Raw genomic sequence first — 72,089 nt, 5'->3', positions numbered from 1 at the left:
CTGGTGCCGATGGCACGCTGGTGGCGCGCTGTTGGCACGCGCTGGTGATGGTGCTGATGGCACGCTGGTGGCGCGCTCCCTCTCCTTGAAGATGCGCGAACGCGCCCGTGCTGATTCGCTGATAGCAGTTTCTCTCCACTGCTGGCTGAGCTGCTGCACGCTCTTGCTTGGCGTTGCTGGCCGCGCTCTTTCTCCTTGAAGATGCGCGAACGCGCCCGTGCTGATTCGCTGACAGCAGTTTCCTCCACTGCTGGATGAGCTACGCCGGCGCGCGCTCTTTCCGCTGCTGTATTATCTGACGCTGCGCTCGCGAGCGACAGGTCAAGTTTTCTTCTGCTGAGTGAGCCGAGTCGCACGCGCTCTCTTTGTTGAGGTTGTTGGCGGCTCTCTGACAGCAGGTTTCCTCCACTGCTGTATGACTCAAGTCGCACGCGCTTGGTCACTGGTTTGCTGAAGTTGTTGGCGGCTGCCCAAGCTTTTCCTTCAGTTGAGTGAGTTGAGTCGCACGTGCTCTCTCTGTTGAAGTGCGCGAACGCGCCCGTGCTGGTTCGCTGACAGCAGGTTTCCTCCACTGCTGTATGACTCACTTTTGTTGATACATCGCGACTCAGCGATCCTCGCTACTCAGCGAGGCTAGGAGCCAGCCGCTCCATGCGACTGCTCGTCCTGTGGACGTCTTGACTCTTGACTTAACTTCACTGGCCTTTTGAAAAATGCGGCTGACCGTTATATTCAAAGACAATTCTCTCTGCGCAGTGGACAAGGGGGGGGCGGGGTCTGTGTGTGTGAGTTCGTGTGTGTGTGTGTACAGATGGCTCCTGCGATAACGATCTGTTTGCCCTGGCGTGAAATTCCTCTCTCGCGCTCTTCGGGAGAGACAAAGGTGGTCGGGAGCACCTATCTCTTTATACTTTCGACTTATATTTCTCAAATACCATTTGGTCCCATGTTCGCCACGACTCGTGTTTGTAACTACGTCCTCCCGACACCTCTCGGTTTACCGAGGTTCGAAATGTTATGATGGAATTATTAAAAAGAAAAATAATTTTCATCCTGAGTTTAAGAGGTCCGTTTCCAGATTGTTGGAATCCATATCCCTTGGTTCTGTAAGGTTCTATAATGGAATATCGTTTAAGGTTAACACATTATTGTTAATGTTATTTTGCAATTTCTTTAAAACTTGTTTGTCTGGTTGCCGTGTGTGGGGTGGGGTGTGTCTCCTCATCAAACCCGGCTGGCTTTTCCAGATGGCCCCTTGTGATAAGGTGTAATTCCTGCTTCTCCGCGCTGTGAGAGAGACAAAGATGGTCGGGGTTGCTTGGGATATTGTTTAAACTCTTTCGTAAGTTTGCCCGTTCGCCTCATTCCTTCTCGATAACCTTTGATGTGACTCGGTATTTTGTCTCCAAGCTTTGTTTTAACAGTAAAAGTATTAAAGGTGAAAATCATTTGATAGCGAATTAATTATTGGATAATAATTCACTGATGTATCTGGTGGCCTGGTCTTGATTGGAGTGAGCGCGAGGACCGCTAACTTTAGCTCATTCTTGTTATTGCATTTTAAATTTGAACCGTTGTTTTAAAAAAAAATAGTTTAACCCGTGGGCGTCCTCATTTCTGGCTTGCGGGAGGGCTTCCCTCTGCTTGACCTCCCTTAGGGCACATCAAACTCTTGTTCATCTGGAGATCTTCGCAGATAGCTGCTAACATCCTCGCCTCGAGAGTTTTATTATTTCTTTATTTATTAATGGCCTGTTTATGACCGACACCTGGTTTTTTTGTGTGCCTGGCTTACGGGTTTTATTAATTATTTTGTTTCGTTTGTTAAAAAAATATGATATATATAACGGCAAATATTATTGTTAATATCAATTTTGGAAAAGGCTCATATACAACACCGGGCAAGGGATACCATCATGGAAATCGTTTGCCCGGAACCTCACGTATGTGAAAGACATTAATGGCTGGAAGGACGCGCAAGCGCTGCAGCAGCTAAATATGCATTTGGATGTATGGGCAACCGACTTTGTGGAAGCATTACCCACAAGCGCGCAAGCGTATTGGGGATAGTTAATGCACTGCCTCGGCCAACGCTTCGGTGAGTGCGACTGTGAGAAGGCAAAGACAGCATTAAATGCGCGCCGCCGCCAGCCCGGCAAGGACCTCCGCAGCTATGCCGAGGACGTGCACTCAATTTACACAGTGCACGCCCGGGGTAAGAAAGCCGAGATCATTGATGGCCTTGCCGCCAAGAAAGTTCATCGGTATCTGACTAGCATGGCGTGGTGGTAACCAGATGCGAACTGACCGCTTCCTCCGTTTAAGACCCTGGGATGGGAGCGTGCCATTGCAAGCTTCTGGAGGAGGAAGACCTAGCCAGGACGGTGAGGAGGGGGACAAGGAAGCTCCTGCGACCCACTGAGGCCACCCTGGGATAGGTGGCAGGGTTACAGACCGGCATAGGAGATATCGCAGGCACTGTGACCCAATTACACGGGAATGTGATGAAGCTGCACTCCCCAGTAGAGGTAGCCCAGTCCGAGGTAAGAAGACTATGCTCCATGGTATGGGGGATAACCGGGCGAGTGTCTCAATTAAAGACAGAGCTCAGAGAGATGCGCATTGAGAGAGAAAGGGGGAGTGGGCAAGGGGCCTCCTATAGAGCCACCACCCTTCCCCGTGCATGCTACCTGTGCAAGAGGACGTCAGCTGCGCACTCCCCAGCCTGGACAACGAACAGCTGTGACGGGCACAGCAGTGGGACCCGGACCCGGTGGTGGATGAAGCGATCCTGCAGGAGGAGAAGGCCGCCGTACAGGGACCCTGGAGTGGGTTGTGCTCCCGGTTGTGAGTGAAGGATGGGGTTGTGCAGGAACTAGCCAAAGCCGGGCAGCCGGCATGCATCTGTGTTCCCATCCAGGTGCGGCCCCAGCTGCTGCGGCTGGTGCGCGACCACCCGCTCGGGGGCCATGACAGGGAACGGCGCACTCGGGAGACCCTGCGTCTTTGGCCCAAACTGACCCAAGACGTGGCCGCCTGGGTACAGGGCTTTCACGCTTATCAGGTACCCCTGAAGCCGTTCTGCATCAGCCGGGCAAAACCAGTTGGTCGGGATCGACCTACAGGGTCCGTTTCCGCGGTCCCACCGAGGCAACTGGTACATACATACTCGTGGTTGTGGGGTATTTTATGTGCTATTCAGTGGCAGTGGCCATCCTTGATAAGATGGTCTTTCTATGTACATGAGTTTAGCGGAAGAAGCAAGGAACATAATTATTAGTTGTCCGCAAACAAACATTATGATTGTAATATTTGCAAGGTGGGTATTTAACAAATAGGTATCTATCAACGTGATTTTACACAATAACAAATATATGAATGCAGAGAAAGTTATTAATAAATTATTAGTTGTGAGCACACAAACTAAAATATGTGAATATTTGCAAGGTTTTTATTAAAAGACCAGGTTATTTGTACATGAGTTGAGCGAAAGAAGCAAGGAATAGAAAATTAGTTGTCTGCACACAAACATTAATGTACATTCATTGTGTCTTTCGGTAAAGTCACGTAGAAAAATAATTAAAAGTGTAAAAAATATCACAATACCATACAACAACAACCGCCATTCGGCACTAAGTGGCGGTGACGTCACCACGACGCTTGTGCCAGGCTATGTGCACCTTGAGGCCACGTGAAGTGTCGAACACCCGCTGGCAGGAGGTCACGGGGCAGACCCAGATGCCACAGGTCGACTGACTGAGACGACTGGCTGATGCACCACCTGTGTCCCCTACTGTGCTAACTTGCTGTGCTTTAGCTACCCGGCACTCCTCTCATTGTTGTGAGCATCGCTCCTCCGCCCTCCATTGTTGTTGGAGGACGACTGCCTCCAACTGGCCAGTAGCGTCCTTCACGATGCTCCTCTACAGAGGCCGATCTTGACAACACTGGTACCAGTTTCGGCAAGTCCACTCAGCTCCACATCATCATTTGCCACATCACTCCATCTCTTCTGTATCCCGTGCCGCGCCCGTTAAGCCCCCACGATCCGCGACAGACCAGGTAGCTTCCACACAGCGTTACGCAACTGATGAAAAGATAATGCCGCTCGACGGATTCAGAGTGAGACCTCTGCTGTTAAACCGGAGCCAGTCATGAGCACACTGCCCAGGTATGGGAAACTCTCCACTCTCTCCATAACCGCCCCATCACCAATTGGGAATTGTGGGGGTGGAGTGTCCGATGCTACAAAATACCGAGGCAGGTGCTTAGTTTTGGTGGGCCTGATGGCAAGGTCCCACCTCTTAGTGGCAAGCTCCAGGTTCAGCAGCAGTGCCTCCAACTCCTCCTCTGAGTAAGCAGCAATTACCAGATCAATCTTAATTTGAAACTTTCGTGACTGCAGGAATCCATATTCATTGTTTTAACGTTGTGGGCTCACACGAAATTGATTTTTCCAAGACGAAGGTACTCTGTAAACCCACCGGCTACCTTCAGAGATTTGTTCATGAAGGGTAAATGGGCGAGGTTTAGGACTGTGATTCATGCAGCTGCAATGGCTGCTTTGGGTACGCGGTCCAGACCTCCCCAGAGACCCTGGCTGACAGAGGAGGTGTTCAGGATGGTTGAGAAAAAGCGACAGGCCCACTGTCATCGGCTACAGAATCCCACGTGAGAGAATGCGGAGGCTTACCGCAGCCTTCGCTCGGAGGTTGGGAGAGCCGTGAGGCGCTGCAAGGATGGGTGGTGGTCGCGGGTTTCTGAGGAGATGGAGTCTGCCTCAGTGGCCCACGATCACAAATCTCTATTTAACTCCATCAAAAATGTAACCTGCAGCGCCACACCTATTACCATCATTAGGGGAAAAAACGGTGATCCAATCCTCGACACCCAGGAACAGGTTTGCAGATTTGCTGAGCATTTCTGTGAGGTCCTGGTGGAGGGAAAATCCCTCAGCCAGGAAAACATCGTGGCACAAAGTGAGGATGACCCTGCTGAGGCTGCGGTGCCTCAAATATTGGAAGAAGTCACCCCCTGTGAGTGGCCGTTAAAGGGGAAATCTGCCCTTAATCGTCTAGTATATAAAAATGTCTCTAAAGAAGATCGTAATAATTATAGACCAATCTCTATTCGGTCACCAGATACTAAAATATTCAAATAAACACTTAAATCACAAATAAACTGCTACCTCAACAGTCACAATCTCGTTCACAGTAAACAGTCTGGGTTTCGAGATGATTACTGCAATACCACAGTAATGATGGTTGTATTACATGTTTTCTTCAGTAACCTGCATAAAGGCCAGTGATGCTGTGCACTATTCCTCGACTTGTTAAAAGCCTTTGATACTGTTAACCATGATAGTCTAGATTTTGATTTAAAGCTTTCGTGACTGCAGTAATTCATATTCTTAGCTCTTTCGGAAAAGTCACGTTTTATTGTTATATATTTTATTATTTTATTGCTTCCCTTCAACGTGAATTTACCGAAAGAGCTAAGAACATGATAGTCTAGGTTTTCCCCTTTTTTTCTGGCAACAAAACAGGTGTTAAGATGTTAAAATACCAAACTGAAACCTTTAGCAAGGAATCATGTCTGCATTAACCACATATACTTGTGGCCAGAATTCAAACAAAAAGCATACTCTGATAGTATATGCATTGTCTTTGAAACTGATTGGTCCACACCAGAGACAGCTTTCTTTCGAGCCTAGTCTCAAACGGTGTTAGACCAGAGGACGCCAAAAGGCGTACGGGTATGTTACTGGTAGGAAACGTAGTGGACTGGAAGCCCAACCGAGATTAATTCACAGGAGGCAGGGGATTAATTGTGTATGTCTGTGGATGTCTGTCCACGTGTATCCGGACACCCAGATATATAACAAATGCGCTCCTAGTGGGCATTACTGGTAGGAAACGTAGTGGACTGGAAGCCCAACCGGGATTGATTCACAGGAGGCAGGGGAGGAATAATACTGGTAGGAAATGTAGTGGACTGGAAGCCCAACCGGGATTAATTCACAGGAAGCAGGGAATTAATTGTGTATGTCTGTGGATGTCTGTCCACGTGTATCCGGACACCCGAATATATAACAAATGCGCTCCTAGTGGGCATTACTGGTAGGAAACGTAGTGGACTGGAAGCCCAACCGGGATTAATTCACAGGAGGCAGGAGATTGTTTATGTCTGTGGATGTCTGTCCACGTGTATCCGGACACCCGGATAAAATGGGAGGGGTGGGGCTGGGTGGAGAGGGGAGGGTGGGGAGGGGCTGGGTGGGGAGGGGAGGGTGGGGAGGGGCTGGGGAGGGTGGGGAGGGGAGGGTGGGGAGGGGCTGGGTGGGCAGAGTGGGGCTGGGTGGGAAGGGTGGGGCTGGGTGGGGGGTGGGTAGGGTGGGGCTGGGTGGGGGGTGGGAGGGGTGGGGCTGGGTGGGGAGGGGCTGGTCACTCCGTGGTGCCCTTGTAAAACTCAACGTTTAACCTACTCACGCCGGCTTGTGCCCGCCTTCACAGTCGGGCATATTTGCGGAATACACCATGCCGCCGTTGACCCTGGCCATTGACCGAGCAACCCAACGTTCCTACCAGCTCCCTCCGCAGGAATGTGTTTGTTTGCATTCTGACCACAAGTATATGTGGTTAATGCAGGCATGATTCTTTGTAAAAGTTTTCAGTTTGGTGTTTTAACATCTTAACACCTGTTATGTTCATATTCTTAGTTTTTTCGGTAAAGTCACGTTGAAGAGAAACAACAAAATAACAAAATATATATAAAACAATAACAAATTCTCACGACGTTTCGACCATAACTCAAACGGTCATCATCAGGTGTGTGTTATGTTGCCAGAAAAAAGGGGAAAACCTATTATTATATTTTGGTACTGGCGAAGGAGGTCCCATGATGACATGGTATTCTAGACACAAGACTTGGTCAATTAACCTGTCAGACCATTCTGAAAAGCTAGTGAGAACATCTCGTTCACAAATATTAAAATAACAAAGGGTGTTCTACAAGGTTCTGTGCTGGGTCTATTTCTGTTTTTATTATATTCAAACAATCTTGGACTGAATTAAAATCACTCAAAAATACAGTGCTTTGCTGATGACAATGTCATAATAGTATTGGGTAAATCTCCAAATGAAGTAAAACAATCTCCAACAATTTAGATTTTATTCAACATCATTTGCCATCACTCAAATTTATCCTAAACCCAATAAGGATGATTATGGTATTTTCTTCAAATGAAAATCCAGTTCCATTATTTTAACCTGTTAGGGATATCAGAAACAACATCATCGAACAAACGGAGTACTTCAAATACTTGGGATTACTCATTGATTAAAAACTTACATTCCAACCCCATATGAATCGAATTTTTTTTTTTACGTATAAACAGTGTTTTCTCATTCGATTACGCCTGCAAATTGTTGAAGCGAACATTCTACCAATGTTTCACTACTTTGATGCTGCTTACAGTCAGCTACTAATACATCACTAAACAGTCATGCCCTACATGTTTGGAAAACGTGGACCCCTAGAATGGAACATCTGCGCTGGTTATACAAATTCAGGCTGACCTGGATTTAATAAAGTATTAAAGCTTTCGTGACTGCGTAAAATTACTCATTGTTTTTTTTCGGTAAAGTCACGTATGTAGAAATGCAAGAAAAATTATATTAAAACAAAAAAACAATCAAGACGTTTCGATCATAACGCAAGCAATCTTCATCAGGTGTCAAGAACAAATCACGGAGGTAAATACAACAAAAAGATGAGAGACGAGAATTCAACAAACCTGAAAAAACATTATGTGAAGCACATCCAGTCAGGCCAACAACACAGTTAGACACTTCCTGGCGGACCACGAATTTCAGAGGAGTGTTAAATTTCGTGTTCAACCTTTGGATTGCACATACCAGCATAGATAGAATGAAAAATACGAGGTACACGGTCAGTAGAAATACATATACAAGTCCACCAAGAGGTAAGGAGGGAGGAAAGACGGACAGGGAGGCAGAGAGAGGGGGGGGGGTGGTAGGGATGAACAGAAGCTTAAATAGGAAATACAGTTGGAGGGGGGGAGGGGCCAGAGCAAGAGCGGCAGCTCAAACACGCACATCTTACAAATACAAAACGGCAGCTCAAAAAAGGACCACATCTTGTAAATACAAAACGGCAGCTCAAAAAAGGCACATCTTACACATAATTACAACGGTAACTTCCCCGTAGAAGTGTGATAATAAAGTATTAAAGCTTTCGTGACTGCATAAAATTACTCATTGGTTTTTTCGGTAAAGTCACCTATGTAGAAATACAAGAAAAATTATATTAAAACAAAAAACAATCACGACGTTTAGATCACAACGCAAGTGATCTTCATCAGGTGTCAAGAACAAATCACGGAGGTAAATACAACAAAAAGATGTATGTGTAAGATGTGCGTGTTTGAGCTGCCACTCTCACTCTAGCCCCTCCCCCCCTCCAACTGTATTTCCTATTTAAGCTTCTGTTCATCCCCCCCCCCCCCCTCTCTCTCTGCCTCCCTGTCCGTCTTTCCTCCCTACTTACCTCTTGGTGGACTTGTATATGTATTTCTACTGACCGGGTACCTCGTATTTTTCATTCTATCTATGCTGGTATGTGCAATCCAAAGGTTGAACAAGAAATTTAACACTCCTCTGAAATTCGTGGTCCGCCAGGAAGTGTCTAACTGTGTTGTTGACCTGACTGGATGTGCTTCACATAATGTTTTTCAGGTTTGTTGAATTCTCGTTTTTCATCTTTTTGTTGCATTTACCTCCGTGATTTGTTCTTGACACCTGATGAAGATCGCTTGCGTTGTTGTCAAAACGTCGTGATTTTTTTTTTTTAATATAATTTTTCTTGTATTTCTACATACATGACTTTACCGAAAAAAAACAATGAGTAATTTTATGCAGTCACGAAAGCTTCAATACTTTATTATCACACTTTTACGGGGAAGTTGCCATTGTAATTATGTGTAAGATGTGCCCTTTTTTGAGCTGCCGTTTTGTATTTACAAGAGGTGGTCATTTTTTGAGCTGCCGTTTTGAATTTACAAGAGGTGGTCCTTTTTTGAGCTGCCGTTTTGTATGTGGAAGATGTGCGTGTTTGAGCTGCCGCTCTCGCTCTGGCCCCTCCCCCCCTCCAACTGTATTTCCTATTTAAGCTTCTGTTCATCCCTCCGACCCCCCCCCCCCTCTCTCTGCCTCCCTGTCTGTCTTTCCTCCCTCCTTACCTCTTGGTGGACTTGTATATGTATTTCTACTGACCGTGTACCTCATATTTTTCATTCTATCTATGCTGGTATGTGCAATCCAAAGGTTGAACACGAAATTTAACACTCCTCTGAAATTCGTGGTCCGCCAGGAAGTGTCTAACTGTGTTGTTGGCCTGACTGGATGTGCTTCACGTAATGTTTTTTCAGGTTTGTTGAATTCTCGTCTCTCATCTTTTGTTGTATTTACCTCCGTGATTTGTTATTGACACGTGATGAAGATCACTTGCATTGTGATCGAAACGTCGTGATTGTTTCTTGTTTTAATATAATTTTTCTTGTATTTCTACATACGTGACTTTACCGAAAAAACAATGAGTAATTTTATGCAGTCACGAACGCTTTAATACTTTATTATCACACTTCTACGGGGAAGTTACCGTTGTAATTACGTGTAAGTTGTGCCCTTTTCTGAGCTGCCGTATTGTATTTACAAGACGTGGTCATTTTTTGAGCTGCCGTTTTGTATTTACAAGAGGTGGTCCTTTTTTGAGCTGCCGTTTTGTATGTGGAAGATGTGCGTGTTTGAGCTGCCGCTCTCGCTCTGGCCCCTCCCCCCCTCCAACTGTATTTCCTATTTAAGCTTCTGTTCATCCCTCCGACCCCCCTTCCCCCTCTCTCTGCCTCCCTGTCCGTCTTTCCTCCCTCCTTACCTCTTGGTGGACTTGTATATGTATTTCTACTGACCGTGTACCTCATATTTTTCATTCTATCTATGCTGGTATGTGCAATCCAAAGGTTGAACACGAAATTTAACACTCCTCTGAAATTCGTGGTCCGCCAGGAAGTGTCTAACTGTGTTGTTGGCCTGACTGGATGTGCATCACGTAATGTTTTTTCAGGTTTGTTGAATTCTCGTCTCTCATCTTTTTGTTGTATTTACCTCCGTGATTTGTTATTGACACGTGATGAAGATCACTTGCATTGTGATCGAAACGTCGTGATTGTTTCTTGTTTTAATATAATTTTTCTTGTATTTCTGCATACATGACTTTACCGAAAAAAAACAATGAGTAATTTTATGCAGTCACGAAAGCTTTAATACTTTATTATCACACTTTTACGGGGAAGATGCCAATGTAATTATGTGTAAGATGTGCCCTTTTTTGAGCTGCCGTTTTGTATTTACAAGAGGTGGTCATTTTTTGAGCTGCCGTTTTGAATTTACAAGAGGTGGTCCTTTTTTGAGCTGCCGTTTTGTATGTGGAAGATGTGCGTGTTTGAGCTGCCGCTCTCGCTCTGGCCCCTCCCCCCCTCCAACTGTATTTCCTATTTAAGCTTCTGTTCATCCCTCCGACCCCCCCCCCCTCTCTCTGCCTCCCTGTCCGTCTTTCCTCCCTCCTTACCTCTTGGTGGACTTGTATATGTATTTCTACTGACCGTGTACCTCATATTTTTCATTCTATCTATGCTGGTATGTGCAATCCAAAGGTTGAACACGAAATTTAACACTCCTCTGAAATTCGTGGTCCGCCAGGAAGTGTTTAACTGTGTTGTTGGCCTGACTGGATGTGCTTCACGTAATGTTTTTTCAGGTTTGTTGAATTCTCGTCTCTCATCTTTTGTTGTATTTACCTCCGTGATTTGTTATTGACACGTGATGAAGATCACTTGCATTGTGATCGAAACGTCGTGATTGTTTCTTGTTTTAATATAATTTTTCTTGTATTTCTACATACGTGACTTTACCGAAAAAACAATGAGTAATTTTATGCAGTCACGAAAGCTTTAATACTTTATTATCACACTTCTACGGGGAAGTTACCGTTGTAATTACGTGTAAGATGTGCCCTTTTCTGAGCTGCCGTATTGTATTTACAAGACGTGGTCATTTTTTGAGCTGCCGTTTTGTATTTACAAGAGGTGGTCCTTTTTTGAGCTGCCGTTTTGTATGTGTAAGATGTGCGTGTTTGAGCTGCCGCTCTCGCTCTGGCCCCTCCAACCCTCAAACTGTATTTCCTATTTAAGCTTCTGTTCATCCCTCCGACCCCCCCCCCCCCCCTCTCTCTCTGCCTCCCTGTCCGTCTTTCCTCCCTACTTACCTCTTGGTAGACTTGTATATGTATTTCTACTGACCGGGTACGTCGTATTTTTCATTCTATCTATGCTGGTATGTGCAATCCAAAGGTTGAACAAGAAATGTAACACTCCTCTAAAATTCGTGGTCCGCCAGGAAGTGTCTAAGTGTGTTGTTGACCTGACTGGATGTGCTTCACATAATGTTTTTTTCAGGTTTGTTGAATTCTCGTCTTTCATCTTTTTGTTGTATTTACCTCCGTGATTTGTTCTTGAAACCTCTTGAAGATCGCTTGCGTTGTGATCGAAACGTCGTGATTGTTTTTTGTTTTAACATAATTTTTCTTGTATTTCTACATACGTGACTTTACCAAAAAAACCAATGAGTGATTTTATGCAGTCACGAAAGCTTTAATACTTTATTATCACACTTCTACGGGGAAGTTACCATTGTAATTATGTGTAAGATGTGCCCTTTTTTGAGCTGCTGTTTTGTATTTACAAGAGGTGGTCATTTTTTGAGCTGCCGTTTTGTATTTCCAAGAGGTGGTCCTTTTTTGAGCTGCCGTTTTGTATGTGTAAAATGTGCGTGTTTGAGCTGCCGCTCTCGCTCTGGCCCCTCCCCCCCTCCAACTGTTTTTCCGATTTAAGCTTCTGTTCATCCCTCCCACCCCCCCCCCCCTCTCTTTCTGCCTCCCTGTCCGTCTTTCCTCCCTCCTTACCTCTTGGTGGACTTGTATATGTATTTCTACTGACCGTGTACCTCTTATTTTTCATTCTATCTATACTGGTATGTGCAATCCAAAGGTTGAATACGAAATTTAACACTCCTCTGAAATTCGTGGTCCACCAGGAAGTGTCTAACTGTGTTGTTGGCCTGACTGGATGTGCTTCACATAATGTTTTTTTCAGGTTTGTTGAATTCTCATCTTTCATCTTTTTGTTGTATTTACCTCGTGATTTGTTCTTGAAACCTGATGAAGATCACTCGAGTTGTGATCGAAACGTCGTGATTGTTTTTTGTTTTAATATAAATTTTCTTCTATTTCTGCATACGTGACTTTACTAAAAAAAAAATGAGTAATTTTATGCAGTCACGCAAGCTTTAATACTTTATTATCACACTTCTACGGGGAAGTTACCATTGTAATTATGTGTAAGATGCGCCCTTTTTTGAGCTGCCGTTTTGTATTTACAAGAGGTGGTCATTTTTTGAGCTGCCGTTTTGTATTTCCAAGAGGTGGTCCTTTTTTGAGCTGCCGTTTTGTATGTGTAAAATGTGCGTGTTTGAGCTGCCGCTCTCGCTCTGGCCCCTCCCCCCCTCCAACTGTTTTTCCGATTTAAGCTTCTGTTCATCCCTCCCACCCCCCCCCCCCCCCTCTCTTTCTGCCTCCCTGTCCGTCTTTCCTCCCTCCTTACCTCTTGGTGGACTTGTATATGTATTTCTACTGACCGTGTACCTCTTATTTTTCATTCTATCTATACTGGTATGTGCAATCCAAAGGTTGAATACGAAATTTAACACTCCTCTGAAATTCGTGGTCCACCAGGAAGTGTCTAACTGTGTTGTTGGCCTGACTGGATGTGCTTGACATAATGTTTTTTTCAGGTTTGTTGAATTCTCATCTTTCATCTTTTTGTTGTATTTACCTCGTGATTTGTTCTTGAAACCTGATGATGATCACTCGAGTTGTGATCGAAACGTCGTGATTGTTTTTTGTTTTAATATAAATTTTCTTCTATTTCTGCATACGTGACTTTACCAAAAAAAAAATGAGTAATTTTATGCAGTCACGCAAGCTTTAATACTTTATTATCACACTTCTACGGGGAAGTTACCATTGTAATTATGTGTAAGATGTGCTCTTTTTTGAGCTGCCGTTTTGTATTTGCAAGAGGTGGTCATTTTTTGAGCTGCCGTTTTGTATTAACAAGAGGTGGTGCTTTTTTGAGCTGCCGTTTTGTATTTACAAGAGGTGGTCATTTTTTGAGCTGCCGTTTTGTATTTACAAGAGGTGGTCCTTTTTTGAGCTGCCGTTTTGTATGTGTAAGATGTGCGTGTTTGAGCTGCCGCTCTCGTTCTGGCCCCTCCCCCCCTCCAACTGTATTTCCTATTTAAGCTTCTGTTCATCCCTCCCACCCCCCCCCCCCCCTGTCTTTCTCTGCCTCCCTGTCCGTCTTTCCTCCCTCCTTACCTCTTGGTGGACTTGTACATGTATTTCTACTGACTGTGTACCTCGTATTTTTAATTCTATCTATGCTGGTATGTGCAATCAAAAGGTTGAACATGAAATTTAACACTCCTCTGAAATTCGTGGTCCGCCAGGAAGTGTCTAACTGTGTTGTTGGCCTGACTGGAAGTGCTTCACATAATGTTTTTTCAGGTTTGTTGAATTCTCGTCTTTCATCTTTTTGTTGTATTTACCTCCGTGATTTGTTCTTGAAACCTGATGAAGATCACTCGAGTTGTGATCGAAACGTCGTGATTGTTTTTTGTTTTAATATAATTTTTCTTGTATTTCTGCATACGTGACTTTACCAAAAAAACCAATGAGTAATTTTATGCAGTCACGAAAGCTTTAATACTTTATTATCACACTTCTACGGGGAAGTTACCATTGTAATTATGTGTAAGATGTGCCCTTTTTTGAGCTGCCGTTTTGTATTTACAAGAGGTGGTCATTTTTTGAGCTGCCGTTTTGTATTTACAAGAGGTGGTCCTTTTTTGAGCTGCCGTTTTGTATTTGTAAGATGTGCGGGATTGAGCTGCCACTCTCGTTCTGGCCCCTCCCCCCCTCCAACTGTATTTCCTATTTAAGCTTCTGTTCATCCCTGCGACCCCCTCACCCCTCTCGCTCTGCCTCCCTGTCCGTCTTTCCTCCCTCCTTACCTATTGGTGGACTTGTATATGTATTTCTACTGACCGTGTACCTCGTATTTTTCATTCCATCTATGCTGGCATGTGCAATCCAAAGGTTGAACACGAAATTTAACACTCCTCTGAAATTCGTGGTCCGCCAGGAAGTGTCAAACTGTGTTGTTGGCCTGACTGGATGTGCTTCACATAATGTTTTTTCAGGTTTGTTAAATTCTCATCTCTCATCTTTTTGTTGTATTTACCTCCGTGATTTTTTCTTGACACCTGATGAAGATCGCTTGCATTGTTATCGAAACGTCGTGATTGTTTTTTGTTTTAATATAATTTTTCTTGTATTTCTACATACGTGACTTTACCAAAAAAACTATGAGTAATTTTATGCAGTCACGAAAGCTGTAATACTTTATTTTCACACTTCTACGGGGAAGTTACCGTTGTAATTATGTGTAAGATGTGCCCTTTTTTGAGCTGCCGTTTTGTATTTACAAGAGGTGGTCATTTTTTGAGCTGCCATTTTGTATTTACAAGAGGTGGTCCTTTTTTGAGCTGCCGTTTTGTATGTGTAAGATGTGCGTGTTTGAGCTGCCACTCTCGCTCTGGCCCCTCCCCCCCTCCAACTGTATTTCCTATTTAAGCTTCTGTTCATCCCTCCGACCCCCCCCCCCCCCTCTCTCTGCCTCCCTGTCCATCTTTCCTCCCTCCTTACCTCTTGGTGGACTTGTATATGTATTTTTACGGACCGGGTACCTCGTATTTTTCAATCTATCTATGCTGGTATGTGCAATCAAAAGGTTGAACACGAAATTTAACACTCCTCTGAAATTCGTGGTCCGCCAGGAAGTGTCTGTGTTGTTGGCCTGACTGGAAGTGCTTCACATAATGTTTTTTCAGGTTTGTTGAATTCTCGTCTTTCATCTTTTTGTTGTATTTACCTCCGTGATTTGTTCTTGAAACCTGATAAAGATCGCTTGCATTGTGATCGAAACGTCGTGATTGTTTTTTGTTTTAATATAATTTTTGTTGTATTTCTACATACGTGACTTTACCAAAAAAACAATGAGTAATTTTATGCAGTCACGAAAGCTGTAATTCTTTATTATCACTTTTCTACGGGGAAGTTACCGTTGTAATTACGTGTAAGATGCGCCCTTTTTTGAGCTGCTGTTTTGTATTTACAAGAGGTGGTCATCTTTTTGAGCTGCCGTTTTGTATTTACAAGAGGTGGTCCTTTTTTGAGCTGCCGTTTTGTATGTGTAAGATGTGCGTAGGTTTGAGCTGCCGCTCTCGTTCTGGCCCCTCCCCCCCTCCCACTGTATTTCCTATTTAAGCATCTGTTCATCCCTCCGACCCCCCCCCCCCCCTCTCTCTGCCTCCCTGTCCGTCTTTCCTCTCTTCTTACCTCTTGGTGGACTTGTATATGTATTTCTACTGACCGTGTACCTCGTATTTTTCATTCTATCTATGCTGGTATGTGCAATCCAAAGGTTGAACACGAAATTTAACACTCCTCTGAAATTCGTGGTCCGCCAGGAAGTGTCTAACTGTGTTTTTGGCCTGACTGGATGTGCTTCACGTAATGTTTTATCAGGTTTGTTGAATTCTCGTCTCTCATCTTTTGTTGTATTTACCTCCGTGATTTGTTCTTGACACCTGATGAAGATCGCTTGCATTGTGATCGAAACGTCGTGATTGTTTTTCGTTTTAATAAAATTTTTCTTGTATTTCTACATACGTGACTTTACCGAAAAAAACAATGAGTAATTTTATGCAGTCACGAAAGCTTTAATACTTTATTATCACACTTCTACGGGGAAGTTACAGTTGTAATTAGGTGTAAGATGTGCCCTTTTTTGAGCTGCCGTTTTGTATTTTCAAGAGCTGGTCATTTTTTGAGCTGCCGTTTTGTATTTACAAGAGGTGGTCCTTTTTTGAGCTGCCGTTTTGTATGTGTAAGATGTTCGTGTTTGAGCTGCCGCTCTCATTCTGGCCCCTCCCCCCCTCCAACTGAATTTCCTATTTAAGCTTCTGTTCATCCCTCCGACCCCCCCCCCCCCCTCTCTCTCTGCCTCCCTGTCCGTCTTTCCTCCCTCCTTACCTCTTGGTGGACTTGTATATGTATTTCTACTGTCCGTGTACCTCGTATTTTTCATTCTATCTATGCTGGTATGTGCAATCTAAAGGTTGAACACGAAATTTAACACTCCTCTGAAATTCATGGTCTGCCAGGAAGTGTCTAACTGTGTTGTTGGCCTGACTGGATGTGCTTCACGTAATGTTTATTCAGGTTTGTTGAATTCTCGTCTCTCATCTTTTGTTGTATTTACCTCCGTGATTTGTTCTTGACACCTGATGAAGATTGCTTGCGTTGTGATCGAAACGTCGTGATTGGTTTTTTGTTTTAATATAATTTTTCTTGTATTTCCACGTACGTGACTTTACCGAAAAAACCAATGAGTAATTTTATGCAGTCACGAAAGCTTTAATACTTTATTATCACACTTCTACGGGGAAGTTACTGTTGTAATTGCGTGTAAGATGTGCCCTATTTTGAGCTGCCGTTTTGTATTTACAAGAGGTGGTCATTTTTTGAGCTGCCGTTTTGTATGTGTAAGATGTGCGTGTTTGAGCTGCCGCTCTCGCTCTAGCCCCTCCCCCCCTCCAACTGTATTTCCTATTTAAGCTTCTGTTCATCCCTCTGACCCCCCCCCTCCCCCGTCTCTCTCTCTCTCTGCCTCCTTGTCTGTCTTTCCTCCCTCCTTACCTCTTGGTGGACTTGTATATGTATTTCTACTGACCGTGTACTTCGTATTTTTCATTCTATCTATGCTGGTATGTGCAATCCAAAGGTTGAACACGAAATTTAACACTCCTCTGAAATTCGTGGTCCCCAGGAAGTGTCTAACTGTGTTGTTGGCCTGACTGGATGTGCTTCACATAATGTTTTTTTAGGTTTGTTGAATTCTCGTCTCTCATCTTTTTGTCGTATTTACCTCCGTGATTTGTTCTTGACACCTGATGAAGATCGCTTGCGTTGTGATCGAAACGTCATGATTTTTTTTTTGTTTAAAAATATTTTTCTTGTATTTCTACATACGTGACTTTACCGAAAAAACCAATGAGTGACCTGGATTTAACCAGGCTGGATTGTGTGAAGAGCTCACAAATCCTTGAAAGATCTGGACACATTCCCATCAGTGAGCTCCTTCGACAGGCAAGGCTGCCTTGGCACGGTTATATAGCCCACATGTTCAACCACCACATGCCCAAGCAGCTTCTGTTTGGTTGGATAGAGGGGGCTAAACCAGCACAGCACGGACTGAAGAAGAGATGGACTGATGCGGTATGGGAGGATGTGGAGTGGACTTGCCAAGGACTGGAACCAGCAGTGTCAAGAACATCCTCTATAGAGGCTCGTGAAGAATGCTGCTAGTCACTAAGAGGCAGTCGCCTTCCAACGACAACGAAGAGCAGAGGAGTGGTTCTTACAACAATAAGCAGCACGCTGGAAAGCAAAAATTCAGCAAGTGGGCATAGTAGGGGACAGCTAGTGTATCGGCCAGTCATCTCATTCGCGACCCATGGCACCTGGGTCTGTCCCGTGACCTCCTGTCAGTGGGCCTTCGACACTTCACGTGTCCTCAAAGTGCACTTGGCCTGGCACTGGTACCGTGGTGACATCACCACTACTTAGTGGCGAATGGCGGGATTTGTTACTCGTTTTGATAGCATGATAATTGCTGATCGTTGTGATGGTGGTGGTGATGCACAGGGAGGAGGTGTTATGACGCGAGCGCACATTACAGGTGAAGGAGAGGCCACACGGACTCTGCGGCTACGCTGATTCCCCATTCAATGTTTATTAAAATCCCTCATAATTCTGCACCCGCGATTTTTACTGCACTGCGACATCACTCATACACACCAACCTGAACCTCAGTCTCCCCTTACCCGCATATCACCCTCCACTTTCCCCTCCATTCTTACCACACCATATCCACTGCCGATTCTCACCCTATCCTCACCTTCTCCTGACCCACCCCTCACACTTGTCTCTCCCTCCCCGCCACCCTCCCCTTCATATATTGTTTTTTTGTGTGAGGCTCTTTGGTCTCTTTCTCACTATTTTATGGATGCATGACTTAGATCAACGATCTCCAATGGTTCATCCCAATCCCCCGCACATAGCCCAGGGTACAGGGGTTCTGTAAATCTCTGCCGAATATTGTGCAAAAGCTCCATGGAGTCGGTACGGTAAAACGCCAGGAGCCCCCCCTCCCAATTCAGGTGAAGTCCGATTCTGCGGGGGTAGGGGTGCCCCCTCACCGACAATGGGGTTCTCACTCCATCATGAAGCACTGAGAATCTGTCATTAGATTTCTGTAAACTCCAGGATGCGTCGCTCCCTCCCAGCCACTGTGCAGCACGATCCCCTTTTCGTGGGATCGTCCCGTATGCAACTCCAACACGACACCAGCGTGCGTCACCAACATCCACCTCCCAGTAGTGCTGGCCTGACGAGAAGCTTTCGCAGCACAAAGCTTGTGGCCAGAAATCAAATTGGTGTGGGTGATTGGGGCGAGCCTGGGAGTCACAGGTCAGATTCATTTTCCTGAAATCCGAGGAGATATGGAGTTTTTCATGAGCTGAGGTTGTGTCCAGCGTTGGTGAGCATCCATCTGTGACAATAGCAATCGTAACATCACTACAGAACATCAATCTCATTATAACTAAGATTACAAACATCATCCTAATTATCAACATCATAAAAACCATCGCTTTCAACCTCACCATCAACATCATAACCATCACAACCATCATCATCGTCTTCTTCTTCCACACATTAGTATACATAAATATCATCACCAACCATCATCTTCAGCATCAACATCATCATCAAGGTCAACATCGTTAATATCATCACCATCACCGTCATCTTGCTCACTATCACGATTAATATCAAAGGAGATGTTAAACTTCCCCAATTCCACTTCCTCTCTCCTCCCCCTCTTGGCTGATCATCTCGTCTGCCTGAGCCCCGGGTCTTGGCGAGGCTGTGGTGGTGGCCGCTACTCCAACTGCTCCACCACTTCCTACAAAATTTTTCCCCCTTTCCGCAGCTGCCCACCACCTGGTTTTCTCGGACCTCTGGTCTAGGCCAGGCTGTGGTGGCCACCATCTCTACACTTTTCTCCACTCGACTCGTGGGTTCTCCATCCATGGCTACCTTTCCCCTGGCCACCTGTGTGGTCATTGTTTGCGACCTTGTTGCCCTTTAACGGGTGTTTTTTGGCTGCAAAGTTACCTGCGTATATCAGTGCGGTCCTGCCGATGACATCACTGGCTGGCTTAACCAGATGGCCACTTAACATTTAGCTAGCTGGCCTGGGATTGCTTCTGTCACTATTCACCTACTTCTGAAATATGGCAAAGAGTTAATCCCGTGATTTTCTGCCGTACCTGAAATAAACTTCACGTCATCCAGACACAAGCGTCCACACGGTTTGTAAACTGCTGGAATATTACAATGACGGCCTTATGTACACCATGGGTTGGGTCGCAGTCTAAAAATGCATTCAATTCACTTGACTCGTTATACCAACAAACCCATAATTAATTATGATGGCTGTCTAGGTTCTCACCCTTATACACATCTCACATCCACACCCTCATCTCCCACCTCGCAGGAATCAAGTGTCTCCTCCACAAATATAATTTGAATCCCATCTCCACCTGCCCCACATATAGCCATGACTAGTAAGTTATCCTTATTAAGCATTCGGATAGTTAATAATAAAGGACTGATTATTAATTATATTATTCTGGAGGGGACTACTGATATTCTCTGTCTCACTGAAAGGTGGCATTCGTTATCAGATCGTTCTCCATTTCTTCAATCAGTTCCTCAAGGTTACCATTTCCTCGAATATGCTCGGCCTTCAGGTCGGGGTGGTGGTGTTGTAGTTATTGAAAAATCAAACTTTTAATTCATGAAGATTAAATGTTACAGCTACTCCACGTTTGAGCACCTTACTTTTCATTTACCACCTTTTCTAAACAGAAGCGGTCTATTTTTTACCACAAAGACTAACTTATATTTGATCGGATTTCTCAGCTTATGTTTCAGGGCTCAGCATGTCTCTTTCTCCTGTTACAAATGATGGTGATTTCAATTTACATGTTGACAACCCTCTAGATCTTAATGTATTTGCATTTTTGTCCGTGCTGGATACCCTTGGCCTGACTCAATGTATTATGTCTCCTACATATTCGAAAGCCAACATCTTTTATCTGTTTTTCAAAGAACGTTGAAATTACGGTTTCCTCAATGCCACTGTTATTTACAGGGACCACTACCATTTTCATTGAACCCTTTTTCTTCCAAGCATAACTCCTAATGGCACCACTCTTTATATCGATCTTATCAAAATTTTTCCGCTGCTCTACTCTCTTCACATATTCTGGCTAAATATCCCTGTTTCTTATCCCTGATGCATCATCTCTTTATCATTGTATTAAACTAATTTAATATGTAGTTCATTAACTTTCTCCTTTCAAAACTATCTCTTCAACTCGATATTCTTCAGCTCTTCGGTACACAACTCACTTACGTTGTAAAACAAATCTGGACGTTGTTTTGAGAGAAAATGGAGAAAAAGAGATCTTGATGTTCACTTGGGGATTTGTAAGAATCAACTTAAATCATATCAGTTTAACACATAGGCTTTTGCGACCAATATTATTCATGATAAAGGTTTTTGGGTTAGATCGCGTTATTTATAAATGTGTCGTATCTACAGGCTTAGTGCGGCCTGGAAGCGTATTATTAAATAATACACATTACAATTTTTTATAGGGGAAACACATACTAATTAACGGATTACTAACATAGCATATAATCACTAACACACATTACAACTAATTACTAATCTACAACTCATTACTAATCATAACCATTGACTGATTACTAATCGATTATATAATTACAATACCCCCCCTCCGCCTCAAATCATTGCACCTGATATGAGTTAAATGATGACGTCACCCTGCTGCTCTATTTAAAACGGGGAGCAAGCGAGGGCTTTACCATTCTGGCGAATTGCCCGATGATGCTGGATGTAATTATCAGCGAAACGTCACGGTACTCAAACTGTAAATGTTGTGGATTCACTCTTCAACACACCGGTGGGCTAAAGTAGTGAATTATTTGTCTTTTGTCAACGTGACACTTTTTTGCTGATTGGCCGTGTCGGGTGGTGGAGGGTTACGACACATTTATAAATAACGCGATCTAACCCAAGAACCTTTATTATGAAGTTAAATCATATCAGTTTAACACCTAAGCTTTCGCGACCAGTATTATTCATAATAAAGGTTTATGGGTTAGATTGCGTAAGTATCAGTCATATTACTTTTCAAAGCAAAAACTAACTTACTCAAATCTGGCCAATAAAGCTGCTGGAAACTCAAACAAAATATATTGAAAAAATATCCTTCGCTCTAACTCCATCTATAATATTATTGGGTCTTTCGGTAAAGTCACATAGATAGGTTCAAAGAAAATAACTCAAAATAACCAAAAAGGTCGCGTTTCGATCACAACACAGGCGGTCGCCTTTAGGAAAAGGGGGGTTAGCTTCCAAGGCAAACTGTTTATAAAGGGTTTGAAATGAGCATAGCCCAAATGCCAGCAGCCAATGATAAGTTACCATTCTTGGATGTTTTAATCGAAAAGAGACCAGATGGCTCAATGTGACACTCTGTCTACAGGAAAGCCACCCATACGGATGCCTACCTAAAACCTGACTCCCACCACCATCCATCCCAGAATAATTCCCTCACCAAAACTCTACGCCATAAAGCTCGATTTCTAACCGTCATGACCTAGCCAGTCAACTAGAACACGTACACTAGGCTCTCAAGATGAATGGATATTCAGACCACACAATCCATAAAGCTATCACCCCAACCGTTGGAAAAGAAGCATCTGAGGACCCAATCAAAACCATCATCTTGCCATACATAGCACAGGTCACTAAAATATTTTCCAAAATCATAAGCAAAAACTATCCACGTTCGATTTAACACAGTACATAAAATTCGTGATCTGATCCCATCTATGAAGGGTGTGATCCCTGCATGCAATACCCCGGCGTCTACAAACTAATCTGTGTCTGCAGCAGTAGTTAGATTGGGGAAACTAAGCGACATGTCTCGGACTGTGTTCGTGAAAATAAGGCAGATCTGAAACACGGTAGGACCAATACCTCGGCTGTTGGCTCACAAAATGTATTTCTCTAAGAAGAAGGTACTTTGCAAGCCCACTGGCTGTCAACAAAGATTTGTTCATGAAGCCATCCATATATATATAGCCACAGACACAATTTCAACCGAGAAGATGGGTACACACTGAGCAATCATTGGAAGGACGACATCAACGAGTTTGAGTCATAAGTGGCTATGATGTTCCCATCCTACCACCTTCCGATGTTAGTTGTGTTTTACGCCCATTTAAAACTTGCGCTTTCAAAGGGTTCTCACTGGCACAGTCACTTCGCACGCCGACCCCTTGGTTGCAGTTCTGCGATCTCCCATTAACATACTAATCTCTCTTTAACATGCTAATTTTCATCTGACAGCCCTTTGATTGGTGGAAAACCAACCAACGTCGGGTTAGTTGCTCACCACTTACATCATCATTGGCTGCTGACATTTGGGCTATGCCCATTTCAAACCCTTATAAACAGTTCTGCCTTGGAAGCTAACCCCCCTTTTCCTTAAGACGACCGCTTGTGTTGCGATCGGAATGTAGTTTTCCGTATTTTTTTGTTATTTTCTTTGAACCTATCTACGTGACTTTACCGAAAGACCCAAGAATATGAATTCCTGCAGTCACAAAAGCTTTAAGTCAAGATTTAATCCATCTGTAGCTCAATGTGAAAAATGTTTTTTCTTACTTTCAAAAACAAATGCAAAACATTAGATAATTATATAATCAATTAAAGCCCCATCTGTGTCCTATTCATTCCCACCATCATCTAGTCAATCCTGCTTGGACCAACCCCCGTTAGTTTCCGAATATTTAATCATTCACATTATCCAAACTGAAATTAAAGACACGTTCGTCTTGACCCTTTGCCTTCTTAAATTATTGTTCTGTGTTCAGCTGTTTTACTTCCATTTATTACAAAATATTCATGAATCTCTCTGCTCTCTGGTATTTCTGTTTTTGTGCCATTCATGAATTTGTTTATTCATTTATTTCGGTGATCGGGTGTTCATTTGCTTGGTGTATATGTGTGTTGGGCTTCTTTCGCAATGTGCATAGCCAGCTATGGAAACGGAATTTGGTCCTTATATGTACTTCATGTACAGCATTATGAGATACTGTTGGTATGAATCACTCCATACAAAATTTTAATATATTATTATCAACATCATGAACATTGCTATCACCAACCATCATTCTCATCCATCACTATCTTCATCATGATCAAAGTTAACATCATGAACATCATCACCAACATCATCCTCACCATAAATAACAACCGTCATTCGGCACTAAGTGACAGTGACGTCACCACAGCACTTGTTTCAGGCTATGTGCACTTTAAGACCACGTGAAGTGCCAAATGCCCGCTGCCATGGATCGACTGAGGTGACTGGCAGATGCACCACCTGTACCCCCTACTGTGCAAACTTGCTGTATTTTAGCCACCGGGCGCTCTGCTCATTGTTGTGAGCGTTGCTCCTCAGCCCCCCGTATTTGTTGAAGGGTGACTGCCTTCAACTGCCCAATAGTGTCCTTCATGAGACTCCTTCACAGAGGCCGATCTTGACATCGCTGTACCAGGCATTGGCAAGTCCATATCCTCTCCAACCACATCATTGCATTTATTCTCTAGACCGTGTCGCGCGCATTTAACCCCCTCTATCCTGATTAACAAAAGCTGGCTGGGCATGAGGTGGCTGGGCATGCGAGCAACATGACCCAGCCAATGCAGCCTTGCCTGCTGGAGGAGCTGACCAATGGGACTATGTCCAGATTTTTCTAGGATGTGTGAGCTCCTCACAATCCAGCCTGTTTAAAACCGGGATAGATCGTTGGCAGGCCAGCATGAATGTTTATATTTGGCGCAGATGTTCCATTAGAAGGGTCTAAATTACACAAGCATAGAGAAGGGAGGGCATAACTATGGTCAAGAAGCTTTTTCTGGAGCGACAGACCAGGTAGCTTCCACACAGTGTTACGCAGCCAATTAAAAGATAATGCCACTTAATTGATTTAGAATGAGACCTCTGCTGTAAATCTGGAGCTGGTCATAAGCATACTACCCAGGTATTTAAAGCTCCTCACTCTCTCCACAACTGCCTCATCACCAATGGCAGTTGAGGGAGTTTTGTGGTTCATAACACAAAATACCCAGGCAAGTGCTTAGCTTTGGTATGGCTGATGGTAAGGCCCCACCTCTTAGTATCACACTCCAGGTTCAGCAGCAGCACATACAACTCCTTCTCTGAGTAAGCATCAATCACCAGATCATCAGCATACAAAATATGGTTGACCAATAGGGAGCCATCCCTCAACTGGCGCTCTTGGGCATCGAAAAGCCTCCCAATGCATCTGTAACAGATGGAAATTCCTCCGGTACAACCATAGAAGGCTTCCCAAACTACATGGTGGAAAAATATGTTAGATAACGTAGTAGCCAGAGGACATCCCTGTCGCACCCCAAGGTGAACAAGGGATGGCTCTGACTCGAGGCCACGTAGCTTTACCTGTATCTGCACAACACCACGAAGGTCCTTAACGATGGTGAGCAGCGAGCCAAGGACTCTGAATCCACAAAGAACAATCCAGAGCCCTGGGCAATTGATTGTATCATAGGCTATATCAATCAATCAGAGATGTACGTCCTCTTGGAATTCCCTACACCTCAAGTGTAGCAGATGGACAGAAAATATGGCGTATGTGCAGTACCGCCATAGGAGGAGTTTACCTTCTATATTGGGGGGGGGGGGGTGGTGGTGGACATTGGTTTACTTTATCCTTTACATTAGGAATCGCGGGTACATATACTTAATTTATCTATTTGTAATCTTCATTGTAAATTACTGAAATTTAATTAATAAAGGTGTCCAGTTTGGGCCATGCATTCCTCCCCGTGACAGCCCTGCAAATATTGCCAATGAGGACCGCCCTAGCCTGAAACCACATTGGGGCGCCGCAACCCTCTCCTCAGTGTGCCTAGCAAGGCGATGTTGAATAATCCTCGCCAGGACGTTTCCCGGTACACTGAGGAAGGAGACGCCCCTGTAGTTGTTACAGGCTGTGTGGTCCCAGTTATTAAAGAGGGGGACTACCAACGCATCCTTCCAAACCTGCTGAACCGGTCCTGTGGTACAGACTTGTGATGATGTTATATAGGGCCGTCTGCACACACTCTTGCACACACAAACACACAGAGTTCATAAATTGTCAAGATGCACACTACATAACTTACGCAGGAGTTTGGCAGCAGTTCCCTCCGCGCCTCTAAGCGAGGCAATATCCTCTTGCCTGGAAGCTGAGGGTGGAGCTCCTGTACCCCTCCCTGTCCTGTGAAAGCAAAGCAGACATGGCCACTGTCTCACATTGAGCATCATCACTCACGAGATCATTACAGTACAATCACATAGAGACTTATCATACACAGCTTCAGTACACACAGCATCACCACACACACCATCAACCCACACAGCATCATTTCACACATCACTACACAAAGCATCCCAACACAGAATCACCACACACAGCATCAACCCACACAGCATCCCCACACACAGCCAATGTCTGGCAGCCCATGCCCCACACTCAGTCCCACGTCGTGGTGTGCCGAGTTTTCAGGGATAGTCGTCTGTACCTGCGCATCTCCTCCAGGCGTCCCTGTGTGTGAGAGAGAGAGAGATGCGTTACTCTGATTCTGCCAACATTTCCGTGGGATTAGAGGCGAAATCTTCGTGGACTTGTCATCGACCTATGACAGTCTGGTTTAAGGGTTCAATGTTGCAGATCGAAGGACCATTCCCTGCCTCGAAACAATACGCCTCATATGGATGATACCGATAAATAGGCGACTGCATGTTTATGTGGTATCTACGGGTAGCCAGATGCGTGTTTTATTCTAATTGAATGCAATTGTGATCAGGGATTGGACTCCGACTCCCACGTGCACTACAGAGTACGGGAACACCCCGAATTTAGATTTGGGTGGTTTCCGAACTAGGAAGCTGTGTTTTACATTAGTTCCAATAATATAGAACTGTTACATTGATATTACTTGAATGTCAATCGACTGACAGGAACTCAGTAATATTAATTGGCTGTTGATTGAGTTATTGGTGTTCATGGAAATATGCACAATTAGGACTTTAAAATGAAAGTTGATTTAAATATATAAAATACTTATACTTATTGGGTCTAGAATATTAACACTGGCATCCCATCCCATTAACAGAGTAATTCAGCTGTGGTCTTGTAACGTGGAGGGTGTTTCTGATCACTATTTCAGATACGCAATTGCCTTTCTGAGGAACACTATGAAATTAAGTTTTGCCATTTCACAAATCCCGAGTGCTCAGCTGTTGTGGAGTAGCTCACTTCTCCGGAGGACAGAACAGAACTTTATTATTTTGTTGCTTTCTATTTAATCGACCTGTCCCATTCGCAAGGATTCAGGATGAGAGATACTGGAGAGGGGAGACCAGCTACATTAACAAATCCAGCTCACCCCAGTTCCTCAACGATGGATTTCCACAATGTTCCATACTCGCGCCAATGCTATTCAATGTATATATCAGAGACATGCCGCCAAACGGGCTCATGTAAATTTGTATATGTGGATGGCCTTGCTGGGACAATGCAAGCAGTCACTTTCAATGACTTTGAATCCACTCCGAACCAATACCTTAACACCATGGGTGAATATTTCCAGAAATGGAGGCTCAAGCCAAATGCCCACAAAACATGTCACTGCATTTCATACTCTTCGGTTCTATTCGGTAAAGTCACGTAGGTAAAAAATAAAACAACAAAAATCACGACGTTTCGGCCACAACACAAGCGGCCTCCCCCACCCATCCACTTGTGTTGTGGCCGAGACGTCGTGATTTTTGTTGTTTTAGTTTTTTACCTACGTGACTTTACCGAATAGAACCAAAGAGTATGGATCCTTGCAGTCACGAAAGCTTTAAATCTAGAACTGCATTTCATCTTGATAATACGAGTGCCAAGCACACTCTGAAAGTGACCTGCGGCAACACAGTGTGACACGACCCTACTTCAACCTATCTCGGAGTGAAGCTGGACTGTACACTAACTTTCCATGAACACCTGAAACAGGTAACCACCAAGAACAAAACAAGGATCAACCTGGTCGAAGAACTGGCAAGCACATGCTGTGGAGCATTAGCACCAGTGTTAAGGAGATCAGCGATGACTCTTGTGTAGTCTGTAGCCGAATACTGTGCACCATTGTGGACCAGAAGTAGTCACACTAGACTTTCGATGAACAACTGAACACTGCAATGCGGTGTATCACTGGAAGCCTCAAGTCAACCCCAATACCCTGGGTGCCCGTGCTGTCACAAATCTCTCCCCCACCCATCCGCCACAATGCTGCAACCCTCCGGAAAGTCCTGTGAATAAAGATAAACAGTCGCCTTCCCAGTTTAACAATATCATCCATAATAATAATAGAGGTGTTTTGAGTTAGATCGGGACCTCAACAACGTCCCTCGTCATCGCTTGAAATCACACAAGCCCTTTTGGACCCATGTGCTTAATCCTCAACATTTCGAAATTTTGAGTTTAACACCTACGAAGCTTGGAGAGCTGAATGGAGTTAAAAAATAACTCACAAACACCTCATGAAAGACCTAACGCAGAAGATCTCTGGGTTTGACCTTTCACAAAGCTCACGGTCCACCTTAAACCGCATCCGCACAAATCATCGCAGATGCAGATACCTGATGCATAAGTAGAAGATTAAAACTCTCCAGTGTGTGTCTGTGGTTATCTAGAACAGACTATACAACATATGATGCAATGCCTGATCCACAAATATGACGGAGACACCACAGCAATACACTCCGCCACTCCAGAAGCAGTTACACTGGTCTACAATTTTTTAGACGTCATCTGCTTCAGAGATTACATGTGCTGTTTATTATCGATTTTGATCTGCTGAATTTAAATATGACAATTAATACAACTGATTGGCTACTGTTCCCAAGATATTTAAGCTTTTACATTTTATGTCTATGTATATTGTGTAGATAGTAGCATTGTACTCATTAATTGTAAACCTAGGTATTTTCATGTGTTTATGGTTGCTTTGCATGATAACATGTCACTTGTCCTGTTCATGTAACACTTTAAAAATCAGCAAAGGGTTATATAAATAAAATGTATTATGAAACAAAAGGCAAAAAGCTATTATGTATATATAAATACATAGTTTAGTCCTTATTCAGTGTCTACTCAGCACTTCTTGGCTTGTCTCTTGCATTCATCAAATGGAGCATCTCTTGTCACTGCCCAGCAATAGTCTGCGAACATTGATGGGCTCCATTTGCCCTGATAGCCTTTCCCCATTGTTAAAATGGCATGGTGAAATCGCCCGCCATGCTCGTCGATCACTGCTCCACAGTTTGGTTGGAAAAAATATAGATAAGAGTGCAAAAATGTATCTTTAGTGACATGTTGCAACGAAGGCTTTTGTATGCCTTGAGGAGGTTTTCCACCAACTCCCTGTAGTTGTCTACCTTGTTGTTTCCGAGAAAATGTGTTGCCACTAACTGGAAGGCTTTCCATGCCGTCTTTTGCTACGCCAAGCAGTACACTGTCAAATTCATTATCTCGAAGAAGCTCACAAATCTGAGGACCAAAAAAGACACCTTTCTTTATCTTAGCTTCACTTAACCTTAGACATTTTCCACGGAGGTACTTTAAAGCTACTTGGGGTTTTGTCCATGGCTTTAACAAAGTTCTTCATCAGATACAGCTTGATGTGCAAGGGTGATAACAACATTTTCCTTGATTCAACAAGTGATGGAAGCTGAACACTTTTCCTCCCAGGCTTCAATGACTATCAGAGTGGCCAATCTATCTTGATGTAGTGGGAATCTCTCGCACGACTATCCCATTTGCAGAGCAATCAGCAGTACTTTGTGTCTCCAGTCTGCAGACCAAGCAAGAGAGCAACAACCTTCAAATCGCCACAAAGCTGCCACTGATGTTGGTCATAGTTTATGCACCTCAAAAGTAGTTTCCTGTTGTCATAGGTTTCCTTCATATGGACTGCATGACCAACTGGAATTGATGCCAAAACATTGCCATTATTCAGTAAAACAGCTTTAAGACTCATCTTCGAAAGAATAAATGAACAATCCCCACTCATCTGGATCATAAACGATGTTGAGGGATGCCATCACACCATCGATGTTATTGCACGCTACAAGATCACCTTCCATGAAGAAGAATGGGAAAATATCCTTTTGACGGTCACGAAACATGGAAACCGTAACATCACCTGCCAGGAGATTCCACTGCTGCAGTCTGCCTTACTCTTTGGTAGTTCCAAATCCCTGACAAGCTTGATTTGAAGCTTTCGTGACTGCAGGAATTACTCTTTGGTTGTTTCGGTAAAGTCACGTAGAAAGAAAAGAAAATAAATTTAGAATACGACATTTTGGTTGCAACACAATCAACCGTCATCAGGTGTGAATGAATGCAAGCTCGGAGAGAGACACATATACAGAGAGAGAGACAAACACAGACACGGAGAGAGACACATAGACAGAGAGAGACACAGAGAGAGACACACAGAGACACACAAAGACATTATCTGTGTGTCTCTGTGTGCGTCTCTCTCTGCTTGTGTGTCTCTCTATGTGTCTCTCCCCCATGTGTGTGTGTGTCTCTCTCTGTGTCTCTCTCTCTGTGCCTCTCTCTATGTATCTCTCTCCGTGTCTGTGTTTGTTTCTCTCTCTGCATATGTGTCTCTTTCCGAGCTTGCATTCATTCATACCTGATGACCGTTGCTTGTGTTGCAATCGAAGCGTCGTATTCTATTTTTTTATTCATTTTATTTCTACGTGACTTTACCGAAAGAACCAAAGAGTAATCCCTGACAAGCTCTTTCAGTTCACCTTGTGTTATGAGATGTGGTTCAGAGGAGGAGGATGGGAGAAAATCTGGGTCACGTGACTTTGATGGTTCAGGACCAGAAGCTTCATCCTCTTCCTCGTCTGACTCTGGTGCATCATCCTCTTCCTCGTCTGACTCTGGTGCATCAGGAACCAGCAGTTCTTCTCCGTCGGGTACTGGGCGTATTGCTGATGGCACGGTTCGATAATGCACAGCCCACTTTGTCTTCTTTGGCACACCTTTCCCAACTGGAGGTGCCATGAGAAGTAACAATTGCTGATATGATCTGTTGGCTCTCTCCAAATAATTGGCACTGCAAAAGGCATACATTTTATTTTCCTGTTCAACCACTGGCAAATATTTATTGCACAAGTGTTGCAACATATGTGTGGGGCCCACATCTTGTCCTAATCTCCAATTTGCAGCCAAAACAAAGGTGATAGGCTTTCTTAACCATAGCAGTGCGCTTTTGTGATGCAAAAGTCATTTCACCACAAACATAGCAGAAGTAATCTGCTTTGTTCACGCAAGTATGAGGCATCTCTGCTCACTTTGGATACACAGAAATGTGCCCCTTTGCAAAATCAAACACTGACAAATAAGAGAGCACGACATTGTATTATTTCTAGAGCTGATATAGGGCAATTTGTTCAGCAGAGGGATGTAAGCCTAGTTATTATTGCATCATCCATATGACTTCTAGGAATAACACGATGCAATTCATATAATGTATGACACAATACCAATTTCATATTGCATTATTCATTGTTTTACTCAAAAATCAAGTATTGTCCAAACCCAGTATTAGATGTATTCATAGATCCAGCCAAAGATGTATTTTAGAAATTTCTGGTTTAAATTGAGATCCCTTCCCTTTATAACTCGCTTATCCTCTGCCATTCCCAAGTCAAGGGTCGTATATACTGACCCAGTAGCATATCTTATTTGGTTCTTTGGGTAAAGTCACGTAGAATGAGAATAAAATAATAAAATAAAACAATAAAATTCTCACGACGTTTCGGCCACAACACAAGTGGCCTTCTTCAGGTGAAAGGAACAACCTGTCTGGACGACAGAGCTACAATGAACGCTGCTAAGATTCGCAGCGTCTTTTAAGCTGACTAATCCCTCAACTGTTTCAATGCTAAATTCTCCTGTTTGATATGTAAACCCCTTTGTCAAGGTGCCTCACTTCTCTCAACCATTGCAACTCCACGAGGTGAGATCTTGCATGGAGCCCCAGGCCGAGGGAGATTGACAGTTCTTTTGTGTTGCTTCCATTTGCGAATAATCGCACCAACTGTTGTCACCTTCTCACCAAGCTGCTTGGCAATGGTCTTGTAGCCCATTCCAGCCTTGTGTAGGTCTACAATATTCTCCCTGACATCCTTGGAGAGCTCTTTGGTCTTGGCCATGGTGGAGAGTTTGGAATCGGATTGATTGATTGCTTCTGTGGACAGGTGTCTTTTATGCAGGTAACAAGCTGGGAGCCAGAAATCTTTCTGATTGAGAGGGAGTCAAATACTTATTTCCCTAATTAAAATGCAAATCAATTTATAAAATTTTTGACATGCGTTTGTCTGGATTTTGTTGTCTTTATTCTGTCTCTCACTGTTCAAATAAACCTACCATTAAAATTATTGACTGATAATTTCTTTGTCAGTGGGCAAACGTACAAAATCAGCAGGGGATCAAATACTATTTTCCCTCACTGTATGCACCATGACGCCAGCGCACATGGCGAACTCTTTGTTTAATAGCATTACTGTGGTGATGGTGTCGGTGACTGACTCCCTGGCTTTTGTCCCTTCAACTAGTGGCTAACTTCATTGCAAAGTGATGACGCCATCTATTCAATATCCTCTTAAACAAATCCAGCAATGCATGCGCCGCCTCTACCATCTCCAGATATGCTGACAACCCCACCTGCTCAGCTGCCTCTGCTCTAGGAGTTCACTCTATGAAGAACCCGTGTAATGGCCACAACATTCAAGATGGGCTCCTGCCCGAGAGAGGTCTTCCCCTGGCTGGTGTTTGTGCTGCTACTGGGTTGTCTGGAGCCGATGGAGCGGACTGCTGCTCGTCTCCCACTCACTAACTCTGCACTGTATTTTTAGCCATTTCACTCAACCCATCAAACTCACTTTCACTGTCACGTCATCCAACACAGACAACACACCCCTATACTTTCTCAAACAATGGCACCTCCTATATTATGCTCATTCATTTCCTCCAATCTACATTATTCTAGAATTGTATGATATTGTTAATTTCATAAAGTCATAGACATGCCTCACTCATGTCAGAAAATGCTGGTTAGGAAATCATTCAAATTACAAAATACATTGCAAAACTATTCATATTCATATTTATGATTAGGTCAGATGTTAAAAATAATCCTGGTCCCAATAATGCTTCATCTTGTCCATCAGTCATATTTAACGTAATATATTTCAAAATCAGACAGGGTCTTGCTTTGTCCACTTCAACACTAGAGGCCACATAGCTGCATTTGAACAATTCAAATTTTAATTCAATAATCTTTGCCCGGACATCTTATGTCTGCCTGAAGCATGGCTTACCTCACATATAACTCCTAGCCTAATATAAATGTAAGGATATAAAATACCCCAGTTAGACAATCAAGAGGAGGAGGTGTGGCAGTATATGTGAAAAATTACCTTCCTTGCATTCAACTTACGACTGTATCCGACCCAGGCTCGTTTGAACGTGTAGTGTAATAGCGCTGGCCAGTGGACAGCAGCTGCAGCTGTGGTGGATAGGCAGCACACACGTCGGTGAGCGTGAGTACAGGTGTGTTGGCAGAGTAGAGGAACTAGGGTAAGGGTCATGGAGGACCCCATCTGGAGGCCCCGGAACCTGCTAGCGGGTTTAAGAAGGGAGGCGCGGTCAGAGCGGAGCCAGGCCAAGCTGGGAGCATAAAAGCAGCCGAGAGCGGGGGCTCGCGGCTGCCAGTTCTGGGAGTGGACTTGTCTCGTTGCTGGTCGTCTCCGCTAAATATTGCACTACGAAGGATATTAGTTGGCTATCTCAGTCAGCATTATCAGTATTAGATGGCTAGTGTTGTGTATAGGCGAGACTAAGCTACTGTGGAGAGTGTGTGGACGAGACCATGAAAGTTGTTAATGAAGAAGGTGCCTCCAAGAAGCTCTGTCTCTGAATCGTTGTCACTACAAATGTGTCACACTCATACTTTCTTCTCCAGGTAGCCAACATGTTACTCTGATTTGTTGGTAAAGACCACCACATAGTAAAGTATATAACGAATCCCTGGATAAACTTACATTACCCGTTCAGAAAAGGTGGACCATTGATCATAGGGACCTAAGTTGGAATTTGCTAAACGTACCACGTGATGAATTTGGCTTTACGAACCAGTACAATCGAAATCAATGAATTACTTCAACAACTAGACCCAAATTTATTTGTAGTGGTGTACATAGTGTGTATATAGCGTTGTACCGGTGTAAAAGAGGTACTGCAGGTGCGGGACCTCTCCCTAGCACCGGTGTGTATAAGTGACGGGTTGGACCCTAGGGGGTAAGGTCCGAGTGCCAGTGGGAAGAGGCCGTGTGAGGACATGGTACTCCAGGTGAACTCGGGCAGGGCACGTGACCGGACGAGGGGATAACAGGGGCCAGGGGGCATGTGACAGGCCACGTGAATAGAGCCCCGACTCGACCACAAAGATCTGGAAAGGGGGTTTGGCCAATGGCGGAGCCTGGCCACGCCAGGGCCGATAAAAGGCGAGTCAAGCAGATGCTCGGTGCTCGTCTCTGGGAATGGATTCAGCGGGCTACAGTGAGGGAAAAAAGTATTGATCCCCTGCTGATTTTGTACGTTTGCCCACTGACAAAGAAATGATCAGTCTATAATTTTAATAGTAGGTTTATATGAACAGTGAGAGACAGAATAACAACAAAAAACAGATAAACGCATGTGAAAAATGTTATAAATTGATTTGTATTTTAATGAGGGAAATAAGCATTTGACCCCCTCTCAATCAGAAAAATGTCTGGCTCCCAGGTGTCTTTTATACAGGTAACGAGCTGAGATTAGGAGCCCTCCCTTTAAGAGTGTGCTCCTAATCTCAGCTCGTTACCTGTATAAAAAACACCTGTCCACATAAGCAATCAATCAATCCGATTTCAAACTCTCCACCATGGCCAAGACCAAAGAGCTCTCCAAGGATGTCAGGGAGAATATTGTAGACCTACACAAGGCTGGAATGGGCTACAAGACCATTGCCAAGCAGCTTGGTGAGAAGGTGACAACAGTTGGTGCGATTATTCGCAAATGGAAGAAACACAAAAGAACTGTCAATCTCCCTCGGCCTGGGGCTCCATGCAAGATCTCACCTCGTGGAGCTGCAATGGTGAGGAATTAGCCCAGAACTGCACGGGAGGATCTTGTCAATGATCTGAAGGCAGCTGGGACCATAGTCACCAAGAAAACAATTGGTAACACACTACACCGTGAAGGACTGAAATCCTGCAGCGCCCGCAAGGTCCCCCTGCTCAAGAAAGCACATATACATGCCCGTCTGAAGTTTGCCAATGAACATCTAAATGATTCAGAGGACAACTGGGTGAAAGTGTTGTGGTCAGATGAGACCAAAATGGAGCTTTTTGGCATCAACTCAACTCGCCGTGTTTGGAGGAGGAGGAATGCTGCACTATGACCCCAAGAACACCATCCCCACCGTCAAACATGGAGGTGGAAACATTATGCTCTGGGGGTGATTTTCTGCTAAGGGGACAGGACAACTTCACCGCATCAAAGGGACAATGGACGGGGCCATGTACCGTCAAATCTTGGGTGAGAACCTCCTTCCCTCAGCCAGGGCATTGAAAATGGGTCGTGGATGGGTATTCCAGCATGACAATGACCCAAAACACACGGCCAAGGCAACAAATGAGTGGCTCAAGAAGAAGCACATTAAGGTCCTGGAGTGGCCTAGCCAGTCTCCAGACCTTTATCCCATATAAAATCTGTGGAGGGAGCTGAAGGTTCGAGTTGCCAAACGTCAGCCTCGAAACCTTAATGACTTGGAGAAGATCTGCAAAGAGGAGTGGGACAAAATCCCTCCTGAGATGTGTGCAAACCTGGTGGCCAACTACAAGAAACGTCTGACCTCTGTGATTGCCAACAGGGTTTTACCACCAAGTACTGTCATGTTTTGCAGAGGGGTCAAATACTCATTTCCCTCATTAAAATGCAAATCAATTGATAACATTTTTGACATGCGTTTTTCTGGATTTTTGTTGTTATTCTGTCTCTCACTATTCAAATAAACCGACCATTAAAATTATAGACTGATCATTTCTTTGTCAGTGGGCAAACGTACAAAATCAGCAGGGGATCAAATACTTTTTTCCCTCACTGTACGTCTACAATCTAAAGACTTCAGGGTGGACCTGACAGCACGTGGCTCTCTGGATCCGAGTGGGTAGACGTCCCGTCGAGTGTTTTTGAATAGCCGTGATGGTTCCTGCCGAATATAGTTAACCCATCAGTGGTTACTAATTTATTCCGTCAGTGGTTACGAAGTTACCCGTGGTGGTTACCGCCGTATATAGTCTCGCTATTGAGTGGTTATGTGCTAGCCCGTGGTGGTCAACACCCGAAGTGGTTATCCAGTAGAAGTTGTGTTGTTCAACGAATAAACGTGTTGCCTCCAAGTCTTGTGTGTGTGTCTCAAAATTATCCATGAAAACATTCGCTATCACTGGTGATAAGGGGGAACCCATGGGGTTACTTTCATTTTGTTTGTAGAAAGTACCATTCCGGGTGATGGTACTTTCTACAAACAAACATGGGTTCCCCCTTATCACCAGTGATAGCGAATGTTTTCATGGAGAAATTTTAAACAGATGCCATCTAGACATCTACCCTACGTCCTTCCTTGTGGAAGAGATATGTAGATGACACTTTCGTCATTTGGCCACGTGGCCTGCAAGCATTGAACCAATTTCTCAACCACATCAGTTCCATACAATGGACGTTCATGTTCATGAAAGGAGCTGTCCTCCATCACAAACCCTACTCAGGGTGGAGTCACAGGGTCACAGAGTCTGGTCCAGATGCGGTACCTGCTCGTCCATGCGAGCGGCCTCCATCTGGCTCACAGAATCCTCCGCTTCCCTCCTCAATTCTTCCACCGCCCGCGTATCCTCTCTGACTTGTTTCTGTGAGAGACGTCACCAGGGGAGACTCCGCTCACTCTCTGAGCCTCCCTCTCACTCCCGCTCCACACGGTCCCATCCAAAATGACGGCCCCATCTCCAGGCTGCAGTAGCCACTGTGTATTGATGGAGGTCGGGGGAGTGAGCACTATAGAGAACTGATTCCACGAGGAGTTCAAACACCTCCTGGAGCTGGGCTCAGAGAGCATGCGCAGGAGCGTGAGCCTGTGACCCTAACACTTTCCACTGCTACCTGAGTCATGGGTGGGGCTAACCCAAGTAGTGAGTGGGTACATGAATAATGGGCTGTAGAGTCCAGCTTTAAGCTGGTACAAACCAGCACGAGACGTTTCTGCCAGTGAGAAGACTCGGCTACCAAGCGGTCAGCGCTGGGGCTCACAGTCCCAATCGTTTTACATTTTACTTCAATTTTATTGAACCCCACAAAACCACATTTTATATACGACCCAGTCTATTAACTCACGTTCTATTGATAACACATTGTACAAATTCAAGTCCATCAGTTGTATAAAATACACGAAGAGCACACTTATTAATTTTAGATATAATACAGGCTTGATACGATACAACATGTGATTGTCTTATTTCTGCACTATAACAACCTCCACATACTTAATTAAAAAAAAAGCTTGTTAAAATGTGAAGGCGCACTGGGCAGCTGAGAGAGAGAGGAATGCTGTACTATTTATTTGGATATTATTGTTTAGTGCGTGCTGAGAAATGATTACTTGAACAGGAGAGGCTCCCCCAAACACACGCAGACCCTCTCACCTCCCGTGTCTTGTGCTCATCCTCCAGGGTAGCCACATCGTGACCCTTGTGGTCTCCTGCGATGGCGCAGGTTCTACAGACCAAACTCATGTTCTGTCTGCAGTAAAACTTGATCTCTTCTCTGTGCTTTTCACACTTGCGTTCTTCATGATTCGTCTCTGGAGCCACCAGAATGTGGTCCCTGAACTTCGGGTTCTCCTGATGAGGCTTTACATGAGTCGCACAGTAGGAGGTATCACACCTGAGGCAGGTCTTCGAGGCAGCAGTCGTGCCATCGTTGCAGAAGTCACACAAGACCACGATGGCCATTTTCTCTGACATACTGCGCTGCTCCACCAGGTTGACAAGCGTGAAGTTCCTGTTCAGCTGGGGCCTCCGAGGGAAGGTCACTCGGCACTGCGTGCAAGAGGAGAAGGAAGCGACCGCCTCCCAGGCGCCCTCCAGGCACTTGAGGCAGAACAAGTGGCCGCAGCTGAGCGTGCAGGGGCAGTGGAATGCGTCCAAGCAGATGGGGCAGATCGACTCTCCTGGAGCCTCGCTACCACTCGGAACTGCACTCGCCAGGGCCCGTGCCTTCACTCAGAGATCAGCGGTGGCTGGAGCTCAGGCCGTGGATGGCTGTAACCGAGGTAATCGCTGGCTGTGGCTGAGGCATTCGTTGGCTGTAGCTCAGGCAGTGGCTGACTATGGCTGAGATAGTCGCTGGAGGTAGCTCAGGCAGTGGCTGACTGTAACTGAGGCAGTCACTGGCTGTAGCGCAGCCAATGGCTGGCTGTGGCTGAAACAGTCGCTGGTTGTGGCTGAGGCAGTCTCTGACTGTAGCTAAGAGACGCTAAACCAGAAATAAGCCATGTAAATGTGAAACAAGGAAGCACGAACGCTTTCAGATTGATTTGCATATTACGAGGCGCGCGCTGGAATGTGTTGACGTGCGAGCGGGCACAGACGTCTCCGGCACCAGAGGTGGTTAGTCAAAGTCCATCGCCACTATCCTCATGTCTACTCACCAACTAACCTCGTCATCTCCTCTCACCTCATTCATTCAAATTAAGTTTTGAGTTAAAAACTCGCCCCCACTAAAGAGGGTATCGCAATACCCTACGGTGTGAATAAAACGAAGACATAAAATATTAAAACTGGGCGACATACTCAAGGAAAAGCTCATTCATTCAAATTATTTTTTGAGTAAAAACACATCTTCACACCCCTCGTTTCATCTCAATTCAACTCACCTCATCTTAACTCACGTCATCCCCACCTTATCTTAACACAACTGATCCGAACTCATCTCATGCTCACAAACCTCACCCTAAACTCACCTCACCCGATCTCACTTATTCACCCACTGACTCATTCAATCACTCACTCATTCACCCACCAACTATTGCACGTACCCATTAATTCAGTCACCCACCATCTCACTTACTCATTCACTCACCTTCTCACACCAATGCTTACATTCACTCACTCACCACCATCTCGCTCATTCAAGCTCCAATAATTAGTGGAGGATCGATCTGGCCTTGCCACGCTCTCAGACACTGATCTCAGCTGACAATCGTGTACTCTGTCTTTCCTGGGTTTAGCTTCAACAAATTTTACTCCATCCAAACAGCTACTTCAGACAAGCATAGTGATGGGGCAAAGGTTGTGGAGCCAGTCTGGGTCTGACATGAATGAGATGTGAGTTTCATCAGCATATTGATGGCACCGAAGGCCATGACTCCGGATGAGATCACCAAATGGCCTAATGACACCTGATGAAGATCGCTTGTGTTGTGATCGAAACGTCGTGATTGTTTTGTCTTAATATAATTTTATTGTATCTCTGAATCATATTTACAGTAGACTTCATAATAAGCAGTACTGCGCCAGTCTTTTTCTTGACTTGTCCAAAGCCTTTGATACAGTCGACCACAACACCATGCTGAATAAACGAAGTTGCCTCCATTTCTCCAAAGACGCAGTAGAATGGTTACAAATTTAACTCTCTTCTCGCACCCAAACTGTATTCATAGATGGTTGGAGGTCAAACAGTGTTAAGATAACAAAAAGTGTTCCACAGGGTTCCATCCTCGGCCCCCTCTTGTTCTCTCTTCATGTCAATGACTTGGGCACTGACCTGGATCATTGCGGGACAAATCTCTTTGCAGATGACACGATAATGATTACTGCTGACCGCTCTCCAGATGACGTGATCGCTAAAAGCACCAGGGTGATTTCTACAAACTACATCAGCTAGTTGCTCTTAAACTAGTCCTGAATACCTCCAAAATCAAGGTGCTATGCTTCTCACCAGGACTAAAGCAGGAAGTTTCTTTTTTCCCCAATTATATTCCTTAAATAATCATCAAATAGAGCAAGTCAAAATCTATAAGTATATTGGGGTCATTTTTGATTCAAAACTGAATTTTCAAGATCACATTGATTATATTGGTAAAAAGACAAAATAAAAAAATTGTTTTCTGTATCGACACAAGCACTGCTCCCCCCCTATGTTCTGCTTGGAATTGATAAAAAAAACTACCATACTGACTCTACTTGATTACTGTGACATCGTAAATAAATCAGCCCCCAGTACTATACTGAAGAAGCTTGACTCAATTTATCACTCGGCCTTAAGATTTGCATTGAACTGCCAATATAAAAACAGCAGACTACCTGCTGGATCTCCTCACTGTTTCGAAGAACAAATGTGACCTAAGGTTTCCGCTCATTTACCAGCTTAACATTCCTTATTGCCGTACAAATACTGGAAGGGGCTTTTCTATTGATGCCCCCAAAATCTGTAATGCTATCCCCAATAAATTGCAACTTGGATCACTACCTGAGATCTTCACTCAAAACTGCTCGAGAGGAGTTGTACACCCCTAGCTGCCACTGCTATTCAGAATGGCCTGAAATCAAATGTATCGTTCCGGATGACCGCTGCAAAGTATGATCTTGAGTTTTGATTATAGTGTGCTGATCTTTAAAGGTGTATTGAAAATGTTTGATACTGCTGCTGTTATGGAGTGACTCATGCAGACAGCTATGGCTGCAAAGTTTAGTCGTACATGGTATGTATATCGTTTATTGTTATATTTTAATCACAGTTCCTGTGATCACTGTTACATTGTTTTTATAGCTTTAATTTGGTGATTTTGAAAACGTTTTGGTTTAGCCATGTTTATTTGTTGTAGTACAGAGTTAGCCTGATAACTTTAATCTAAATTGTCTTATGGTTATTATTGTTTGACTTGCATCCCACTGGGATTTTTGCACACAGCGTTGATATACGGTGTTTTTTTCTGGAAGACTTTGCTGTTTTTCCTGGATTTTTCTGTTGCGTGTAGTCACTTTAAGACGTTTATCGTTTATGTTTTTGTTTGTTGCGGTTGCACCCGAGTCAAGAGCCGCATGGCTCACAGGGTTATACCTATTAAATGCAACTGAAACTTTTTATGTTAATGTGGTTCGTGATGTGTAGCGTTTTGAGATGCAATTTTCACGCAGGACACTACGTTGAACAACTTTATAACATGACTGTTTCTATATTTATTTCCTCATACATCTCTCTCTCTCCACCTCTCCCCATCTCTTAATTCATAATGCTCCCCCTTCCAGCCTCCCATCCCTCTCTATCGGTCTCCGTCTCTCTCTCTCTCTGTATGTCCTCGTCCACATCCCCCAACCCTCTCTATGTAACTCATTAACTTGCGATTAAATACAAATACAGTGACCAAAAAGAAAGTCAGGGCACATAGTATGTAAGTATGTTGAACTTATTTAGTATTGCAAATAGCCAACTGTGCTGATTTAATCGCAGGGGAAGAACAAACAAAACATAAATAGCAGTACTAAAGAAATTTCAATCTAGGTTAAAAAGTGCACAACTCCAGTGGCTTCCTAATATCAGAAGGATGAGCGTTCCATACGGCCACTGCGGTGTACAATTGTGTATCATCAGTATATTGATGGAACTTGATGTTATGTGATGAGATACATTGGCGATCGGAGAGATATATTTTGAAAACAGGGAGGGGCCCGAGAACGGACCCCTGTGGTACGCCAACTAGGCATGGCATAGGCGATGAATTATTGTTGCCCAGCTTGGTGAACTGTGATCGACCATGTAGGTATGGTTCAATCCACTCTAGTGCTGTACTCGATATACCGAACCTTGACCTTCGGCATCCAATGGTCAATGGTATCGAAGGTGGCTGAGAGATCGATGCCAACCAATGCTGCGGCACACCAGTCATCCATGATCTTGTAGAGGTCATCAGTGATCTTTAGTAAGGCTGTCTGTGCTCTGAAGCTTCCGGAATCCTGACTGCAATGGGTGGAATCTGCCCATCGCAGTAATATGGGGAAGTAACCGCTTCAAACACAGGCACTCTATGACCTTTGACATGGTACTCAAGATTTAAGATCTGGCAATAATTAGCGGGATCACTATGGCTCAAGCCAACTTTTTTCCGGAGCAGTGTTACCCGTGTCATTTTTAACCGGTCTGGGAAACAGCCCTCACTGAACGAAATATTTTTGAGGTGCACAATCAGCAGTGCAAGCACATCTGAGCATTATATTTTTTTATCTAAGTGTCGATGCAGTCAAGCGGTGATGTCTTATTTGGCAGCTGTGGGTTGAACATCGACACCTTTGTCACCGACATTGGTGCCAAGGTCTCGAGTTTTGAATCGGTTCCAGTTTGCACAAACTCAGATGGAGAATGCCGTATTGATCACCACTATTTTATTGTCGAAGAACATCACAACTACTGTGCACAGACCGGGTTTACTAATTAATGGGTGGTTGCAGTGCAGCATACCCTTCACGACGCGCCACACAGCAAAGGAGTCGTGAGCCGACTCATTGACGTGCAGAGCATAGGACGATCTGTGAGACTCGATGAGTCAGACAGCCTTGAAATAAATGTTCACTCCAATCTTATCTGCATCTGCTTCGCAGCAATCGCCTCCGGTGACAGCCGGTTACTGCGCGCTTTCCCCGTTCTCTTTGTGCTTGTTCGGAGGGGCACTAGTTCATCAAAAACAGCAGTGATGCAATTTTCTAATCGAGCTGCAAATTAATCTAGAACTTCAAATCTAGATTAGACATCTCCATTTCTCTCTATACCTCCTCATCCACATCTTCCATCTCTCCCCTCTCTCTACGTGCGAACGTGCGAGCTCTGGTGCTTCCGGAGGGCGCCGGCGCGTGCGAACCTGCAGCCGCACTGGGTGCACGCGTGCTGGGGCCGGCGCTGCCCGGCGTGGGCGCGCGCGTGCGCCCGCAGGTTGGAGCTGCTGGTGAACGCGCGGCCGCACTGCGGGCACACGTGCGGCCGCTCGCCCGTGTGCGTGCGCGCGTGCTTGCGCAATGTGGACACCGCCGCGAATGCGCGGCCGCACTCGGCGCACACGTGCGGCCGCTCGCCCGTGTGGGTGCGCGCGTGCTGGGCCAGCTCGCGGACGCTCAGGAAGCGTCTGCCGCACTCGGAGCACGCGTGGGGCTTGTCTTTGTCCTCTGTCACAGACGGGGGGGAGCGGAGCGGGACGAGAGGGGAGAGGTAGGGCCGTGCACGGAGGGGGGTAGTGCAATGAGAAGGGTTTGATGGGGGTGGTGAGAGGATGATCAGGGAGGAGAAGAGGGGTAGGGAAAAATAGAGGTCGGCAGAGAGGAAGATGAGGACAGCGAAAGACGGAGAAAAAACTATTATAAATTCGGATTGAGGGACATCTTTAAGGACAATATTGTATTCGATATTTCTCCCTCCTTGCTCCCCTCCACATAAAGACCCAACTCCGCCCATAGACCCAACACTGCCCATAAACCCAACATTGTCCATGTACATGAAGGAGTAACTTTCTTTCTACCCTTTATTTAAGTCTCACCTCTTCTCCATTGCCCACGTTATAATTTTGCACGTTCTGCGTTGTGGGAAAAGAGTTCCCGAATGGAAGAACCGCGTTATAGCGAAAACGCGCCATGTAAACACAATGCGTCAAGTGAGGACTTGCCGTATCTGCACTCTTAGATGTTTTGTGACATTACCAATAAATTATATAAGCCGTCGTCGTTGTTGACCAATCTGGATATCGCCAATGTTGCGGCAGTCAAACACAAAACCGCCACGCACCTAGGAACCCGGAGTCCCAGCCAGCAGCGTTAGCAAGCAATCAGCAAGCAGGAAGCAAGCGGAAAACAAGCAGCAAGCGGCAGCAGCAGAGCGCTCACCGGTGTGCCGCTTAAGATGCTGCTTCAGGTTTGTGGCATGTGGGAACGCCTTGCCGCACAGCTCGCAGACGTGCGGGCGGTCGCCCGAGTGAGTGCTCTGGTGCTTGCGCAGCGTGGAGTGGTGTGAGAAGGCCTTGCCGCACAGCTCGCACACGAAGGGCCGTTCGCCGGTATGCGTCGTCTGGTGCCGCTGCCGGCTCTGGTTGTCGAAGAAGGTAGCGCAGCAGCGCTCGCATGCAAAGCGGCGCTCCTTCACCAGCCCTGCCACGCGCTCTGAGGTCAGAATCAGAAATCTTGATCGATTAGACTGCAGGAGGAGGAGGAATCGGATGGAGTTATGAAGCTCTTTTTCACAATTGTCCAGCAGGGGTCAACAAGTTACGACAAGAATAAAAAAACTATAGGAGTGTAAAAGTAGCGAAAAGGTAAGCAAGTCACAAAAAATAAATATATACAACTAGATTAACTACATAATGACAAATTGCGTAAGTACGTACATTTCTGCCGATTTTTTTTTTTACACAAAATGCAAGCTTGGACAAGGCAGCAAAACAACAATAAAATCATTCCCAGACAACACACAGTCCTTCAATAAAATGGCACGTAAAAACATAACAATCAAAACACGGGTATAGGTCACACAGCCATAGGTTGCATTTGACACGCGAGATGGGTGCGAGACGAGATGAACATGGCAGACGCAAACACAGCAGGGGAAGCTACGAGATAGGGGACACCCACTGCCCTCTCGGTCGTTCTGTATATTTTTTCAGTTTAACAGCCATCTCTCCATCCTGAAACCTCGCCCCCCAAAGCATGCCAACCTAACTGATCTCTTTCCCTTCCCTATCATCAACCTCTCTACTCCTTCCCATCCCTCCCCTGCCCTTTGGTGACCCCATGTGCCCTCTGTAACGGTCACTCATTCCTCGGCCCTTGCCATCTAAATAACTCTGTCTTACCGATTTTGAACTATGTAAAGCGCCTTCATCTAAGTCGCTCTATAAATATAACATAAGATTAATAACCCCATAGACAAGATGAGTGCCTCAATAGTAGTCAGCAGCTCACAATCAGACATTTGCGAGTTAAAATACTAGTTTTGTAATTGACTCGGCACAAGATCCCTGTCAGTTCAATAAAGTTGGTACTATTTTGTGGGAAAGTCAACAGTGATTGTCCTATGGAGAGATTTGCCCCACTCTTATAAAAATATGGATGTTTCACCACTGGTCCAGGACTGTAGAGAGATGATAAATGCCTGACTGCTCATTTGAGCAGAGCATCACATTGTCTTTGATTATCCAATACCGTGCTCTGTATTGTAATTTTAACAAATGTTTATCTCCATTGTAACATTGGCGTCACGTCACAACGGAAATAATCAATTTGGATTTCTCGCAGAGCAGTATGTCATGTGTTAAAGAACCCACAAAAATGGATATCAAAGAGCTACCTCCGAGATTCCATTCAGTGACCTCAGGTCCACATATGCAGTACTCTCCCACTCACTCTAAAAATGAGTGAGGTTTGTCGCATTGCAGTCAAACCAATATTATTAATTATCAGAGCTGGAATTTCACCAAGTTGTCATGGTTTTTCATGCAGTCACAAGTAAAATCATCTTGAAATTGAGCCAGGGCCTCCCAAACATTTCACAGCCAGCTGTGTAAGTGGACCGCGCAAACCTTGTGAGTACCATTGGCCTCCTGTCACTCATAATGGACAGGTTACCCAGGGTCCCACAACCCTGGTGCGCAAATACAACCCCGCACCGTGCCCTTTCGCACCGTCCATGCCCTCACCCGCGTGCGTCTTCTCATGCTTGCGCAGGAAGGCGCGGTGTGAAAACGCCTTCCCGCACGTGGCGCAGGCATGCGGTTTCTCGGCCGAGTGCCGCCCCTGATGCTTCTGGAGCGACGTAAGCTGTGAGAAGGCGCGGCCGCATGCGGCACACGCATAGGGCCGCTCGCCCGTGTGCACCCGCCGGTGCTTGACGAGCGACGACGCCACGGAGAAGGAGCGCCCGCATGCGGCGCATGCGTAGGGACGCTCGCCCGTGTGGGTGCGTGCGTGCTTGGTGAGGCTGGAGCGCAGCGCGAAGGCCTTGCCGCATGCGGTGCAGGCGTAGGGCCGCTCCCCTGTGTGAGTGCGCGTGTGGCGCCGCAGGTCACGCGACTCGGCGAAGCAACGGCCGCACTGCGGGCACGCGTGGCGCTTCTCCTTGGCACGAGCTGCAGTGGCAAGGAGATGGGAGAGAGAGGGAATTACAATAATTAAAATGTTGTAAAATGGCTTATTTTATCCGTAAATCTCACAAATGCGCCACCATGTATAAAAATCAGAACCTGCAGGGTAAATGGCCAAAACTATTGGGCGTTAAAGGTCAATGTACCCACTCACTCACCCACTCACCTACTCATTCGCTCATCTACTCACTCACCTCCTCACTCAGATCCAGGATAAAAGGCCAGAACTAGAGAGTAAAGGGGAATTTACAGAGGTGAGTTTTAAAGACAGACTTAAATATCTCACAATTCTGTCTAATTAGCAAAAGCAAAGTGATGTTCTGAAGCTTGCGAGCTGCACTGCAAAAATCCTGATCACCCCAGGAATACAGCCTTGCACTTGGATTACTTATGTAGGGGTATAGCGCTGGCTGCTGGGGGAAAAGGGTAACTGCGGTGTACGGCAGTACTCGTGTCAGCAGGCTGCAGTATATACGCGAGGGGGATATCTATGGGAAAGAACATAGAAGGGGCCCATCTTCACCATCCCGGAGTGCTGTTAGTCAGACAGCCTACCAACTGTTCTAAGTAGTACCGCCGACAATAGACGGTCTTAATTATAATAGTGTACACCCACGTAGGGTGTGTATATATCCCGATGGTGCTTGTGAATCTTGATTTGAAGCTTTCGTGACTGCAGCTGTACTTAACTCCGCTCACTACGTGACTTTATCGAAAGAACCAAAGAGTATGGTGCTTGTGAAATAAAGTGCCTCCAAGTATTAGTCTCCAATCTGCATCACTACACTTGGAAGAATGCGATCCGAATATCTCAGGGACCTCGTAGGAGTATTAAGAGGGATCAAGTCCTGTCAATATTGTGGCGCTAACCCACCGAGTGCTTTGTAGGTCAGCAGCACTGTAGTGGTTAGCGGTGTGTTACGAATCTAGTAACCAGAGTTCGATTCCCATTCACAGCTAACATCAGTGATGATTATGTGAACTGGTACTGGGCCCTACCCTAAGATCATTTCCACAGACAAATGTTGTGAAAACACTCGTAAAATAACAAAGGAAATATGATAAATAAAAAAGTCAAACAATCATACCACGCCAAAATAAAATCAGAAAGATAAATTATGAAAATAGATAAAAATAGATATATAAATAGATATCTGTGCATGGCGCTGGTGTGGCGAGGCGACAATATCATCACTAATTCAACTTCTCTAATCCAACACACCAAACAACTCTCTCTAAAACCTGCAGCTGCTAGACCACCCAGATTTTACGGCCTCCCAAAAATCCATAAAGAGGGTACTCCACTCCGTCCTATCCACCTTAACTCACCCACTTACAGACTGGCACGATTTCTGCCTGAGACTCTGCTTCCCTTCACGGGCAAGACTGCCTCAGCTGTTCTTAATTCGGCCCACTTGGTTTCACTAATCAAGGACATTACACTGTCCCCGGATGATTTACTTGTCAGTTTCTATGTAGTCTCCCTCTTCACCAAGGTACCCGTACCTGATACTATTGCAATCATCGAAGACCTAGTCCAACAGGGATTGGACCCTGATGTACCTTCGTTGGTAAGTTACGGCCTTACCAACACTTATTTCACCTGGAATGGTACTTTCTACAAACATAATGGAGGTACCCCAATGGGCTCTCCACTATCACCAGTGGTGGCCAACATTTTCATGGAGAAATTTGAGACAGATGCCATCCAGACATCCACCCGATGTCCTTCCTTGTGGAAGAGATACGTAAATTAAACGTTTGTCATCTGGCCACATGGCCAGCCAGTACTGAACCACTTTTTCAACCACATCAATTCCATACACCCATCCATCAAATTCACCATGGAAGTGGAAAATGATGGCAAGCTACCATTCCTGGATGTTTTGATCGAGAAGAGACCTGATGACTCGTTGGGACACTGTCTATAGGAAAGCCACCCACACGGATTCCTATATAATGCCTGACTCCCACCACCATCCAGCCCAGAAGAATTCCCTCATCAAAACACTACACCATAGGGCCCTTTGCATCTCCGACCAGCACCACCTAGCCAGTGAGCTTGAACACATATGCCAGGCACTCAGGAGGAATGGATATTCTGACCACACAATCCGCAAAGCTGCATCCCCAACCATGGGTAGAGAACCATCTGAGGACCCAATCAAAACCATCACCTTACCATACATAGCAGGGGTCACCAAAAGGATTGCAAAAATCTTAAACAAACTCAAGATCCAAGTTCGGTTCAATACAGTACACAAAATCCATGATTTGATCCCATCGGTGAAGGATGTGATTCCAGACATGCAATGTCCTGGTGTCTATAAGCTGAGTTGTGTCTGCGGCAGCAGTTACATTGGTGAAATGAAGCGACGTGTCTCAGACCGGGTTTGCGAACACAAAGCGGATTTGAAACATGGCAGAACCAACTCCTCGGCGGGGGCGGATCATTGTTTGAACACTCTGAGCACACATGACATTGCTTTCTCCGAGACCAAGGTGCTCTGCAAACCCTCGGGCCACCTTCAGAGATTTGTTCATCAAGCCATCCAGATATACAAACACAGACAAAACTTTAATCGAGAAGATGGATTCTGATTGAGCAATCATTGGAAGGATGTGATAAACAACGTGAAGTTTTAAATGCTGTGATTTTCACTCACCCACCCGTTTGTCGTCGTCCTCACTCACTCACCCGGTTGTCGTCGTCCGATTACGACTTGTACTACAAGTCCATTTACTTGCTAATTTCTCTAGCCCCACCCGTCCATGCACGCCACAACCACCCCCTCTCCCCCCGGTGCTAGCCCCCTCCTGTCCCTGCATGCAACAAACCCTCCCCCCTCTCCCCTGTGAACTCCCACAGCCAAACTCCTTCCACCCCCTTCCCTCTCCCCTCACGTGCCGCTATAAAGCCACAACAGCATATCATTTTTTCACACCTGAAGACGGACGCTTGTGTTGCGACCGAAACGTCATGTTTTATTTTCTTTTATTATTTTTTCTATCTACATGACTTTACCGAAAGAACCAGAGAGTACCGGTGTAACTATCAGCTGCAACAGAATATCAACAGGCATATGCACACAACGTCTTCATAAACTGAAAATGAATGACCAACCACAGTGCGATTGTGGCCATGCAATCTAAACTATGGACCATATACTCTTTGGTTCTATTGGGTAAAGTCACGTAGGTGAAAATAAAATAACAAAAAATCATGACGTTTCGGCCACAACACAAGCGGCCTTCATCAGGTGAAGGGACGAGACTGTCTGGAGGACAGCGCTGGAGTGGGAGAAGCCACGCTTAGATCACGACCTTTAAGCTGTGTGAGAAGAAAAACACAAAGCGCCTTGACAAAGGAATTAGCATATATTATGAGACCTCCTTAGCCAGAAACAAGACATAGGAATAGGTTTTACCCCTTCAACTGGCACAAAAACTGACACCTTTATTCAAGGCATCATGCTTGCAATGACCACAACACAAGCAGTCAAAATGCAAACAAAAAAGACAACTCTGGCAAAAGGAGGTCTCATAATGTTAATGCTCACCCCGAGACCTCAATACTCTGATAGTGCAGTGTTTTTGAGTTGTACGCCTTTTGGCGTCTTCTGGTCCAACACCAATGGAGACTAGGCTCTAAGAAAAGCTGTCTCGGGTGTGGACCAATCAAATTCAAGGACAGTGCATATTATTATCAGAGTTGTCTTTTTTGTTTGCATTTTGACTGCTTGTGTTGTGGTCATTGCAAGCATGATGCCTTGAATAAAGGTGTCAGTTTTTGTGCCAGATGAAGGGGTAAAACCTATTCCTATGAATTAGCATATAATTTAGCATTGAAATGGCTCATTGAAATAGCTAAGTTAAAGTATACACATCCGCAGAGGTACCCCTTGACAAAGGAATTAGCATAGAATTTAGCATTGAAATAGCTGAGTGATTAGCTTGTAACTGGTCACAGAAATAGCTATGTTAAAGTCAGAGCATATACATTCACCGAGGCACCTAGTACTCATCAAACAGGAGAATTTAGCGAAACACAACCACGCTCAGACAGCGGACCTTTAAACTGTGCGAGCAAACAAGCTATTTCTGTGACCAGTTACAAGCTAATCACTCAGCTATTTCAATGCTAAATTCTATGCTAATTAATTTGTCAAGGGGTACCTCTGCGGATGTGTATACTTTAACTTAGCTATTTCAATTAGCCATTTCAATGCTAAATTATATGCTAATTCCTTTGTCAAGGCGCTTTGTGTTTTTCTTCTCACACAGCTTAAAGGTCGTGATCTAAGCGTGGCTTCTCCCACTCCAGCGCTGTCCTCCAGACAGTCTCGTCCCTTCACCTGATGAAGGCCGCTTGTGTTGTGGCCGAAACGTCGTGATTTATTATTATTTTATTTTCACCTACGTGACTTTACCCAATAGAACCAAAGAGTATGGATCCTAGCAGTCACGAAAGCTTTAAATCTAGTATGGACCATATAGTTTAACACTTAGGCTTTCGCGACCAATATTATTCATAATAACGGTTTTTGGGTTAGATCGTGTTAATTATAAATGTGTCGTAACCCTCCACCACCAGACACGGCCAATCAGCAAAAAAATGTCACGTTGACAAAGGACAAATAGTTCACTACTTTAGCCCACTGGAGTGTTTAAGAGTGAATCCACAACATTTACAGTTTGAGTACGACGTTTCGCTGGTAATTACATCCAGCATCATCGGGCAATTCGCCAGAATGGTAAAGCCCTCACTTGCTCCCGGTCTTAAATAGAGCAGCAGGGTGACGTCATCATTTAACTCATTCAGGTGCTGTGATTTGAGGCGAAGGGAGAGGGGGGGTATTGTAATTATATAATCGATTGGTAATCAGTCAGTGGTTATGATTAGTAATGAGTTGTAGATTAGTAATTAGTTGTAATGTGTGTTAATGTGATTATATGCTATGTTAGTAATCCGTTAATTAGTATGTGTTTCCCCTATAAGGAATTGTAATATGTATTATTTAATAATACGCTTCCAAGCCACACTAAGCCTGTAGCTGTCAGAGAGATTAAAGTTATTTCTATTTCTCTCAATTTCAATGGATTATCTAATTAGTCTTTGCCAGTAATAATTAGTTTAACACAACACTTCAATGTTATCAAAATCAATTGAGTGTCCTTGTTGACAAGCATGTTCTGCCACTGCTGACAGTTGTGTTTGAGATAATTGAATATTTCTTTGGTGTTCTTTTAGTCTTATGCTGATGTTACGTCCCGTCTGTCCAATATAGCATCTGCCACATAAACAATTAATCCTATATACACCTTCTGTTGATAATTTAGGTAATTTGTCTTTAGTGCAAGATACTAGTTTTGAATTTTGTGTACTGTACCAAATCTTACTGTAATGTTTTGCTCTTGCAAAACAAGGGCTAATTTATATTCTTAGTTTTTTCCGTAAAGTCACGTTGAAGAGAAACAACAAAATAATAAAATATATATAAAACAATAAAAAATTCTCACGACGTTTCGACCATAACTCAAACGGTCATCTTCAGGCTAATTTGTCAGTTACTCCTGAGATATATGGAATTTTAATTGTTTTAACAATCTGATCGCTTTCAGCAGTGTTGCTTTGCGGTCGTGATTTGGCATTCAGTGCTCTGTTAATTTGAGTATTATTCTAGCCATTGTCGTAATGCTTCTTTGACATGTTTGATCTCTCTCACTAGACTTTCACCATCTGACACTGTTTCAGCCCGATGTATGAGCGTCTTGATAAAGAGGATTTCTGAGCTGGATGATGATGCGAATCTGTATTCAGATAGGCATCAGTGTGCGTTTGCTTTCTGTAATCGCTGTGTGTTATTTTACCGTTTAGGCCATGTCCAAGCAAAATATCTAGGAACGGGAGTTGGTTATTCACCTCCATTTCCATGGTGAACTGGATGGCCGGGTTTTGTGCATTGAGATGATTTAGAAAATCATTAAAAGTATCTTTACCATGTGGCCAGACAACCAAAGTGTCATCCACATATCTAAACCAAGAAGATGGTTTTAACGTGCACGAGGCAAGTGCTCTTATTTCAAAGTTTTCCATGAACAGATTTGCTATAGCAGGAGATAAAGGAGAGCCCATTGCTGCTCCTTCCTTTTGTTTAAATAAATCCCCTCTCCATAAGAAGTGTTATTTAAACAATGGTCAGCAAGTTTCGGAATATCTTTTGGTAAACCTGTATTCTTTACTAGTGTATCAAGTAATTTAAGCGATTCGTTCACTGGAACCTTAGTGAATAGAGAAATCACATAAAAACTTACCAGAATATCATTAGGATTAAGTTTAATATCTTTAATCACATTCACAAGATGTTCTGAATTTCTTATGAATGAAGATGTCCTACCGATGTAGGGCTGTATTTGTTTAGTTATATATTTTGCTAATTTATATGTGGCAGAGCCAGTTGTACTATGGGTCGTAATGGGATTTCGATTTTATGAATCTTTGGTAGCCCATACAGTCTAGGTGGTTTTGAGGCCCTTGGCTTAATTTGCTCATTCTTATGGATTAATGAATTTGCAATTATTGCAGTAGTCTTACGTTCTAAAGTATTAGTTGGATCTCGTTTAATTTTAATGTAGGTACTTTCTTCTAATAAATTTCTAATTTTATTATCATAATCGGCTCGTGACATCACTACAGTAGTTCGGCCTTTATCAGCTGTCAGGATTTGGATATCTTTATTTACACGGAGCTCTCTTAAGGCTTTTGCTTCGTTAGAGCTAATATTTACTTTTGGAACTTTGCTATTCTCAATTATTTTGGCAACCTCATGTCTAGTCATCTCTGCCTCATTATGTGGAAGGAGTCTTACTGCTGATTCTACCTCAGCAATTATCTCATCCACTGGAATTGTGCATAGGGTAACGGCAAAGTTAAGGCCTTTAGAAAGGACAGAGGTCATGTCACTGGTTAAAACAGTATTCGTCAAGTTCATTATGGTTTTGTTTTTAAAGTGTTCGTTTTTAGTAGGGATTTGTTTATTATGAATTCTAGAAAATGTATTCATTTGGTTAGTTTTTGTTATATTAAACACATTATCAGCCGATTGTTGTGTTATGGTATCGATTATATTCCAATAATGCATGGATACACTATTGCTTATATCTAAGTGAAACTGCTTTAGCGATTCCTAAATGTAAGATAATTCACTCCTGTTGTGCTGTATTCTCTCTATTAATAATAATTCGCTAGCTTTGTGTAGTATTTAGTTAGCTTTAGAAGACTTTATGTGATGTGTTATTTTAACTGCATTTGGTATTACCTTTGAATCTCTGCACCTTTTGAGGAATGCCAGTGAAGATATCAATTTTATCCGCTTAATGTGGAGCTTCTCCAACTTTCTGGTTTTAAGAAAAGTATCCTCCCTATAGAGGTTAGTTAGTTTAACACGTAGGCGTTCGCGACCAATATTATTCATGATAAAGGTTTTTGGGTTAGATTGCGTTATTTATGAATGTGTCGTAACCCTCCACCACCCTACACGGCCAATCAGCAAAAAAGTGTCATGTTGACAAAAGACAAATAGTTCACTACTATAGCCCACCGGTGTGTTGAAGAGTGAATCCACAACATTTACAGTTTGTTATGACGTTTCGCTGGTAATTACATCCAGCATCATCGGGCAATTCGCCAGAATGGTAAAGCTCTCACTTGCTCCCGGTCTTAAATAGAGCAGCAGGGTGACATCATCATTTAACTCATTCAGGTGCAGTGATTTGAGGCGGAGGGGGGGTATTGTAATTATATAATCGATTGGTAATTCAGAACATATATATAACTAAACAAATACAGCCCTACATCGGTAGGACATCTTCATTCATAAGAAATTCAGAACATCTTGTGAATGTGATTAAAGATATTAAACTTAATCCTAATGATATTCTGGTAAGTTTTTATGTGATTTCTCTATTCACTAAGGTTCCAGTGAACGAATCGCTTAAATTACTTGATACACTAGTAAAGAATACAGGTTTACCAAAAGATATTCCGAAACTTGCTGACCATTGTTTAAATAACACTTCTTATGGAGAGGGGATTTCTTTAAACAAAAGGAAGGAGCAGCAATGGGCTCTCCTTTATCTCCTGCTATAACAAATCTGTACATGGAAAACTTTGAAATAAGAGCACTTGCTTGAGCATATTAAAACCATAATTTTGGTTTAGATATGTGCATGACACTTTGGTTGTCTGGCCACATGGTAAAGATACACTTAATGATTTTCTAAATCATCTCAATGCACAAAACCCGGCCATCCATTTCACCATGGAAATGGAGGTGAATAACCCACTCCCGTTCCTAGATATTTTGCTTGGACATGGCCTAAACGGTAAAATAACACACAGCGTTTACAGGAAGCAAACGCACACTGATGCCACTGATGCCATAGTTTGCCATAGTTTACACTCATTCATTTGAGGAATAGTAAAACTGCACAAAATCTCTCATGAATCCATCTCATAGCTATCAGTCCTCAACATTCACATTTTGCTACTCAACAAACTGCCATTAGCAAGAATATGTGTGCATTTGGGTCTATCTGCAAGCCTGTGGAGCTCTGTCAGTCGATGGATCTCTATGCAAGTCTGCAGAGCTGTCACAGACTTACACAGAGACCCGCAAAATTACAGGATCTCATTGGGGCTGGCTAAGTGTCTTTGACCTCTGCGCCTCCTCAGTTACAATGGTAAAACATACTTTCAAGATTGTGTTTTTATTCACTCACCTCTATGCTCCACTCTCAAGTGTCTACTGAGATCTGCGCTGGCAGTGAAGTTGACACCACACTCCAAGCACCGATGCTGACCCTCACCACCCTCCTCACCCTCTCCACCCCCACCATCCTCACCACTCTCTCCATCCTTCCCACCCTCACCATCTTCACCACCCTCTCCATCCTCCCCATCTTCACCATCCTCTCCATCCTCCCCACCCTCACCCCGCTCTTCACCAGTCTTCTCAGCAACATCATCTGCAACAGCTGCAGTGGTGGCAGTGATGGTGGTGCTGGCGATGCCACCTGTGTGGAAAATTATGCATTTCATTCAAAGATGGCGGTGATAGTGATGGTGGTGATGATGGTGTTGGTGATCGTGGTGATAAGAGGTAGAGTAGCGGTTAACACGCTTTGCTACAAAGCCTGTGACCCGAGTCCGATTCCCCCTCGTGGCCAACATTGATGATAAAAACCTGAACCAGTCCCGGGCCTCCCCTTGATCAACTTAGCCTCAAATGTGTACCTGGTGCAGTGTATAAACATCGGCACTTGGGGTCAAAGGCAGCCAGGCATGGTGCTGGCCACCCACCCCCTTGTGTGCCATGCCGACCTTCATAGGTGCTTGCTAACATGCCTCAACAGCCTGTTAAGGGTATACGGGGGGTTTTGGTGATGAAGGTGGTGATGGTGTTGGTGGTATTGATGGTGGTAGTGAGGGTAGGGAGTAGTGTCATGGTGAGCGTGCTACAATACAAACTTGGCAAACCGAGTTCAATTCCTGCTCATGTTCAACATCAGTGACGATTATCTAAATCGGTCCTGGCCCCCCCCTAGTCGACGAGTGGCGATGGTATAAACATCGCCACTAGGGAGACATAGGCAGCTGTAGTGATCGTGTTTGTGATCCTGGTGATAGTGATTGTGGCGTTGATGATTGTGGTGGGTGTGATGTTGGTGGTGTTGGTTAAAACCCCCACCTCAGTGGTTGCCACGAAGTAACGCTGTGGTGGCTGTGGTAAATGCTATATTGGACAGACGGCATGTAACATTAGCGTAAGACTAAAAGAACACCAAAGTAACATTAAATTATCTCAAACACAACTGTCAACAGTGGCAGAACATGCTTGCCAACAAGAACACTCAATTTATTTTGATAACGTTGAAGTGTTATGCATAACTAATTATTACTGGCCAAGACTAATTAGAGAATCACTGGAAATTGAGAAAAATACAAATAATGTTGACCTCTCTGACAGCTGCAGACTTAGCGCAGCCTGGAAGCATATTAATCTTGATTTGAAGATTTCGTGACTACAGGAATCCATACTCTTTGATTCTTTCGGTAAAGTCACGTAGGTAGAAAATAATATAGATCACGACGTTTCGATCACAACACAAGCAATCGTCATCCGGTGAGGCCAACCCTGCTGTTATGAAGCGTATTATGAAGTAATACACAATACATATTGCAATTCCTTATAGAGGAGTCGCATGCTAATTGGCCGATTACTGATCTATGATATAATTGCAATACCCCCCCCCACCTCCGCTTCTGATCTCGAAACCTGATGGGGTTCAACAATGATGATGTCATCCTGCACTATTTAAGACCGGAAGCAGGTGGATGGCTTTACTATTCTGGCAAATCGCCCGAAGATGCTGAATGTAATTACCAGCGAAACATCATACTAAAATTCTAAATGTTGTGGATTCACTCTTCAAACACACTGGTGGGCTGAAGAAGTAACTAATTGGCGTTTTGTTAACGTGACACATTTTTTACTGATTGGCCATGTCGGGTGGTGGAGGGTTGCGACACATTTATAATAACTCGCTCTAACCCAAAAACCTTTATTATGAGTGATGATGTTGTTAGTGGTAGTGAGGGTGACGTTGACTGGTGGCTATGTATTGGTAGTAGCAGTGGTATCATGACACTCACCTTTCCTTTGCCGGTTCACCGCCAAAGCCTTTCGTGGTGGCCCGATTGCCTTTTCACCATCACCACCACTTCCTTGCACCACTGCCTTCATTGCATGTTTCCTAACATTCACCCCACACGTCCCACACGCCGCTGCGGGAGACGTCTGCCGTTGTTGCTGTTTGCGTGCTAGCTCCCTCCTGCCACTTCTCCTCCCGCACTCAATGCATGGTCGCAACTTCAGCTCTGACCAACGGGAGCAGAGAGAGGAGAGAGTGGGGCGGTGGCATCAGTGCTGGTGATTCAGTGCAGCAACAGCATCGTCAGTGGCAGCAGCATCATCAGCAGCAATACACGACTTCAATAATCCGTGGTGATCTGGTGAGACCAAGCATTCTGTAATCTACATCACCCTGTAGAGGCGAGTCCCATAATCTGCAGCAATGTGATTCTCTCTCTCTGCTGTGCCATGATTCTTTCTCTACAGCTCCACGATTCTCTCTGCAGCTCAGTAATACTCTCTGGAACTCCATAATTCAAAACTTCACAGAGTTTACATTGCAAAGCAGCCAGCAACTTCTCTATGTGGGGTGCTTTCAATAAAATAAAACTGATAGTTATTAAATTATATTAAAGCTTATTCCTTGGGTCTTTAGGTAAAGTCACAGACAGAACAATAAAAGAATAAAAAGTGAATAAAAAATAATAAAAATATCACGACATTTCGATCGCAACACAAGCAATCGTCATCAGGTGAGAAAAGGGGGAAAGCTGCTGAGGCAGGCTGTTTTAAAGGTCTTAAATGGGTGTAGCCCAAAGGTCATAAACGAAGTGGGCTGGGCTAGTGATTTTAGAGAGAGATTAGCATGCCAATGTAAACGGCGGCTGTGTAAACGAAGTGGGCACGGCTAGTTATTTTAACGTGAGAGAAATTAGCATGTCAATGTAAGAGATTAGCATGTCAATGTAAACGTCGGCTTTGTTAGTGTGAACCTGTTAATGTAAAATCAGAGAGTCGAAAATTACTGCTAACATCGGAAGGTAAGATGGAAACATCACAGCCAGTTATTAATTGAACTGGTTACAAACGTCCTTCCAATGATTGCTCAGTTTGTACCCATCTTCTCGGTTGAAATTGTATTATTTTATTGTTCTATCTACGTGACTTTACCGAAAGATCCAAATAATATAAATTCCTGCAGTCACGAAAGCTTTAAGTCAAGATATATTAAAGTTGATAGAAAAATTCTAAAATTCTAATGACATTATAATTGTATTAATCTGCAGGCGGTGGTGATGCAGTGTGCCGAGGATTACGGGGGGAATCAGCTGAAATTACTTCGCAAATTTCAGGGTCAATGTTGCCGCGGATCATGGGAGGAGTCATAAACAATGGATAATCCACGGATTTTAGGGATTTGCGTTTCACAGGAGCACAGATTACAGGTGCATGGACTACCGGAGACTGGATTACTGGACCACACATTATAAAAGCGCAGGTTACCAAACTTCGGACTCCTGGAGAGAGGATTAACAGAGTTTAGAATACCAGAGTGCAGATTTTCAGACCATGGATTACTGGAGCACAAATTACTACAGCATGGACTAGCTGAGCAAGGACTACTTGAGCATGCAGTTTGTATGCATGCATTTTCAACTTATTTCGCACCGTACATATCGAACCGTACTAATGGAAGGTGTGGGGGAAGGACGATAAACTAAACACACAAGGCAAATACCTTCATGTCTCTGCAGATATCTGGAAGTAGAATATTCACCAGAACAGATTTCCAGGCAACTGGTGTTGGTTTCAGTGTACCCGGTCATGATACACGTTACGTAATTTTTCTACCAGTTTTGTGTCAGGCTTCTATCCATGATAACCGAGACATCTAGCTGGGCTACCGCCGGCTACATCAAGAGCGGCATGTTCTGCATGACTGTTCGAGGTGGAAAGCGCTTGTGGTGGTTTTTGGATGAATTTGATCGGAGCCTCCAATGATGAAAAATGCCTCCGATAAAATGTGATGAACTTGTTAGAACTTAGGCAATCAGAGGTTTTTCCCCTGTGCAGAAAGGGGCAATGTCATCCGCAGACACGAACTTGCGGGATTATGTACATAAGAGATCACACACATATATACTAGGGGTTGTTCGGGAGCGCCTGCGACGCCCCTCACAACCATTTACGGCCTTCGGCCAGGAAAGTCACGAAAAAAATTGCACACGAATGACACATTCACGCAAGTACCCGATGCTCCATTTTGAAGTTTTACAATGAAACATCTTTGAATTGTATTGTTTTGAATTAATTTGATTTCTTCATTAAAAGCTTGTAACATTTTACATCTGGAAGACTTCATTGAAAACGACATTGTGTGAATTTTCTCTTGTCGTTAAGTAGATGGCCTTGCTGGGGGTTCGGTTCCATGCAGACTTTCACCTGTTTGGGATTGCGGGATCAAGATAAGGTGACAGAGCTGGCCGTGCGAGAAGACCGCCATCTGCAGATCGATTCCAACATAATCGAACGTCTGTCCCTGCGCCTCCGTCGTTCATGCAGGGGGCGCGTAGGTTTGCAGCGCCCCCTGCATGAAAACGACGGAAAGTGTAACGTTCATCACAGATAGATAAGGTTGTGCGCTTATATAAGAGTATAACTATGTCATTACCCGCACCTCCGATTAGCACGATTGGTCTCGTATGGTGCGAAAGAAGTTTGACATACATACACTGTTCAGAAGTGGCATGAGGGGGCTAGGTTGCAAACAACAGCAACGGCAGACGTCTCCCGCAGCGGTGTGTGGGACGTGTGGGGTGAATGTTAGGAAACATGCAATGAAGGCAGTGGTGCAAGAAAGTGGTGGTGATGGTGAAAAGGCAATCGGGCCACCACGAAAGCCTTTGGCGGTGAACAGGCAAAGGAAAGGTGTCATTATACCACTGCTACTACAAATACATCGCCACCAGTCAACATCACCCTCACTACCACTAACATAATGACTCATAATAAAGGTTTTTGGGTTAGAGTTATTATAAATGTGCCGCAACCCTCCACCACCCGACACGGCCGATGACTCAAAGGCGCGAGGGGACACCACGGACAAGACAACAGCCAGCTGGTGAGGAGCCAACGCCAAATTCCACCCCCCCCCCCCCACCGCCACACCAAGCTCTGCATTACGTGTGAAGGTGTTACTGGTTCAGGTATTGAGTGACTGCACATGTGAAGGAGGAGACCAGAGGATCTGGAAGAAAAAAAATCACTGCGTGTGAGGGGTTTGAAGAGTGAGAAATATTACTGTTGTGTTGTTTTGGTGGTTGTGGTGGCTGTGCTGTGTTGGTGTGATGAGGTTGTTATTGTGATATTTATGTTGTAGTGTTTTTGTTGTAGGGTTGAGGTTGATGTATGGTTTTTTTGCTGTGGTGGTGTTGTGTTTGTTGTGTTGTGGTGGTGTTGTGTGTGTGGCTGTAGTTGTTTTTGAGGTTGCATGTATGTTTTGTGGTTGTTGTTGTGTTATGTGGTTGTTGTTTGGTTGTATTGGTGTGGTTGTTGTTGTGTGGTTGTGGTTGTTGTTGTGGTGTTGTTGTTGTTGTTGTTGTCACCGTCTCCACCCGCCTCCGGCTCCACCTCCAGCTCCACCTCCAGCTCCACCTCAACCTCAGCTGAAGCCCCGGCACCACTTGGCTCCAGAGAGACACGCGGACAAAGAGACACCAACTCTAACAGACACACGAGGACACGGGGCGGTCAAGGGAGACACTGTGAGGTCTAGATAGGCACTGTGGAGACATTGCGGAGACATGGGGAGACACTGGGGCGATAAACGGACACACTGGGATATGAAGGGAGATAGTTCACATGGTGGAGCCTAAACGGACTGAGAGTGGTTTTTGGCAGATGCAACTCATGAAATCATGGGGCTTCTGTGCAACTGAACAATGGTGCTTGTCAGGAGAAACAAACCATGGATCATCTCCTGGATGGCCTGTAGCCCCACAATGCACTCCTCAAGATTTGACATTGCCAACACCAGAAGCGGTGGCCTTTGCAGCATATTGGAGAGAGACTATACAGGTTGGATAGGAGACAAGAAGAAGAAAATAATATACCTAGATACAGGGAGACACTGAGAGGAATGAATAAATATGTGGAGACACCAGAAGACATGACTGGGAGACTGAGATACCATGGGAGACATGGGGATACACGGATAAACAACGACAAATACATGGAGAAGCAGGGACATAGAGAAACCAAAGGAAGAAACTTGGATACTAAAACTATACTATTTCTATTTAACCAGGTAATACCTACTGAGCTATGTAGCTCTTTTTCAGAAACGACCTGGCCAAATTATAGCTCAACAAAGTTACTTATCATGTGGAAATGTATAGCAGCCAAATACATGTTTCTAATTGTGGAGGGAAAAACTGGAGGACCTGCAGGCGTCAGGGTTGAGATTGAACCCACGACCTCCTCTATAGCAGGCAATGTAGTTAACATCTCCTAGCTACCGCGGCGCCCAAGGAGACGCGAAGACACATGCTCTATGGCTCTCACCCGTGCCCCCCTCTTCTCTCTTGACAGAACCACCCCACTGCAAGTGGAGCGAATTTTCCTTCCCCCCCTCCCCTTTCTCCTCCTCCTTGACGCAGAAACCCAGAGCCCCACGGGGCATGCGCAGCATGCTGTCTCTATCAGCCTTAACCGAGCACCGTTCGCAGAGACCATCAGCAAACGGGGGAAAGAAAGGTGTAAGTGCCTAGCCTTCATGACTACGACCTTCACAAGTCTTAGTGGGCTAAAACAAGAGGCACATTTTTTTTGTTTCTGTGTACGTGTGTGGGTGTGTGTACGTGTGTGGGGGTATGTGTGTGTGTGTACGTGATCGGCTCCAGTTTAACAGCAGAGGTCTCAGTCCGAATCAGTCGAGCGGCAATATCTTTCCATCGGTTGCGTAACGCTGTGTGGAAGCTACCTGGTCTGTCGCTCCGCACTAAGCTTCAGGTCTTCTCGGCCACGGTCAATCCCTCCCTTCTCTACGCTTGCGAAACGTGGACCCCCCTAATGGAACATCTTCACCGATTAAAAACATTTAGGCTAGCCTGCCTACGATCCATCCTGGGTTTAACCAGGCTGGATTGTGTGAGCTCACAAATCCTTGAAAGATCTGGGCAAGGTCCAATCGGTGAACTCCTCCGGCAGGCAAGGCTGCGTTGGCTGGGTCATGTAGCCCGCATGCCCAGCCACCACATGCCAAAACGGCTTTTATTCGGCCGGATCAAGGGGGCTAAACGGGCGCGGCACGGACTAGAGAAGAGATGGAGTGATGTGGTACAGGAGGACGTGGAGCTGAGTGGACTTGCCGATGACTGGTACCAGCGGTGTCAAGATCGGCTTCTGTGCAGGAGGCTCGTGAAGGACGCTACTGGGCAGTTGGAGGTAGTCGCCCTCCAACAACAACGGAGGGCGGAGGAGCGACGCTCACAACAACAAGCGGAGCGCCGGGTGGCTAAAGCACAGCAGGTTGGCACAGTAGGGGGCACAGGTGGTGCATCAGCCAGTCATCTCAGTCATCTTAGTCAGTCGACCCGTGGCACTTGGGTTTGCCCCGTGACCTCCTGCCCGCGTGCGTTCGACACTTCACGTGGCCTCAAGGTGCACATGGCCTGGTACAAGCGTCGTGGTGACGTCACCGCCACTTAGTGGCGAGTGGCGGTTGTTGTTGTTGTGTGTACGTGTGCGAGTATCTATGTGTGCGAGTATGTATGTGAGTGTGTAAGTATGCGAGTGTGTGTATGTGTACGAGTATATGTATAGGGGGGAGTGGTGGCATAGCGGTTAGCGCGCTGCGCTACAAACCCGGCGACCCGAATTCGATTATCGCTTACGGCCACCAAGACCAGTGACGATTATCTGAACCGGTTATGGCCCTCCTTTAGATCGACTCAGCCTCAAATGAGGACCTGGTGTGGTGTATAAACATCACCACTGAGGAGACAAAGGCGGCCGGGCGTGGTGTTGACCACCCACCCCCTCGTGTGCTGTGCCGGCCTTCGTAGTTGCAACTCGCTAACAGCACTTTCCCAGTCTGTTAAGGCTATACAGGGGATCTTTGTGTGTACGTGTGCGTGTACATTTTTGTGAGTGTACGTGTGTGTACGTGTGCATGTGTATTTGTGCGAGTGTGTATTTGTGCGAGTGTGTATATGTGTGTAGGCCTGAGCTCTTGGTTGTTCTTCGTGCTTTCGGAGTCCCTGACATGCTGCTCAAAATCCTTAAGGACCTTCATGATGGTGGGCAGGCCCAGGTAAAACTACGTGGCCGGGAGTCGGAGCCATTCCCTGTTCACTTTGGGATGCGACAATGATATTCTCTGGCTCCCACATTATTAAAAAAAAAAATTTGACCATGTAGTTTGAGAAGCCTTCCATGGCTGTACCGGAGGAATCTCCATCTGCTACAGATACAATGGGAGGCTTATCGATGCTCGGGTGCGGTCAAGGGATGGCTCCCTATTGGTCAACCATGTTATGTATGCCGATGATCTGGTGATTGCTGCTCAAAGGAGGAATTTGAGGCACTGCTGCTAGACCTGGAGCGTGCTACTAAGAGGTGTGGCCTTACCATCAGGGCCACCAAAATTAAGCACCTGCCTGGGTATTGTGCCATCAAACACTCCACCCCCTCAACTCCCCATTGGTGATGGGGCAGTTGTGGAGTGGAGATTTTTCCATACCTGGGCACTGTGCTTATGACAGCAGAGGTCTCACTCCATATCAATCGAGCGGCATTATCTTTTCATCGGCTGCGTAACGCTGTGTGGAAGCTACCTGGTCGGTCGCTCCACACGAAGCTCTGGGTCTTCTCGGCCACGGTCATGCCCTCTTTTCTTTCTGCTTGCAAAATGTGAACCCCCGTAATGAAACATCTTCCGCCAGTTTTAAACATTCAGGCTGGCCTGCCTGCGATCCATCCTCGGGTTAACCAGGCTGGATTGTGTGAGCTCACAAATCTTTGAAAGCTCTGGATAAAGTCTCATCGGTGAGCTCCCCCGGCAGGCAAGGCTGCATTGGCTGGGTCATGTAGCCTGCATGCCAGCCACCGCATACCTAAACAGCTTTTGTTCAGCCACATAGAAGGGGCTAAACAGACATGGCACAGGCGGGAGAAGAGATGGAATGATGTGGTACGAGAGGACATGGAGCTGAGTGGATTTGCCGATGACTGTTACTAGCAGTGTCAAGATCGGTCTCTGTGGAGGAGGTTCGTGAAGGACGCTACTGGGCAGTTGAAGGCAGTCACCCTCCAGCAAGAATGGAGGACAGAGCAGCGACGCTCACAACAATGAGCCGAGCGCCGGGCGGCAAAAACGCAGCGAGTTGGCACAGTGGTGGTCATCTCAGTCAGTCGACCCATGCCACCTGGGTCTGTCCCGTGACGTGACCTCCCGCCAGCGGGCGTTCGACACTTCCCGTGGCCTTAACGTGCACATAGCCTGGCAAAAGAGCCGTGGTGATGTCACCACCATTTAGTGGTGAATGGCGGTTGTTGTATATGTGAGTTTGTATATGTATGCGAATATGTGCGAGGGACTGGTAACCAGTATTAGAATCTGTATTTATAATATAGGAGGAATTAAATGAGCTATAAAGCTCTTTTTCACACATATCCGGTGGGGGCACGGGGTGAGAACGTTACAAAAACGCACTGCAAATACACGATCGGCGTGCAAAGTACAGGAAAGATAAACGAATGAATTTTAAAAAATATCGACTAATAAAACGAAACTATGTTTATTTTATTACCAGGTAAGGTCCACTGAGCTATTAGCTTTGTTGTGAGAAGCGATCTGGCCGTTACAAATGATAGCGCAACATAGTGGCTTATCATCACATGGAAATTTATAGCAGCAAAATAATCCAAATCATCTGGACGCATGTTTCCAAATGTGGAGCAAAAAAAAATGTTCTATGTGAATATGTGCTGAGTGAATGCGTATTGAGTTAATTTGTTACATGAATGTGTGATGAGTGAATGCGTGATGAGTGAATGCGCGCTGTGTGAATGTGTGATGAGTGAATGCACGCTGTGTGAATGCATGCTGTGTGAATGCGTGCCGAGTGATGCGTGTTGTGTGAATGCGTGCCGAGTGATGCGTGTTGTGTGAAAGCGTGTTGTGTGAATGCGTGATGAGTGAATGCGTGATGAGTGAATGCGTGCTGTGTGAAAGCGTGATGAGTGATGCGTGCTTTGTGAATGTGTGATGTGTGAATGTGTGATGAGTGATGCGTGTTGTGTGAATGCGTGTTATGTGAATGCGTGTTATGTGAATGCGTGATGAGTGAATGCGTGCTGTGTGAATGCGTGCCGAGTGATGCGTGTTGCGTGAATGCATGATGAGTGATGCGTGCTGTGTGAATGCGTAATGAGTGAATGCATGTTGTGTGAATGCGTGATGAGTGATGCGTGCTGTGTGAATGCGTGATGAGTGAATGCGTGTTATGTGAATGTGTGATGAGTGATGCGTGCTGTGTGAATGCGTAATGAGTGATGCGTGTTGTGGGAATGCGTGTTGTGTGAATGCGTGTTGTGTGAATGCGTGATGAGTGATGCGTGTTGTGTGAATGCGTGTTGTGTGAATGCGTGTTGTGTGAACGCGTGATGAGGGAATGCGTGATGAGTGAATGCGTGTAGAGTGAATGCGTGCTGTGTGAATGCATGACGAGTGATGCATGTTGTGTGAATGCGTGATGAGTGAATGCGTGATGAGTGAATGCTTGCTGTGTGAAAGCGTGACGAGTGATGCGTGTTGTGTGAATGCGTGATGAGTGAAACGTCCTGTGTGAATGTGAGGAGTGAATGCGTGTTGTGTGAATGCGTGATGAGTGATGCGTGTTGGGTGAATGCGTGTTGTGTGAATGCGTGTTGTGTGAATGCGTGATGAGTGAATGCGTGATGAGTGAAAGCGTGATGAGTGAATGCGTGCTGTGTGAATGCGTGACGAGTGATGCGTGTTGTGTGAATGTGTGATGAGTGAGTGCGTGTTGAGTGATGCGTGCTGTGTGAATGCGTGATGAGTGAATGCGTGCTGTGTGAATGTGCTGAGTGAATGCGTGTGTGTGAATGCGTGATGAGTGATGCGTGTTGTGTGAATGCGTGTTGTGTGAATGCGTGATGAGTGAATGCGTGTTATGTGAAAGCGTGTTATGTGAATGCATGTTATGTGAATGCGTGATGAGTGAATGTGTGCTGTGTGAATGCGTGCCGAGTGATGCGTGTTGCGTGAATGCGTGATGAGTGATGAGTGCTGTGTGAATGCGTAATGAGTGAATGCGTGTTGTGTGAATGCGTGATGAGTGATGCGTGCTGTGTGAATGCGTAATGAGTGAATGCGTGTTGTGTGAATGCGTGATGAGTGATGCGTGCTGTGTGAATGAGTGATGAGTGAATGTGTGCTGCTCGAATGCGTGATGACTGATGCGTGCTGTGTGAATGCGTGATGAGTGATGCGTGTTGTGTGAATGCGTGTTGTGTGAATGCGTGTTGTGTGAATGTGTGTTGTGTGAATGCGTGATGAGTGAATGCGTGATGAGTGAATGCGTGATGAGTGAATGTGTGTAGAGTGAATGCGTGCTGTGTGAATGCGTGATGAGTGAATGCGTGATGAGTGAATGCGTGTTGTGTGAATGCGTGTAGAGTGAATGCGTGCTGTGTGAATGCGTGCCGAGTGATGCGTGGTGTGTGAATGCGTGATGAGTGAATGCCTGTTGAGTGATGTGTGCTGTGTGAATGCGTGATGAGTGAATGCATGCTGTGTGAATGCGTGATGAGTGATGCGTGCTGTGTGAATGTGTGATGAGTGAATGCGTGTTGTGTGAATGCGTGATGAGTGATGCGTGTTGTGTGAATGCGTGCCGAGTTATGCGTGTTGTGTGAATGCGTGGTGTGAATGCGTGATGAGTGAATGCGTGTTATGTGAATGCGTGATGAGTGAATGCGTGTAGAGTGAATGCGTGCTGTGTGAATGCGTGACGAGTGATGCGTGTTGTGTGAATGCGTGATGAGTGAATGCGTGATGAGTGATGTGTGCTGTGTGAATGCGTGACGAGTGATGCGTGTTGTGTGAATGCGTGATGAGTGAATGCGTGTTTAGTGATGCGTGCTGTGTGAATGCGTGCTGTGTGAATGCGTGTTGTGTGAATGCGTGTTGTGTGAATGCGTGATGAGTAAATGCGTGATGAGTGAATGCGTGTAGAGTGAATGCGTGGTGTGAATGCGTGACGAGTGATTCGTGTTGTGTGAATGCGTGATGAGTGAATACGTGTTGAGTTATGCGTGCTGTGTGAATGCGTGATGAGTGAATGCGTGCTGAGTGAATGCGTGATGAGTGATGCGTGCTGTGTGAATGTGATGAGTGAATGCGTGTTGTGTGAATGCGTGATTAGTGATGCGTGTTGTGTGAATGCGTGTTGTGTGAATGCGTGATGAGTGAATGCGTGTTATGTAAATGCGTGTTATGTTGTGCGTGCTGTGTGAATGTGTGCTGAGTGATGCGTGTTGTGTGAATGCGTGCGGAGTGAATGCGTGCTGCTCGAATGCGTGATGAGTGAATGCGTGCTGTGTGAATGCGTGCTGAGTGAATGCGTGCTGCTCGAATGCGTGCTGAGTGAATGCGTGCCATGTGGATGTGTGCTGAGTGAATGCGTGCTGCTCGAATGCGTGCTGAGTGAATGCATGCTGTGTGAATGCGTGACGAGTGATGCATGTTGTGTGAATGCGTGATGAGTGAATGCGTGATGAGTGAATGCGTCCTGTGTGAAAGCGTGACGAGTGATGCGTGTTGTGTGAATCGTGATGAGTGAATGCGTGTTGAGTGACACGTGCTGTGTGAATGCGTGATGAGTGAATGTGTGCTGTGTGAATGCGTGTTGTGTGAACGCGTGTTGTGTGAATGCGTGATGAGTGAATGCGTGTAGAGTGAATGCGTGTAGAGTGAATGCGTGCTGTGTGAATGCGTGACGAGTGATGCGTGTTGTGTGAATGTGTGATGAGTGAGTACGTGTTGAGTGATGCGTGCTGTGTGAATGCGTGATGAGTGAATGCGTGCTGTGTGAATGCGTGATGAGTGATGCGTACTGTGTGAATGTGATGAGTGAATGCGTGTGTGTGAATGCGTGATGAGTGATGCGTGTTGTGTGAATGCGTGTTGTGTGAATGCGTGATGAGTGAATGCGTGTTGAGTGACACGTGCTGTGTGAATGCGTGATGAGTGAATGCGTGCTGTGTGAATGCGTGATGAGTGATACGTGCTGTGTGAATGTGAGGAGTGAATGCGTGTTGTGTGAATGCGTGATGAGTGATGCGTGTTGTGTGAATGCGTGTTGTGTGAACGCGTGTTGTGTGAATGCGTGATGAGTGAATGCGTGATGAGTGAATGCGTGTAGAGTGAATGCGTGCTGTGTGAATGCGTGACGAGTGATGCGTGTTGTGTGAATGCGTGATGAGTGAGTACGTGTTGAGTGATGCGTGCTGTGTGAATGCGTGATGAGTGAATGCGTGCTGTGTGAATGCGTGATGAGTGATACGTACTGTGTGAATGTGATGAGTGAATGCGTATGTGTGAATGCGTGATGAGTGATGCGTGTTGTGTGAATGCGTGTTGTGTGAATGCGTGATGAGTGAATGCATGTTATGTGAAAGCGTGTTATGTGAATGCATGTTATGTGAATGCGTGATGAGTGAATGCGTGCTGTGTGAATGCGTGCCAAGTGATGCGTGTTGCGTGAATGCGTGATGAGTGATGCGTGCTGTGTGAATGCGTAATGAGTGAATGCGTGTTGTGTGAATGCGTGATGAGTGATGCGTGCTGTGTGAATGCGTGATGAGTGAATGCGTGTTGTGTGAATGCGTGATGAGTGATGCGTGCTGTGTGAATGCGTGATGAGTGAATGTGTGCTGCTCGAATGCGTGATGAATGATGCGTGCTGTGTGAATGCGTGATGAGTGATGCATGTTGTGTGAATGCGTGTTGTTTGAATGCGTGTTGTGTGAATGCAAATTGTGTGAATGCGTGATGAGTGATGCGTGTTGTGTGAATTTGCGTTGTGTGAATGCGTGTTGTGTGAATGCAAGATGAGTGAATGCGTGATGAGTGAATGCGTGTAGAGTGAATGCGTGCCAAGTGATGCGTGGTGTGTGAATGCGTGATGAGTGAATGCCTGTTGAGTGATGTGTGCTGTGTGAATGCGTGATGAGTGAATGCATGCTGTGTGAATGCGTGATGAGTGATGTGTGCTGTGTGAATGTGTGATGAGTGAATGCGTGTTGTGTGAATGCGTGATGAGTGAATGCGCGCTGTGTGAATGCGTGCCGAGTGATGCGTGTTGAGTGATGCTTGCTGTGTGAATGCGTAATGAGTGAATGCGTGTTGTGTGAATGCGTGAATGCGTGATGAGTGAATGCGTGTAGAGTGAATGCGTGCTGTGTGAATGCGTGACGAGTGATGCGTGTTGTGTGAATGCGTGATGAGTGAATGCGTGTTGAGTGATGCGTGTTGTGTGAATGCGTGATGAGTGAATGCGTGTTTAGTGATGCGTGCTGTGTGAATGCGTGCTGTGTGAATGCGTGTTGTGTGAATGCGTGATGAGTGAATGCGTGTAGAGTGAATGCGTGGTGTGAATGCGTGACGAGTGATGCGTGTTGTGTGAATGCGTGATGAGTGAATGCGTGTTGAGTTATGCGTGATGTGTGAATGCGTGATGAGTGAATGCGTGCTGTGTGAATGCGTGATGAGTGCTGTGTGAATGTGATGAGTGAATGCGTGTTGTGTGAATGCGTGATGAGTGATGCGTGTTGTGTGAATGCTTGTTGTGTGAATGCGTGATGAGTGAATGCGTGTTATGTAAATGCGTGTTATGTGATGCGTGCTGTGTGAATGTGTGCTGAGTGATGCGTGTTGTGTGAATGCGTGCTGAGTGAATGCGTGCTGCTCGAATGCGTGATGAGTGAATGCGTGCTGTGTGAATGCGTGCTGAGTGAATGCGTGCTGCTCGAATGCGTGCTGAGTGAATGCGTGCCTTGTGAATGTGTGCTGAGTGAATGCGTGCTGCTCGAATGCGTGCTGAGTGAATGCATGCTGTGTGAATGCGTGACGAGTGATGCATGTTGTGTGAATGCGTGATGAGTGAATGCGTGATGAGTGAATGCGTGCTGTGTGAAAGCGTGACGAGTGATGCGTGTTGTGTGAATGCGTGATGAGTGAATGCGTGTTGAGTGACACGTGCTGTGTGAATGCGTGATGAGTGAATGCGTGCTGTGTGAATGCGTGATGAGTGATACGTGCTGTGTGAATGTGAGGAGTGAATGCGTGATGAGTGATGCGTGTTGTGTGAATGCGTGTTGTGTGAATGCGTGATGAGTGAATGCGTGATGAGTGAATGCGTGTAGAGTGAATGCGTGCTGTGTGAATGCGTGACGAGTGATGCGTGTTGTGTGAATGCGTGATGAGTGAGTGCGTGTTGAGTGATGCTTGCTGTGTGAATGTGTGATGAGTGAATACGTGCTGTGTGAATGCCTGATGAGTGATGCGTGCTGTGTGAATGTGATGAGTGAATGCGGGTGTGTGAATGCGTGATGAGTGATGCGTGTTGTGAATGCGTGTTGTGTCAATGCGTGATGAGTGAATGCATGTTATGTGAAAACGTGTTATGTGAATGCATGTTATGTGAATGCGTGATGAGTGAATGCGTGCTGTGTGAATGCGTGTCGAGTGATGCGTGTTGCGTGAATGTGATGAGTGAATGTGTGCTGCTCGAATGCGTGATGACTGATGCGTGCTGTGTGAATGCGTGATGAGTGATGCGTGTTGTGTGAATGCGTGTTGTTTGAATGCGTGTTGTGTGAATGCGAATTGTGTGAATGCGTGATGAGTGATGCGTGTTGTGTGAATGCGTGTTGTGTGAATGCGTGTTGTGTGAATGCGTGATGAGTGAATGCGTGATGAGTGAAAGCGTGTTGTGTAAATGCGTGTAGAGTGAATGCGTGCTGTGTGAATGCGTGCCGAGTGATGCGTGGTGTGTGAATGCGTGATGAATGAATGGCTGTTGAGTGATGTGTGCTGTGTGAATGCGTGATGAGTGAATGCATGCTGTGTGAATGCGTGATGAGTGATGCGTGCTGTGTGAATGTGTGATGAGTGAATGCGTGTTGTGTGAATGCGTGATGAGTGATGTGTGCTGTGTGAATGTGTGATGAGTGAATGCGTGTTGTGTGAATGCGTGGTGTGAATGCGTGATGAGTGATGCGTGCTGTGCGAATGTGTGATGAGTGAATGCGTGTTATGTGAATGCGTGATGAGTGATGCGTGTTGTGTGAATGCGTGCCGAGTGATGCGTGTTGTGTGAATGCGTGGTGTGAATGCGTGATGAGTGAATGCGTGTTATGTGAATGCGTGTTATGTGAATGCGTGATGAGTGAATGCGTGCTGTGTGAATGCATGCCGAGTGATGCGTGTTGAGTGATGCTTGCTGTGTGAATGCGTAATGAGTGAATGCGTGTTGTGTGAATGCGTGATGAGTGAATGCGTGTAGAGTGAATGCGTGCTGTGTGAATGCGTGACGAGTGATGCATGTTGTGTGAATGCGTGATGAGTGAATGCGTGTTGAGTGATGCGTGCTGTGTGAATGCGTGATGAGTGAATGCGTGTTGTGTGAATGCGTGACGAGTGATGCGTGTTGTGTGAATGCGTGATGAGTGAATGCGTGCTGTGTGAATGTGTGCTGAGTGAATGCGTGCTGTGTGAATGTGTGCTGAGTGAATGCGTGCTGTGTGAATGTGTGCTGAGTGAATGCGTGCTGTGTGAATGCGTGCTGTGTGAATGCGTGCTGAGTCAATGCGTGCTGTGTGAATGTGTGCTGTGTTGTAAAAGCCACGAACCTGGCGACCCGAGTTCGATTCCCGTTCAGCGATTATCCGAGCCGGTCCTGGACTGCCCGCCGGTGCCGACTCACGCCTCGAATGTGTAACCCTGGTAGCGGTGTGAAACAAATACTGAGAGAGACAAAGGCGGCCGGGCGGGCGTGGCGGTGGTGCTGGGCCACCCACACCGCCTCGTGTCGCCTTAATAGGCGCTCGCTAACAGCACTTTAACCCCAGCAGCCACGTGTGGGCTTCGTCTTTGTGCGCGAGTTTTGTTGGGGGGCAAAGCGCTGTTAGCGAGCGCCTATTAAGGCAACACGAGGCGGTGTGGGTGGCCCAGCACCACCGCCACGCCACGCCCGGCCGCCTTTGTCTCTCCCCAGTGACGATGTTTACTGCACACCGCCGCGCCACGTGCTCATTTTAGGCCGAGTCCACCTAGGGGAGGGCCCAGGAACTGTTCAGATGGACGCGAGCGGGAATCGAACTCTGATCACACACACACACGCGCGCGAAGGCTGCGTGTGTGTACGTAGAGTGCAGTGTCGGCGCTCGCTTGCGCAGAAACAACGGCGGCGATGACCGGGGGAGAGGCAAACTCCGGGCGCGGCAGCAGCGGGGGAGAG

General features: G+C 45.3%; 2 protein-coding genes across 3 annotated transcripts; both read right to left on the bottom strand.

The window, feature by feature from the left end:
- Positions 1 to 18,025: 18,025 nt before the first annotated feature.
- LOC116957339 (tripartite motif-containing protein 16-like) lies at positions 18,026 to 41,956 on the bottom strand. 2 transcript variants are annotated; one of them, XM_032979442.2, is made up of 5 exons: positions 37,377 to 41,956; positions 36,492 to 36,587; positions 26,093 to 26,115; positions 25,694 to 25,788; positions 18,026 to 18,868 (listed from the first exon to the last, which is right to left on the bottom strand). In XM_032979442.2, the coding sequence occupies exons 1-5, from the start codon at positions 37,695 to 37,697 to the stop codon at positions 18,312 to 18,314; spliced, it is 1,092 nt and encodes a 363-aa protein (XP_032835333.2). In that variant the 5' UTR covers positions 37,698 to 41,956; the 3' UTR covers positions 18,026 to 18,311. The 2 variants fall into 2 exon arrangements, with proteins under 2 accessions (XP_032835333.2, XP_032835335.2); XM_032979444.2 differs by lacking the exon at positions 36,492 to 36,587.
- A 140-nt stretch (positions 41,957 to 42,096) lies between these two features.
- Positions 42,097 to 71,674, bottom strand: LOC116957334 (uncharacterized). Its single transcript, XM_032979431.2, has 7 exons — positions 71,482 to 71,674; positions 60,147 to 60,228; positions 56,562 to 56,786; positions 54,629 to 54,922; positions 45,404 to 45,832; positions 43,599 to 43,871; positions 42,097 to 42,887 (listed from the first exon to the last, which is right to left on the bottom strand). Exons 3-7 carry the CDS (start codon positions 56,650 to 56,652, stop codon positions 42,532 to 42,534), a joined length of 1,443 nt encoding a protein of 480 aa, XP_032835322.2. The 5' UTR covers positions 56,653 to 56,786; positions 60,147 to 60,228; positions 71,482 to 71,674; the 3' UTR covers positions 42,097 to 42,531.
- Between the last annotated feature and the right edge of the window lie 415 nt (positions 71,675 to 72,089).

Source organism: Petromyzon marinus, chromosome 72 (assembly GCF_048934315.1).
Source record: "Petromyzon marinus isolate PM22_M1 ecotype Great Lakes invasive population chromosome 72, UKy_Petmar_22M1.pri1.0, whole genome shotgun sequence".
Lineage (NCBI taxonomy): Eukaryota > Metazoa > Chordata > Hyperoartia > Petromyzontiformes > Petromyzontidae > Petromyzon > Petromyzon marinus.
This window is presented reverse-complemented; position numbering and strand designations above follow the sequence as displayed.

Bases quoted from the DNA above. Each gene is read 5' to 3' on its own strand.
- LOC116957339 (XM_032979442.2), bottom strand. From the start codon at position 37,697: ATGTCAGAGAAAATGGCCATCGTGGTCTTGTGTGACTTCTGCAACGAT. The intron at 36,588-37,376 runs GTGAGAGGGTCT...CGTCTCTCACAG, and splicing joins ATGAGCACAAGACACGGGAG to AAACAAGTCAGAGAGGATAC. The intron at 18,869-25,693 runs GTAAGTTATGTA...CTATTGTCACAG, and splicing joins AACTGCTGCCAAACTCCTGC to ATGGATGCTCACCAACGCTG.
- LOC116957334 (XM_032979431.2), bottom strand. From the start codon at position 56,652: ATGAAGGCAGTGGTGCAAGGAAGTGGTGGTGATGGTGAAAAGGCAATC. The intron at 54,923-56,561 runs GTGAGTGTCATG...TTTTCCACACAG, and splicing joins GGTGAACCGGCAAAGGAAAG to GTGGCATCGCCAGCACCACC. The intron at 45,833-54,628 runs GTGAGTGAATAA...TTGCCACTGCAG, and splicing joins CTTGAGAGTGGAGCATAGAG to CTCGTGCCAAGGAGAAGCGC.